Source organism: Gymnoscopelus microlampas, assembly GCF_963454915.1.
Source record: "Gymnoscopelus microlampas genome assembly, chromosome: 10".
Lineage (NCBI taxonomy): Eukaryota > Metazoa > Chordata > Actinopteri > Myctophiformes > Myctophidae > Gymnoscopelus > Gymnoscopelus microlampas.
This window is the reverse complement of record NC_139947.1, coordinates 4,548,608-4,620,696: the sequence shown is the minus strand read 5'-3', so window position 1 is coordinate 4,620,696 and position 72,089 is coordinate 4,548,608. Positions and strand designations below refer to the sequence as shown.

The 72,089-nt window shown below is 41.7% G+C and overlaps 1 protein-coding gene and 1 long non-coding RNA gene across 3 annotated transcripts; one reads left to right on the top strand and one right to left on the bottom strand.

The window, feature by feature from the left end:
- Positions 1–2,694: 2,694 nt before the first annotated feature.
- Positions 2,695–9,880, bottom strand: LOC311052797. The gene is made up of 3 exons (XR_014601553.1): positions 9,733–9,880; positions 6,636–6,732; positions 2,695–3,063 (listed from the first exon to the last, which is right to left on the bottom strand). It is a non-coding gene; the product is annotated as an uncharacterized lncRNA (long non-coding RNA).
- A 2,971-nt stretch (positions 9,881–12,851) lies between these two features.
- Positions 12,852–70,186, top strand: pfkfb2a (6-phosphofructo-2-kinase/fructose-2,6-biphosphatase 2a). Of its 2 annotated transcripts, none has more exons than XM_084067991.1 (16): positions 12,852–12,971; positions 16,932–17,077; positions 24,053–24,178; positions 28,744–28,840; positions 29,935–30,001; positions 30,316–30,390; positions 32,469–32,525; positions 33,198–33,322; positions 37,551–37,758; positions 40,261–40,407; positions 41,409–41,513; positions 44,140–44,269; positions 47,407–47,469; positions 47,635–47,699; positions 51,744–51,941; positions 69,445–70,186. In XM_084067991.1, the coding sequence occupies exons 2-16, from the start codon at positions 16,969–16,971 to the stop codon at positions 69,496–69,498; spliced, it is 1,626 nt and encodes a 541-aa protein (XP_083924117.1). In that variant the 5' UTR covers positions 12,852–12,971; positions 16,932–16,968; the 3' UTR covers positions 69,499–70,186. The 2 variants fall into 2 exon arrangements, with proteins under 2 accessions (XP_083924117.1, XP_083924118.1); XM_084067992.1 differs by having other exon boundaries at positions 12,858–12,971; positions 16,945–17,077.
- The last annotated feature ends 1,903 nt before the right edge of the window (positions 70,187–72,089 follow it).

Genomic DNA, 72,089 nt, shown 5'->3' with positions numbered 1-72,089 from the left:
AACTTAAATTGCGCAAATACAATTTACAAAGCATGAACAACCTCTGAGACAAAACAGAAAACCTACAGGTCAAATTACAGTGAAACAAAGAATAAGATTGAGATTAAAATGAATATTGAGATTTGTTTATTTCTATCTGCAGCAAAGTGTTATTGGTGGGATATGTTCCACAAAGACAGTACAGAATAACAAAAGGATACTAACAATACGAAATAGTAAGGTCGGATGTAATGAAACATACAACAAAGAATTTAGATAGATATTCTATCTATATTTTAATATTTTCTTTGAAAACACTTGACTCAATGACAAAGAAATATAACTAAAAAGAACAATTCATTGAAATCGTTTCATTTAAATGATGAATTACCTTTGACACAAAACACATAAATCTAATCTATAGCCTTATTTAAATAAGAGTAAAATGTACAAAGTATGAACAACCTCTGAGACAAAACAGAAATAATCGAATCTACACTAACTAATCTACAGGTCAAATTACTGTGAAACAAAGAATAAGATTGATAATAAAAGTTATATTGAGATGTGTTTATTTCTATCTGCAGCAAAATGTTGGTGGGACATGTTCTATAAAGACAGTACAGCATAACACAAGGATAGTAATAATAAAGCATAGTAAGAAACATTTTAGTCATCCCCATCCTATTGTTCACACATCTAGAATAAACATGCTCATATACATGCAATACGTTTATGACAGTTTAGCCATCTTGATTAACATTTGTTTAAAAAAAGAATATAATGTAACATCATGCAGATGTTTCTCGTTGTGTTAGTGTTTACACTAATCAGATGTATCTTTCATATGTGTGCGCTCATGACGTTTTCGGCTCCTTGAAGTGGAGAAACTCTTTCCACACTGACCACAAGGAAACAGTTTAAATCCAGTGTGTACAACCTTGTGATCTGCTAAACTTTTTGATTGACTAAAAGCTTTTCCACATTGATCACATCCATTCTCTGCAGTGTGAATGCTCTGGTGGCTTTTAAGGCTGGATATGACATAGAAGTGTTGTCCACACTGATCACATCCATAGGTTTTCTCTCCAGTGTGAATTCTCTGGTGGATTTTAAGGCTGGAGATTTCAGAGAAGTGTTTTCCACACTGATCACATCCATGGGGTTTCTCTCCAGTGTGAATTCTCTGGTGGCTTTTAAGTTTGGACATGAAATAGAAGTGTTGTCCACACTGATCACATCCATAGGGTTTCTCTCCAGTGTGAATTCTCTGGTGTGATTTAAGATGGGCCATTTGAGAGTAGTGTTTTCCACACTGATCACATCCATGGGGTTTCTCTCCAGTGTGAATTATTTGGTGTTTTTTAAGGCTGGACATTGTAGGGAAGTGTTTTCCACACTGATCACATCCATGGGGTTTCTCTCCAGTGTGAATTCTCTGGTGTATTTTAAGATGGGCCATTTGAGAGAAGTGTTGTCCACACTGATCACATCGTTAGGGTTTCTCTCCAGTGTGAATTCTCTGGTGTGTTTTAAGATGGGCCATTTGAGAGAAGTGTTGTCCACACTGATCACATCCATAGGGTTTCTCACCAGTGTGAATTCTCTGGTGGATTTTGAGGCTCTTAATTTCAGAAAAGTGTTGTCCACACTGATCACATCCATAGGGTTTCTCACCAGTGTGAATTCTCCGGTGTCTTTTAAGATGGGCCATTTGAGAGAAGTGTTGTCCACACTGATCACATCCATAGGGTTTCTCTCCAGTGTGAATTCTCTGGTGTGTTTTGAGATTGGCCATTTGAGAGAAGTGTTGTCCACACTGATCACATCCATAGGGTTTCTCCCCTGTGTGAATTCTCTGGTGGCTTTTGAGGCTCTTAATTTCAGAAAAAAATTGTCCACACTGATCACATCCATAGGGTTTCTCACCAGTGTGAATTCTCTGGTGGATTTTGAGGCTCTTAATTTCAGAAAAGTGTTGTCCACACTGATCACATCCATAGGGTTTCTCACCAGTGTGAATTCTCTGGTGTCTTTTAAGATGGGCCATTTGAGAGAAGTGTTGTCCACACTGATCACATCCATAGGGTTTCTCCCCTGTGTGAATTCTCTGGTGGATTTTGAGGCTCTTAATTTCAGAAAAGTGTTGTCCACACTGATCACATCCATAGGGTTTCTCACCAGTGTGAATTCTCCGGTGTCTTTTAAGATGGGCCATTTGAGAGAAGTGTTGTCCACACTGATCACATCCATAGGGTTTCTCTCCAGTGTGAATTCTCTGGTGTGTTTTGAGATTGGCCATTTGAGAGAAGTGTTGTCCACACTGATCACATCCATAGGGTTTCTCCCCTGTGTGAATTCTCTGGTGGCTTTTGAGGCTCTTAATTTCAGAAAAGTGTTGTCCACACTGATCACATCCATAGGGTTTCTCTCCAGTGTGAATTCTCTGGTGTCTTTTAAGATGGGCCATTTGAGAGAAGTGTTGTCCACACTGATCACATCCATAGGGTTTCTCCCCTGTGTGAATTCTCTGGTGGCTTTTGAGGCTCTTAATTTCAGAAAAGTGTTGTCCACACTGATCACATCCATAGGGTTTCTCTCCAGTGTGAATTCTCTGGTGTCTTTTAAGATGGGCCATTTGAGAGAAGTGTTGTCCACACTGATCACATCCATAGGGTTTCTCTCCAGTGTGAATTCTCTGGTGGCTTTTAAGGCTGCACATTAAAGAGAAGTGTTGTCCACACTGATCACACCCATGGGGTTTCTCTCCAGTGTGAATTCTCTGGTGTGTTTTAAGATGGGCCATTTGAGAGAAGTGTTGTCCACACTGATCACATCCATAGGGTTTCTCCCCTGTGTGAATTCTCTGGTGGCTTTTGAGGTTCTTAATTTCAGAAAAGTGTTGTCCACACTGATCACATCCATAGGGTTTCTCTCCAGTGTGAATTCTAAGGTGTGTTTTAAGTTTGGACATTTTAGGGAAGTGTTTTCCACACTGATCACAGCAGTGGTGTTTTTGCCTAGCCAAGCTTCTTTGTTCATTCACCTCTGGTAGGACAGGGGAGCCAGCCTGATGATGCAACACTGGATTTGAAACAAAGACAAAGTAAGGATAGTTGAGAGGTAGACAGTACTTCACAGACTTAAAATTACATTGTAAGTAGTTAATGTCCACAATTAACAACTTCCAAATGTGTTGTGCATTTTACTAATAAATCAAATCCCAAAATTAAGACTAAGAAGCAGGAAGGGAGGTTTGGTTTGAGTTAGGTGGGGAAAAGCAAGTCTGAAAAGGTGGGTTTTGAGGGAGGCTTTGAACACTGCAAAAAGAGTGGGGGGGCGGCTTTGATGTGAGGTGGGAGTGGGCTCCAAAGGGTGGGGGCTGCAACTGAAAAAGCCCTGTACACCCCAGGTGCTTTTTCTTTTGTTTTTATGGGGAAGTCCAGGAGTTTGCATCACCTTAATCTCTCAAGAACAGATTCTGCTCTCCGCTTGAATCTGTCGGGGGGGTTCGTCATATCGCGTACGCACTGGCCTACAAGTGGGCGTGCCTTCAGATCAGGAAGCAGGCCGCGCTTTACCCAATCAAATGTAGTGGGCTGGATTTACATGTGTACCGATTCTTCCCCACTAGAAACTAACCGAAAATAATTTAACAATAGCGTCCGCAGAGCAGACAAAACCACGGAAAGATATTCACATTTCTCTTTCATCATAGAAACAAGTGGGCTTATAACCAAAACCATCCATGTTCTCTGGGAGAAGTGGTATTAGTTTTCTGTGTATAAATATTGTTCGTCGGAATGAAAACATAGTCGCACCACCAGAAGTGAAAGGCTGAAGGCAGACCAAAACCCCGGTTTCCTTGTGCCGGGTGCTCTATTTTGCTCCCCCAAGAGCTAAGTAAAATCGTAAAAAACAGCAGAGGGTTGTTGTTTTTCCATTTTTATTTGGCGATGGGTTCCCAAATTGGCATCACTTGACCTGAGGGAGCGAGAGGGGGCGTGGCGTTTGAGGAGGTCAGAGAGGTAGCGGGGAGCCTGGTTATTGAGGGCTTTGTTGGTGGTGATGAGTATTATGAAATCTATTCTGTGTTTTACTGAGAGCCAGTGAAGGTCATGGAAGACCGGGGTGATGTGGTCTCTGGATCTGGTTCTGGTAAGGAGGCGGGCAGCAGAGTTTTGTACATATTGAAGTTTTTTGAGAACTTTGGAGGTGGCACCGTAGAGGAGGCTATTGCACTAGTCGGGTCTGGATGTGAATAAGGCATGGATGAGTGTATATGCTGCAGTTTGGGATAGTGAGTGACGGAGGCGGGCGATGTTTCGGAGGTGGAAGAGGGCTGTTTTGGTAATGCGGTTGACGTGGGATTGGAAGGAGAGGGTGGGATCCAGGATTACACCAAGGTAGAGGTGTTCACGGGTCAAATATAAATACCCGAACTCAAATGGACCCGTGTTTATTTTACCCGGAACCGAATGGACCCGGCCTATGGTCCAATATGAAGGACCGATACCCGAGTGGACCCGCCCAAAAAAAAACGTAACCGAATGGACCCGGGCCATTGTTAGAAATTGAGATCCGGACCCGAACAGCACCGAGAGCTGTCGGGAACCGACCCGTATAGAACCGTGACATACAGGAGCCGAACCCGCACATAACCCGAGCCTGCGAAAAACCCGAACGCAAAATTGTTTGCCAACGTCATTAGTACAAGTTGTCCAGCGTTAAATAAGACTTGTTTCATACTTTCTTACCTATAAATGTATAGCCTCCATGATTATGATGTATAATCCCAGTCAATGCTCATTGGACAGCTATACAAAAATAAATCCACGTTCTATATGTTTGTAGTCCTTCTTCATTGCCAACTATAATCCACTTGAATTTCTAATGTTAAACCACATTTAATGTTGTTTAACATTATAATTGGCTTTGGAGTTTCCATTGTGCTTTGAGTAACAACATGTTGATATTAACTCGATTATTTTACCATTTTTAACCATTAACCAAAGCGTTACGTTAATCGACAATATTTGATATAACTGGTAAATGAGTGGGTAAAATATGTCCAAGGATTCATCGGTGATGTCATCGCCGACGAATCCTTGCTAAAGTTGCTATCTTTAAAACAACTTCGAACATGGCGTAGCGTCCGTCGCTACTTTCTTGTTGCATAGTGACATCACTGTCGAATCCTTGGTATCTTTGTCCTAGCTTTTCAACGTGTGTGTTGATCAGCGCCGTTAATATGCGCTGTAGTCTTTGCTCGTGGTAGTGAAACACTAAACAGGATTATTATCTCATGTCAACATTCAAGTACAACTATCAGAAGATGTAACTCAGGTAAAGTAATGCGCCACTAAAATTCTAAAGTTTTCCACCCCTGTCCAAATTGTTCCTAATACAGACAGAGCCTTCGGTCAAGAAAGACGATCATCAAGGCTAATACAGACAAATATGTTTTAATCATCCTATCCTTGTTAATATATCGCCATTTAGGTCAATGATATAACATCATGTAGTGATATGATAATATAAATAGCAGCCAGTCATTGACTGCGTCACTGCCAGTCTGTCTTCTGAGCGACCGACCTCCCTCCCTCCACTCGGGTATTAATGGAACCGTGCATTTCACAGTCTGAGCCCCGAGAAACCCGCTCGCCGGGTCAACTCGGGTATTAGTGGAACCGTCCATTTCACAGTCGGAGAACCGAGACCCGAGACGGACTGTACCGGCTCCGACCCGGACCCGGAGTCACATCTTGTGAAAGGACCCGTGACCGAACCAGACCCGAGACGGACTGTACCGGCTCCGACCCGGAGTCACATCTTGTGAATGGACCCGTGACCGAGCCGGGTACGGGTCGGAACCCGGGTATTTCGGGTTACATGCCTAACCCGACGAGCTCTACACCAAGGTTGCGGACTTTGGTGGAGGGGGTGACAATGGAGCCGTCAATATCCAGGGTGAAATTACGAGTGGAGCGGGTGAGGGCATCTGGACCAATAATAAGGACATAAGTAAGACTTAAGTAATACTAAAAGTCTTAGCATCAATATAGTGAATATGTGGTTGAAGGAACTGTGAGACATTTGTATCTAAATCTAATATACATCAAAAGCTACAGGTCAAATTAACTCTTTAACTGCCAGAGAATAAGGCCCAGCCTGCCAGCGATTTTGTCATTTTCTTACCTTTTCAAGTAGTCACAGAATATTTATCTCCAGTATGATCGATCCCCTGCTGGTTGGTAATCACGGGGGGTTTCACTGTGCTTATACAAAAACGTTAGCTTAGCATTAGCTTGTTATGTGTCGTTAAAAATAGCATGTTTCGGCGCAAAAAAAACACAGGAGCCGAGATACAGGATTTTTAAGTATTAAATTAACCAGGAAGTGAATGGAGCAGTAAATCTTCTGACCGTATTATCTCTGGTCCTGTGTGAAAAAACGTCAAAACTTGTCATTGGCAGGCTGAGCCATAGCAAAATTCGACAAGTCCAGGGCAGGCAATGAGTTAAAATGAAACAGAATGTAAGTTTGAGAATACAAATTATTGAGACTTAAAGGAAAAGCAACAAAGCAACAAAAATTTGACGAAAATATGTCAGAACAGGAGGAAATGGAAAAAGGAGGCTGAGTAAGTGACATACCAAGATCTTCCTGTTCAGCAGAGTTGAGGTTGAGAGAGTTCATCTTCACCTGAAGTCTGGAGTCCACAGTCACATCTGATCAGAAATGATTGATATCCTGGAGGAGATGTGGAAAAAATGACACATATAACCAGGGGTGCACATAACTGGTGCGCAGGTGCGCATGCGTCGTCAAAATGCATGCTGCACGGCACATCAGACGAGGGGAAGCGCATTTGCGTACCAACAACTTGTTCAAAATGTTCAAAATGTGGCAGACAGAGTTTTAACTAAAACTAAGATGAGAGAACATATTACTCCAGTTCTAGCTTCACTACACTGGCTACCGGTTGTTTTTAGGATTGATTTTAACATTATTTTACTAGTTTATAAAGCTCTAAATGGTCTGGCACCTTCCTACCTCTATGACTGCCTGCCTAGATATGTTCCAAACCTGCCCCTCAGGTCTTCAAGTGCTGACCTGCTCGAGGTGTCTACAATGACATATAAAGAACACGGTGAAGCAGCATTCTGCTTCCACGGACCGACAGCGTGGAATAAACTCCCATTACACCTAATACAGGCAGCCTCTGTCGATAGCTTTAAAGCACAGCTCAAGACCTACTTCTTCACTCTTGCTTTTAGCTGATTTTTTTGAATCTCTGTGTTATCCATGTCCTCACTGCATTGCCTGATTCACTGCCCTTTTCTATTATTTTAATGTTGTTTTATGCTTTTGCTTTTCTTATTTGCTTTATTGTTAAATTAATTGTAACTGTAATGGACCCTTCGCTAAACCCCACCCCAAAAGCGATTGTCCAATGCCAGCTTAGCAACCGTTGTTAGCCTGGCATAGGTCTGGCAAGCTTTCGTCACCTGCCATAGCTGTCAATATTATATCGTCCGCACACACACACAATCATTTCCAACATAATGGCAAGAATAGGAATACGATAACTTAATGGTGACTATGTATGAACCACGTACCCAAACCCGTTGGAGGCTGCTTTTCCCAAGCTGAAATCTGCACTCATGGCTGTGTTGTTGAACACATACACAGCTTAACGTCGGGAAAGTTACACGACTCAATCGCCCATGTGGTGTCAATAATAGGCTACTAATCACCGTAATCATAACAAAATTCAGAATCACAGCGCTGCCTGTTTCGGATTCCGCACGTTAAAGTATATTCATTCATTTGTTCGTCTATTTATTAACTGCTACTGCAGTCCCTGCGGTACATGAAAACTCCTGTTACAGTCAAGGATCACCTTCAACCTGGTGTTTGCACTTTCTCCATTTACTGTCCGTACATCTGTATAAACGTTAAGATTTCAAATATAAAGTGCTTACCCCATGGCCGGATGTTACAATTATGCACGGGACTCTCAAAAGTACCCGTATATTCTGTATTGTTCAATGAAAAGCATTTTAATCCGATCAGTGGCCATTGTATCATAATGTATTCGAGTGCAATACACCTACCAACCGATAGGGTCACTCAGTTGAAAGCATATGGAGAAAATGGCCACCGATCAGATTAAAATGCTTTTCATTGAACAATACGGAGGATACAGGTACTTCTGAGAGCCCGTACATACATGTAACATCCGTGGCCATGGGATAAGCACTTTATCTTTGAAATATGAACGTTTATGTAGATGTACGGGCCATAAATGGAGAAAGTGCAAACACCAGGTTGAAGTTCATCCATGACGGTCGTGACAGTCGACCGTCGTGTATCCATGGCTATTACTCCCTCTACCATGTCCCATGTTTTTAGTTAATTGAAATAATGTCATGCACATTTGTCCAGTGCATAGCCTACTGCAGGCCTTGTTGACTAGATTTAGAAGAGATTTTGAAGCTCTTGCTCCTGAAATGATCGATTATTTTTAAGGGGAAAAGCCACCATTTAACATGCAAGTCAATGGGTGAGAAGCAGAGATTGCCAGGCGCTGCCAGGCCTGGGTGTGACTAACTTCGCACCACCAGTCACAGAGTGGAGTGGGTGGTGGGGCTTAGCGAAGGGTCCATTGTATTCTTGCTATGTAAAGCACTTTGAGCTGCATTTCATGTCATGAAAGGTGCTATACAAATAAAGTTTATCATTATTATTATTATTATTATTAGTCCAGTACTTCACAGTATTATTTAGAGCAGTTATGTAATAACAAATAAAATACATCTATAATTAGGCACCGTCATATAAACAATTAGCATAACAATCCAAAATATACCACTGTAATCACAAATGAGTATCCAACATCTTTACAATGATAACAATCACTTATTAAAGGCTCAATATTAATATTAAGACAAATGCAGACATTAGCAGTGTTTCTTTTCACGCTTGAACATAATAAGCTTATAATTGATATCCAAAGGTGTCATTCACTTTCCAGTCATTGATTGATTGATTGATTGATTGATTGATTGATTGATGTACTTTATTTAGTAAGACATGAGAACATCAGTACATGGAAGTACAAATTCACAATACAAGGTCTACTAAACTGGAAGACTCATTAAGCACTGAGCTTGTTTAAGATGAGATCCCCATGCACACAAATCATGATGACATATAAGAGACAGACAGATATACACGCTACTATACAGAATGTCATACAATCAGTTTACAGGTTACTGGTATGAAGAGTGGAAAAAAAAGTACAATAGAAGAAAAAGAAAAGGGGGGGTAGGGGGTAGGTTAGGACTTGGGGTAGGTTAAGACTTGGACAGGGGCCATTTTCGAATTGCAGCCTCCTGAAGGTGTATCTTTAGGGCAGTTTTGAAAGTGAGTAGGGTTTCAAAAGTCATGAACGAAATGTCCAGTTATAATTGAAAAAGAACGACCCCTGGTGGCCGAAGGAGGGGACAGCAGAGAATGACGTTCACACCAAATAAATACAACATTGAATGAACGCAACAAATTTGGTCACTTAGTTTACAGGCACCATAAACGGCGATACTTCTCTTGTCGTTAGCAAAGCACCACGTTAGCTAGCCACATATGAACATTATACAAATGACGTCAGGTATGTTTTCTTACATCTTCTTAAACAACATGCATTATGAGGCATGAAGACAACAATACAATAACCATGCATGCACTTACTGTTTGTCATGAGCCCATAAAGCTTGTGAATATACTGGAACGTCAGTCGTCAGACATTCATAATAAACTGAGATAATACTCGGATAGTTACTTTCGACTATTAAGCTTGGCTTGTAGAACAAAAGGCTGGAGGACACTTTCCCTTCCTTCCCGGGCTCTCTTCTCTTCGCAGATGAGTGAGGCTGGGGCCGAGGTTAGGCTTAGCTTAGCCTGGGCAGCATTCCTTTTCGGGTATATGATCCGGTCGGAAAAAAAAAGAAAAGCGACCGGATCGCGACAAACCGGAAAGACGTCTCACCTCAAAATAGGTCCGTCCCCAAAATCCTTGATACGGCGTAGTTTAGCTTATTTTTTAAATATAAATGTGAGTGTACTTTCCAGAGACTATTTAGCGTCTGTATTATCCATATTATCCCACGGGGAAATTCTATTCCATTTAAATAGGGATTGGGGAACCAAAACAAAGCGGCACCGCAAACCCGGATCGCGACAAAACCGGAAAGAGGATGCTTTTTTTTTTTTTTTTTTCAGTAGGCGTGGTCTAGACCGGATCATATGGGCCTTCAGTAACGAATACCAGGCTTTCCTCCGAGGTGGAAAGACTGGTGATGCGAGGTTAGGCTTAGCTATCCCGGGCTAAATCACGCAATCGTGACTACGTCACAACCTGTTACTATGGCAACCTGAGCATTTAAAGGTACATACCCATTATGTGCTGGCCTTTTTAACAGGACTGAAGTGGTTAATGTATGTTTTATAATGTAATCATTTATATCTGCAAAGTAACTAGTAACTAAAGTGTTCAAATAATTGTAATGGAGTAAAAGTATAATATTTGCCTCTGAGTAGTGGAGTAGAAGTAAAAAATATAGGCAAATACTCCAGTAAAGTAAAAGTACTTCAAAATGGTACTTAAGTACAGTACAGTAGTAAATGTACTTAGTTATTTTACACCACTGAACCTTAGTATTATTTTTTTGTATGTAAAACCTTTAAAGATGAGTGTTCCTTTGTGCTACTACTATACCGTGTTAAGCGGGGCGGCAGTGGCTCAAGGGTAGAGTGGCCGGGTAGAGTGAACTGGAAACCGCAAGGTTCCCATGTTCGATCCCGGGCTGGGGCGCTCCCCCAGGGTTAGTGTCGAAGTGTCCTTGAGCAAGACGCTGAACCCTTAATTGCTCCTGATGAGCAGGCTTGCATGGTTTCCTCCGCCATCGGTGTGCATGTGTGTGTGAATGGGTGAATGTGAAGCGCTTTGGATAAAAGCGCTATATAAATGCACCATTTACCATTTACTTGTAAAATAGTAGTTCTACAATGTAGTATCGATACTTTTACTTACAATAAGTAAAACTTTTCAGTACTTTAACATTACATTACATTACAGTCATTTAGCAGACGCTTTTATCCAAAGCGACTTACAATAAGTGCATTCGACATAGGTAGGGAACGAAACTACTAATCACCAGAAGTCTTAAGTGCATTTTCTAAAACAGGCAACCAAGAGTATACCTAGCGTTAAGGTAAAAGTGCAATACATCAGCTACCTGCTATCTTAAACAGGTGAGACAAAATAGGAAAATCAAATGAGCAAGAGCTAAACAAGAAGATCCAATAAAACAATACAATAATAAAACGAGTTCGTACAACTAGTTAACAACAAGTAGGCAAGTCAAAGAGGAAGGGTAGTGTTTCCTGAAGAGGTGGGTTTTCAGGCCTGCGGCGAAAGATGGGCAGTGACTCTGCTGCCCAACATAACATAACACCCTATTGTCAATGAATACCATATCAGCTACAGAGTATCTATATCCTAATACATGTTCTTCATGTATTTTTATGGTTGTGTTGTCACTATTTTTAAAACCTTTCTTAATGTGATAATTAATGTGTTCTGATGTACAGTATGTAGGCTGTAAACATGATCCACAAGTACCTTTATCTTGCCACATGATGGCGCTATCTGACCACAGCTGGGATAGAGACTGCAAGTTAGTATATTGACCTACAGCAGTGGTTCTCTAAGTGGGGTCCCCAGACCCCAGAGGTGCAAAATGTGTTAATACAGCATCATAGTCATTTCAACTACTTTATCCATATCATACGTTGGCTATTCAAAAATAGCAGATCTACAAGCTCAAAGCCCGTCACTTTGTGCCACGCTGCGAGCTTGTAGATCTGCTATTCATTTATTTTAATCCCTAGGGCACAACATATTTTTTAGTTGGGGGTCCGCAGCCAAATACATATCATTTTGGGGGTCCTTGACATGAAAAAGTTTGAGAACCACTGACCTACACATAACATGACCATGTGACTGAAAGATATGAATTAAACTCTATTTATAAATTATAAGTGGCCGTAAATAGCTCTATATTTTGACCCCTGATGTTGAACAAACACACAACCATAGACAATTAAGAGACGTTTTTTTTTTGTCCAGAAATGTTATAATAAATACCACAATTAAATAAATAACATCTACAATTAAATACATAAATAAAACCCACAATGTTATAAAATAAATAAAAACACAATGAAATAAATACATTTATATAATTGTGTTGTGTTTTAATCAATTTCATAATAGATTTTATTTCTTTCATTGTGGTATTTATGATTACATTTTTTTGTAACCAAAACAAACTTCCATAAACCTCCTCCTGTCACTGTCAGCGTTTACATGACAACCCACTCACTGGCCAATCACAGCGCGAACAGAACCTCCCAGGCTATGGGATCGTAGATCAGCAGCAGACAAGACGCCGGGAGGAGGAGCTTAAAGAAAACCCAGGATGAATTCACCAATTCACTCTGCAAGGTCGCTACATCCGGCCTGGCTCTAAAGCGGAAACGGAATCAGCAAACCTATGTATAAGTACTTAAAAATATACCGGATACAGTAGGACGGGCTTTAAACCGGATGTGAGTATTGACGGGTGAATAGTAACCTCGGCTTGGTTTGTGGTTTGGGGACGACGCGAGGAGGTTGTTTAAGGAAGGACGTGAAACAGCAGATCTACAAGCTCACAACGGGTCGCGCCGAGACGCGTTGTGAGCTTGTAGATCTGGCAAGCTTGTAGATCGTGGCGATGACGATAGATGGTGATGTTTTTTTTTTTTGTCAATAGGAACTCCAGCAGTGAGGGAGACTATTTTCCTCTGTGCTCATTTATATTCTAATTGTCTATGTACATTTATAGAGAACTCTTTCATTGTACCTCCACCTTCAACACATATTGGTGAGTGAAAATATTTTATTTAAGATGATATTTGTGTCGTTTTGTGGGTCGCATTAACCTTGATCTGTCAAACATTTCCTGACATTCAAACCCATGATAAGTTGATGAATGCTTTTGCATGCCCCTGTACACTAGTATGTGTGTTATGACTATAAATCATCATAACATACTAGCCTTTAGATCAAGACTCTCGTAGATGTATTTGATCGATTCTGACATTTTCTACGAGAGTCTTAGCTACCACCCACCCAGTTTCCCCTGGAATGTCAGCTCCAAAGCCCGTATTTCTCAGAAACACGTACAAATACAAAATATAAGGTGCTTGCCCACTTGGCCCAAATGTTAACTCGGCGTCCGGTGTGTTTGTGCAATGTATTAGTCCATATTTATCAATAAAGAATTGTTTTAATCCCGTCTGTGGCCGAACGTTAGTTTCCCCCTCTCGTTAAATTCCGTTTATAGTGAGTGTAATTCCGGCTTTCACCGGATGCGCCCCGTCACTACCGCCCATTGGGAACTTTCCAACAGAATCGGCCACAGACGGAATTAAAACACTTTAATCCCAAAAAATTGACTAATACATTACACAAACACTCCGAACACCGAGTTAACATTTGGTAAAAGCGGGTATCACCTTATATTTTGCATTTATACATGTTTGGAGAAATACGGGCTTTACAGGTGACATTCCAGGGCAAACTGAGGGGGTGGTCGCTAAGACTCTCGTAGAGATAAAACTGTTAAAATCGATAGTTTGTTATGACTATAAATCATCCTAAATAGGCTATACCATAACGTGGTCTAGTTTAAAATGAGGTAACTAGGGATTAACCCTGGATTCTATGCTAATTTACATTGCTGTTTTAATTCATGTAAAATATGCACATATACTGTAGATTTAGTCTAGATGGTTTATTTGTATGCTTCATTCATGTCGCTCGCATGAAATAGCAGGTATATATAGCTCAATATCTGGCTTCTTGTGAGTGATGCATTTGGATGGATCTGCTTGTAGATCTGCTATTTTGTGGGTGTTTTTTTTACTGCATTGAATGTGAATAGAGGTCACTGTATAGCCCTGTTTTGTCCTCATAATGTCATATGATACTGTTACTTTATTGTCCCTGTGGGGTGGAGGGACACTTGACTTGTCTTCAGTGATGGAAACAGCAGCCTACTCACTTCTTTTTACTTTTTAAGTATAAGTATCAATATTGCAATGTAGAAATACTCTGTTACAAGTAAAGGCTGGAATTCAACATTTACTTGAGTAAAAGTACACAAGTTTTGGCATCACAATATACTTAAAGTACCGAAAGTAGAAAGTACTCATTGTGTAGAATGTTTCACAAGTTATCATGTATACAATTTTATTAAAAACTAATTTGAAAATAGCAGATCTACAAGCTTGCAAGGCATCGCAGAGTTGTGAGCTTGTAGACCTACTATTTTCAAATAGCCAAAGTTTAACCCATTAAGACCTGGAACTGTGTCATTTTTAGATTTGAGCTAAAAAGCATTATTTTACACTTTGGCTATTTTTGAAAAATCGTGAAAATGTGTGCAAATCTTTATCTGCAAAATTTTTAAAGCGAACATTTTTAACTCAAATCTTTGCTTCTAGGGGGTCCCTGGAACAAAATATTTTGATGGGGGTCCGCGGCCAAATACTTAATTTTGGGGGTCCTTGACATGAAAAAGATTGAGCACCACTGATATAGAAACATACGTTTTTCAGAATACTGTTGAGATTTAGGAGACATGTAGAATCGGCTTCAGGTCTCAATGGGTTTAAATGGGGCTGAAGTGGTTAATATATGTACCCCACTTTGAGAACGATGGTGTAGATTATGTGAGATGTTGTGTTAAAACAAAGTGTTAGATAGCTCTATATCCCCCATACAGTAGTAATGGTTCTACAGGATGTTTGTTCAGTAACAAGGGTCTCCCTGGCTGTCTCTCCAAGCTCTTTGGTAAACAGGATACCAGTTTGATCCAAATCAGGAGGAACTCTCACAGGATACAGGATAAATGAGTGAAATTGGAAGTGATCGCATAAAGAAATGAGCAGACACAATTGAGAACTGGAACACTATAAAAATGAAGCTGATAAATTGGATGACATTGGTATCCCGACCTGAAAATGTATATTCCGTTTACTAATGAGTTGAAGGGATGGAGAGACCCTTCTGAATAAAAACTCTATAGCAGTGGTTCTCAACCAGTGGTCCTGGGGGGGGGGGGGGGGGGGGAGGCCGTTGACCTCCATCTGAAAATGTTTTGTTCCAGGGACCCCCAGGAGAGAAGATTTACGTACAAAAAAGCATAAATTATCAAATGTCCAAGCATTGTTGAGATTTCTCCAAATTTGTTCAAAAATAGAGACGCGCTGTGAGCTTGTATATCTGCTATTTTTGAATAGCCAACAAATATTTAATGAAAATGTCAAGTTTTTCAGAAAACTGTTTTTAAAATGGGCCTCAGGGCTAAATGGGTTAAAGGGATAGTTCAGCCAAAATATTTTCTATTGATTAGTCACCTCATGGAGACTTCAATTCATGGATATTGTTTAGTTTTCCTAAGCCAATAATTTGATGACCAGCGGACCGGTAGGCAGCGGTTCCGGTAGGAGACACAAAGGAGACTCTCGGTGTCTCCCACCGTAACCGCTGCCGGTCATCAAATTATTGGCTTAGGAATGCGACAAAAACAAAAAAAATATCCATGAATTCAAGTCTCCATAACACACGTTATGTCATTGCATTACACATATTATGTAATATGATGTTAGACATTACAAATCACTTTTTACTCAACCGCTGATGGAGATAACACCAGGAAGCTATCACACAATGTCCCGCGGCCCTCAAGCAACATTACGTTGCTTTCGTATGGGAGCTTGTTTGTAGTTGTGCTGTTTTCTCTATTTTTTCTACACCACCAAAAGTATAACACAGGCTTAAGTGGTTAATCCAGATGAACAGGCTTAGATTGTAACTGCACAGTGAGATCACTGTACCGTACCAGGTCATAGTTCATATTAGGGATGTTAACAATTCATCTATAATCGATTAATTGCCGTTAAGAATTTACCTGATGAAATTAATCGATTTTCAATTATTGAAAAAAAGAATTGAAAAACGTTTTCTTCTGATCAAATGTTTTCTTTTCTTGGGCTAGCAAGTGAAAGTTACAGGTACTGTATGGTGTGTGTGTGTGTGTGATATGAAATGTGACCTTACCATAATCACGGTAATCATTAACCCTTTAAGACCCGGAACGCATCTGTGTCTTCTTTGGCAGATCTACAAGCAGATCTACAAGCTCCCAGCGTGGCACTCGGTGCCGCGCTGTGAGCTTGTAGATCTGCTATTTTTGAAAAATCTTGAAAATTTGTGCAAATCTTTGAATATATATAATTTTACAGCGAACATTTGCAACTCATATCTTTTCTTCTGGGGGTTCCTGGAACAACACATTTTGAGATGGGGTCCGCGGCCAAATAGATTTTTTGGGGGTCCTTGACATGAAAAAGTTTGAGAACCACTGATATAGCAACATGTTTTTTTTTCTAAAAAACATTGTTAGGATTTAGAAGCAACTACAAAAACCCATTTGTTTTGGTGTGCTACTTCAAATACATTTGAAAAAACTGCTCCTGTGCCCTTTTTATACAGCAGGCCCGGTTCTGACCAAAATGGAAGCTTTCTCGTACCCCCCCCCCCCCCCACCAAGAGGGTTGGGTGTAACAATTTTACACCCAGCCCTCTCAGGCGGCGCAGTAAAGGGCTGCGGAACGACGGTTGGGAAACACTGCTGTAGATGATATACAACATTAAGGTGCAAGAAGAATCTCAGCACTCTGTACATGAGATTAAGGTGCAGAGAGAGAGAGGGAGACATGCTGACGTCACCATGTTTCTGACCTAAGTAACTGACTCTCTCCTGGTTGCTCTGCAGTGTGTGACAGAAGGAGGTGACGGCAGGAGGTTCCATCATGGCTGCCAGCCAGCAGCAGCAGCAGCCCCCCAGAGGCACCGCCGCCGGCCTGGAGAACGGCTCCGAAGGCAAGAGAACCGAACCCAGGACCAACGAGAAGAAATGCTGTAAGTCTGTTGTTGCTCCCAAAATTCTCGTCATTTGTATTAGGCCGCAGACCCCAAATAGGCTCTATACACAGCAGCCATATTATGAAGACATTCACAGGTGTTACCAATGATACTAATGAAGGCTCTGTTCCACTGGCATGTTCTAGGTTTTTCCGGAGGGTATACGATACGATACGGTGCGCGTGGTCGTGGGTATGCGCTCTTGCGTTTTCAATGGATGAAATGGTTATTAGACTGTATACGCTTCTTCCCAAAATAATCTGGACTGTGTATGCCGTATACAGCGTATAACGGTAGAACACACCACTGCTCTGTTCCATTCTGGTCAAACAGAGTCAGGGTGCTGATGTTGTGCATGTTGGCCCATTGGAAACACTCTGCTACACCAGTGGGTCTACAGTTGGGGTCCAGGGACCCTCATGGGCTTCCAAATGGCCCCTTACAGGTGTGTAACTCTGAGAGTGTACAAATGGAACCAAATGGACCTTACGGGTCCATTTGGTTCCATTTGTACACTCTCAGAGTTATGGGGGTCGTGGAAACCACTGTGCTACACTAAATGGAACAGAGCCTTCATTAGTATCATTGGTAACACCTGTGAAAGAAGTGATAATATGGCTGCTGTGCATAGAGTCTATTTGAGACGTGTTGTGAGTTTGCAGGTCGGCTATTTTTCGAACAGCCAAAGCAATTAATTCCTCGTTTAGCTGAGGGACCACCTGGAACCCCCTTAAGGACCCATTGGGAGCCCCCAGACCCAACTTTGAGAACCAGTGCTCTTAAGTCACTGGTTCTCAAAAAAATGTCATGTCAAGGCCCCCGAAAATGATATGTATTTGACCCCCATCTCAAATAAGTTGTTCCAGGGACCCCCAGAACCAAAGATTTGAGTTACAAATGTTCGCTTAAAAAAATTATATATATATATTCAAAGGTTTGCACACATTTTCACGATTTTTCAAAAATAGCAGATCTACAAGCTCATAGCGCGCCACTCGGTGCCGCACTATGAGCTTGTATATCGGCTATTTTTGCATAGCCAAAGTATAAAAGGTTAAAATGATTGTGATGATTGTGATATTAACACATTTTGCTGGGGACCCCCTGGATTTTTAATTCCAGACTTTTACCTGTAACAGAGTACTTCTACATTGCAGTATTGATACTTTTACATAAGTAAAACGTTTGAGTACTTTTTCCACCACTGCCACTCTGTCGGTGTAATTTCATTGCATAGAAACGCAACACACAGTTAAAACAATAAAATAATATAAAAAGTGATGTCCATTATACAGCTATCATATCACTTTAAAGTCCATAAAAGAAGTGTCATGTCCATATACTGTATGTAATTCATCAAGGTGGAGTCAATTGCACATGATGTTAAAGTGCAAGGTGCAGGCGGCATAAACTAGTCCGTCAGTTTGTGGTTTTGTGTTTGTTTTCTGTTTTTGTTGACCTGTGCATGGATTTGGGAAAGAAGCTATTCGCTGAATCTAGTGGTGTGTGTGTGTGTGTGTGTGTGTGTGTGTGTGTGTGTGTGTGTGTGTGTGTGTGTGTGTGTGTGTGTGTGTGTGTGTGTGTGTGTGTGTGTGTGTGTGTGTGTGTGTGTGTGTGTGTGTGTGTGTGTGTGTGTGTGTGTGTGTGTGTGTGTGTGTGTTCTGACTGAGCTACAGCGGCTGGACAGAGGCCAGCGGCTCAAAGAGGTTGTGGGTGGCCAGGCGGGGTGTGCGGGGTCTTTGATTATATTAGTGTGGCCCTGCTGCTGAGACTCTCTGGAGCGCTTTCTTGTCTGCAGCAGTTTTCATTGAAAAGCTACTTTGAAAGCTCTTTAAAGCGAACATTTGTAAAATATGTTGTTCCAGGGACCCCCAGAAGCAAAGATTTGAGTTACAAATGTTGTCTTTAAAAAATATATATATTAAAAGATTTGCAAAAAAAAAACACAGAGTGCTGCACTATGAGCTTGTAGATCTGCTATTTTTCAATAGCCAAAGAAATCTTAAAATGACAGAGATGCGTCCCTGGATAGAATGGGTTAATTGCAAGTATTCTGTACCCTCCTGTTGGTTTTGAAGGTTGCAAAAAAGATAGTGATCATCCATCAGCATGTCACCTTATGATGCCACATGACACCAAACAGGCATGTCTTCTGTGGTATGTCCCCATAGCAGACATTGTGGGTGTCTTTTAAAGGCTAATCTCTTATAATGTAATCTAGGTTTAACATTAACTCACCAGTTCCACTCTGAAATAATCTTTAATCTATGTGAATTGGATTAGTTACTTAGTTATTGTCCTATACTGCACCAGTGGTTCTTGTCATGTCAAAGACCCCCACATTTTGCCGTGGACCAAAAGAGAAGATGTTGTCATGCATGTGTAAAAACAAAAAAAACTAAATATAGCAGACCTACAAGCTCACAACGTATCACGACGCAGGTCTGCTATTTTTTTAATAGGCTCTATGCACAGCAGCCATATTATCACTTCCTTCACAGGTGTTACCAATGATACTAATGAAGGCTCTGTTCCATTTAGTCTAGCGCAGTGGTTTCCACGACCCCCATAACTCTGAGAGTGTACAAATGGAACAAAATGGACCCTCATTGTACACTCTCAGAGTTACACACCCGTAAGGGGCCATTTGGAAGCCCATGAGGGTCCCTGGACCCCAACTTTAGACCCACTGGTGTAGCAGAGTGTTTCCAGTGAGGCAACATGCACAATATCAGCACCCTGACTCTGTTTGACCAGAATGGAACAGAGCCTTCATTAGTATCATTGGTAACACCTGTGAATGTCTTCATAATATGGCTGCTGTGCATAGAGCCTATTGCTGTCAAATGAAATGGGGGACTTTTGCTGGGGGGATGGAACCCCCTCAAACTACTTTGAGAACCAGTGTTATATCGTCTCTGTCGGGTGGAAACCGACAGAGCTGTCCAAAACTGTAACTTCTCAGGATTAAAATTCCAAAAGCATCAAAAGTAGCAGATCTACAAGCCACTTATGATGCTTTTGTGTGACACTGTGTAGTGTGATCAAGTAGGACGTTAATGTATGAATAAACACAAAAAGTTGGAACATGGCAATAGGACAGGGGTCTTCAACATTTTCAGGCCAAGGACCCCCTAGCTTAGTGAGAGATGAAGCAGGGACCCCCTACTCTATATTGTATAAAATTGTGTTGCAGAGAGGAGGTTTCTGGCCGACGGCGACGATAAACAGACAGCTTGCACCTTGATGCTGCTCTAGAGTCCCATGTTTTGTCTCTGGGTATGTAATGTATGTAGTGTGGAATGTGTGTCAGGCCGTGGCTTGTTCAGTGCAGTATGCGATGGGTCTTTTGGCTCAGGGACCGCCTTCTCTGGGACCTGCAGAATAGGAATGGGGGGGGGGGGGGGGGGGGGGGGCATAGCTGAGTGGTTAGTGAGCCCGCCTAGGGAGGCAGAGGCCCTGGTTGCCCCAGGTACGTTTCAAGGCCAGGCCAGCAAATGTGTCGATGAAATGAAATTTGTCCCTGAGCAAGACTCTTAACCCCTAATTGCTCACAGGCCCTCATTGGGAACAAGACCGCAAGGACTTTCATGAACGGACCTGTTAAAGGAATTATTATCGTTTATCGTGATAAAATGGTCGTGGTATAAAAAAAGTTTGAGAACCCCTGCTGTAGAGCTTAAACGTTTTGAAAGTCGTACCGTGTGTACACTTACAACACCTTTGTAAAGGAGTAGTTCACCCAAAAAATTTATTATTTTCTATCAATCTATAGAGTTTTTGGGTGAACTACTCCTTTAACAATGGACCAGAGCCGTTCTAAAATCACTGTAAACCAGGGGCGCCAATTTATGTCCGCGTTTCTGGGTGCGCAATGGACGCGCGTGCATGCGCGGCCGGTCCGCGTGCGTGCGAAAATGTGCGCACTTTAATGCGGTTAATTCGGTTCATTTGGTACCAAAAATGTACTCCATGAAGTGAAGATGTCAGTGTTTTTTTCTTTTTCGTTTGTGATGGGTGCTCTTCATTTCCCCTGGGTGCTTTAGCCCCGAGGCACCCACAGTATCGGTGCCCTTGTTGTAAACCACAGTATTATTCCATACTATTTTCTATTTCATATTGAGTCATGAACGGAAGGCTCCATTGGATGACCAAACGTTGGTTGCTATGCACCAACTCCTGGAGAAAGATTAACAGGCTGGTGGGGAGTTGAGGATGATGTGATGAAAATGTCAAAATAAACATTAACCAGCTTGCTGGAGTTTACAAGACTTTGACCACATTTTTTTTTTGAGCTTCCTTTTTGTTTTTGTTGTAATTTCTTATATAACTTTTATTTAACCAGGAGATCCTGACTGAGACTAAAAGCTATGTTATAAGAGTGTCCTGGACTGGCCAAGACAAGACAGTAGCACATAAAATCATGACTGCAGACAAACATCTAACTGTGTGTGTGTGTGTGTGTGTGTGTCTGTGTGTGTGTGTGTGCGTGTGTGTGTGTGTGTGTGTGTGTGTGTGTGTGTGTGTGTGTGTGTGTGTGTGTGTGTGTGTGTGTGTGTGTGCGCGCGCGCGCGTGCGCATGCATGTGTTCACGTAAAACAAAAGGACTGACTTAAAGACGTTTTTTTTAGGTTCATTTTATCATGTTTGCTCCAGGAAGCAGCATACGGATGCGTTTTTGTCCGGAGCCTTTCTTCAGCATAATCTCCTCATTTCAAAAGAAGAAGGCTCCGGCCCAGATGCGTCCAAATGCTGCACTGCCGGCAGCCCTGTGGCAAACACAATAAAAACAACCTAAAAAGGGCTTTAAAGTGTGTGCTGGTGATCTTTTCTTTTTTATGCAGTGGTGTAAAGTAACTCTAAGTACATTTACTCAAGCACTTTACTTAAGTACACTTTTAAGGAATTTTTACTTTACTGGAATATTTCCCATTTTAAATACTTTTACTTCTACTCCACTACATCTCAGAGGCAAATATTGTACTTTTTCTCCACTACAATTATTTGACAGTTTTAGTTACTTTAGTTGCAGATTTAGATTATTATTACAAAACATACATTAACCACTTCAGCCCTATATATATTTCGTCCATTTGAAAATAGCCGTTCTAAAAGCTCACAATGCGGCGCGATGCGACGCATTGTGAGCTTTTAGATCGGCTATTCAAAATAGCCGATCTATAAATATGATATACATGTTGAACTTGTGAAATGGGACATTCTGCACAATGAGTACTAATGTTGATTACCAGACTTTTACTTGTAAGTATCTCTACTCTGCAATAATGATACTTTTACTTAAAGGGGAAATCCACCCATTTTCAATATTTAACTATGTCATTAATATAGCATAAAGGAGTTGTGTGGAAATAAGAAAAAAGTTCCCCCCTTTCTGTGTTGCCTTGAACTGGAGGATTGATTGTGGGTTTAACATTGCAAATTACAACATGATGAGTCATCACGTTGTAATTTGCAATGTTAAACTCACAATCAATCCTCCAGTTCAAGGCAAAAAGAAAAGGGGGGAACTTTTTTCTTATTTCCACACAACTCCTTTATGCTATATTAATGACATAGTTAAATATTGAAAATAGGTGGATTTCCCCTTTAAGTAAAAGATGCGAGTACTTTTTCACACCACTGTTTTCATGTGAACTCATTCTGAACTGAGACTTATTTTGTTGAGACGAGTGCTGGCATTCCTTTGAAGTTCTTGTGTGTCGGTGTTCACATCATGCATGGAACGGAATGTCCTCTTTGCACATGTGAGGACACATGTTTTACTACTGTACCTTAGTGTACTGCAGGGTTTCTCAAAGTGGGCGCCGTGGCACCCTAGAGTGCCGTGTAGGGCTGTCACGATTACAAATTTAAATTGACGATTAATTGTCACACACATAATTGCGATTGTGCTTTTGGCCATTGAACACATGGAACATGCAAAAGGTTTTGTGATTATCTCAAATAATTACGATTAGACAATGATGTAATAATTGTGACAGGCCTAAGTGCCATTACACAAGTCCAAGGGGTGCCTCAAAATAATTTGATAATATTTGGAATTTGTCAGTGCACTTTAACCCTAACCCTCTATTCTCAGAATAATCAGAATCAGCTTTATTGTCACATCACATGTTTACAGAAGTAAAAAAGTGGGGGAAAGTTGTTTTGGTGCATAGTTCCCATTGGATCGTTATTTCCATAGAAAAAAAGAGAGGGAAGAAGAAGGGGGGGAGATAAAACTAACATTTAGAGAGAATTAGAATTCCGCTTGATCATGCTTAGTGTCGCTGGTGGTGTTGTGCACCGAAAAATAGCCTATGCGACACGTTGTGAGCTTGTAGATCCGCAATTTTTCGTCTTTGAGCTTACGGTAAAAAAAAACTAGATATGACACAGTCATATTATACCAGGTTGCTTATTTCTCTCACTAAACATGGCAAAGTTTTTATCCCATATTCTGAGAGGACATTGAGCAACAGCGCACGTGTGGCCAATGAGAGGAGAGATGGCATAGGCAATCTCCAAGTCTGTGTGTGTGTGTGTGTGTGTGTGTGTGTGTGTGTGTGTGTGTGTGTGTGTGTGTGTGTGTGTGTGTGTGTGTGTGTGTGTGTGTGTGCGCGTGTGTTTGTATGTGTTGCTTCTTTGCCGTGCTCATCCCGTGCTCATAACATACGGACGCTCATACGGACAGAGTCAAACGTAGAGCGGTTGGCACCGCTAAAAACAGCCAATGAGGCAAAAGTCACGCAAAAGTCACTACTAGCTAGAGTGTATCTATCTTAAAATGTTGATGTCCTCACAACAAGAATAGTAACACAAACCTCTGTGTGTGTGTGTGTGTGTGTGTGTGTGTGTGTGTGTGTGTGTGTGTGTGTGTGTGTGTGTGTGTGTGTGTGTGTGTGTGTGTGTGTGTGTGTGTGTGTGTGTGTGTGTGTGTGTGTGTGTGTGTCTCTCTCTCTCTCTCTCTAGCCTGGGCCTCCTACATGACCAACTCTCCTACGGTCATCGTGATGATCGGCCTGCCGGCCAGAGGCAAGACCTACATGTCCAAGAAACTCACCCGTTACCTCAACTGGATAGGAGTGCCTACCAAAGGTACACACACACACACACACACACACACACACACACACACACACACACACACACACACACACACACACACACACACACACACACACACACATTTAACATCTTTATTTGTGTTCACATTTAACGCATTAGGCTCACAATTGACGAGTGTGTGGTGTTTTCAATGGTTTACACTAGAGGCCGCTGTTTGCCAACCTATGAGTGATACTATGACTTCTGGAGAACAGTAGACCCGGAAATAATCTGATCGCGACGAACCCAGCCCGTCCGATTTAATGTTAAAGGATTTATAAAAATAAAATGTTCTCTGCTTTCTGTTGCTTTTTGGTTAACCCTTTAAGACATTTTAAGATTTCTTTGGCTATTCAAAAATAGCAGATCTACAAGCTCATAGCGCGGCACAGAGTGCCACACTATGAGCTGAATATATATATATATATACTGTTTTAGAGCGATATTTTTTAACTCAAATCTTTGATTCTGGGGATTTTACAGATGTCTTCTAAATCCTAAAGTACTTTTTTCCGAAAGTTTGAATTTTTTGATTTATTTTAAACTTATGTTGCTATATTATCAATGGTTTTCAAACTTGTCAAGGACCCCCAAAATAATATGTATTTGACCGCGGACCCCCTCCCATCTACAAATATTTTGTTCCAGGGACCCCCAGAAGCAAAGATTTGAGTTAAAAATGTATAAAGATTTGCATACATTTTCAGGATTTTTCTAAAAATAGCAGATCTACAAGCTCATAGTGCGGCACTCGGTGCCGCACTATGAGCTTGTAGATCTGCTATTTTTGAATAGCCAAACAAATCTTGAAATGACACACATGCGTTCCCTTCCCGGCCTTAAAGGGTTAAAACAAGCCACATTCAACATGCTCACAACTATGGAATGGATTATCGCGGCGGCACAATATTTTTTTTTCTCCGATTGTACGAGACCCCTCTACGTCTTTTAAAGCGATCGGCGGGTGGATGTTTGTGAGGAAAAGTATTCTATGTCTTTTTCAAAGGTTAGTGAAATCGCTCGGAATCGCTGGCAAGGGCAAGTATAGACTATGTTAAACTCTGGCAGTCAACGAGTTCAGACCGGAAAGCGTCATACAAGCTCACAGCGCGCCACTTCGTGCCGCACTATCAGCTTGTAGGTCTGCTATTTTCGAAAAGTTGTGAACATTTTTAGCAAATCTTTGAATATATATATTTTCAAAGCGAACATTTTAACCCAAACATCTTCTAAATCCTAACAGTTTTTCGGAAAAAAATATTTAAAAAATCATTTTCACGTTTTTTCAAAAATAGCAGATATACAAGCTCATAGCGCGGCACTCGGTGCCGCGCTATGAGCTTGTATATCTGCTATTTTTGAATAGCCAAAGAAACCTAAAGTGACACAGATGCGTTCCAGGTCTAAATGGGTTAACTCAAATCTTTGCCTCTGGGGGTCTCTGGAACAAAATATTTTGAGATGGGGGGGGGGGGGGGTCCACGGCCAAATACATATCATTTTGGGGGTTTGAAAACCACTGATATAGAAACATAAGTTTATCAGAACACTTTAGGATTCAGAAGACATTTGTAGAAAGTTAACACGAAATTCTCGAACACAAACCATAGTAGATGCACAGACTTGGGGGAAACTCAACAATAAGTGTTTTGAGGATACAGATCACGGATATAGGAAGCATCGTCTCCTCCATAATGTGGAGACTGCCAATTATCACAGACAATGAACAGAATTTTGCCAATGCCTTGTTATCTCTTGGCTTGGGCATTCCTGCAATCTGCAGGCCTTCTCACAACTGATTTATGGACCTTACCGAGGCTTCCAAATGTGAACACAAAGCAGTTTACATTTGTAACCAAGCTGTATAATAGCATCCTTAACTCATTAAGACCAGGAACAGTCAGGCATTTTAGATTTTAACCACTTTAACCAAAACTCCAGAGGAAACCTTTTCATTTAATAAACCCTATATAGACTTTCTCCTATAGGCTCTATGCACAGCAGCCATATTATCACTTCCTTCACAGGTGTTACCAATGATACTAATGAAGGCTCTGTTGCATTTCGTGTAGCACAGTGGTTCTCATATTTTTCAATTTCCATGACCCCCATAACTCTGAGAGTGTACAAATGGAACCAAATGGACCCTTACGGGTCCATTTGGTTCCATTTGTACACACTCAGAGTTACATACCCGTAAGGGGCCATTTGGAAACCCCGCAAGGAACCATGAGGGTCCCTGGACCCCACTTTTAGACTCACTGGTGTAGCAGAATGTTTCCAGTGAGCCAACAATGCACAATATCAGCACCCTGACTCTGTTTGACCAGAATGGAACAGAGCCTTCATTAGTATCATTGGTAACACCTGTGAATGCCTTACAATATGGCTGCTGTGCATAGAGCCTATTCTTGGTCCCCTAACGTTTTCCCTCTGCACCAAATCTCGTCACCGAAAATAGCCAATTCACTTTTTTTTTTTGCAGTGTTCCCCTATTATGACATGCCCAGAATATAGGGCAGGGGCTTGGAGCGCAAAGGGGCATAAGTGACATTTTCAGATTATTATTATAATTGTTTTAACCCATTAAGACCTGAGGCGATTCTTAAAAATGTTTTCTAAATCCTAACAGTTTTTTGAAAAAAAACAAAAAAAAACATTTGACAAGATTTTTCTAAAATAGCAGATCTACGAGCTCATAGCGCGGCACTCGGTGCCGCACTATGAGCTTTGTATATCTGCTATTTAAATCTAAATCTAAAGTGACACAGATGCGTTCCAGGTATTAACACATCCACTGCCAGGCCCGTAGTCCTACGGGCCGTTAAATCCAACCGTTAACTGCCGTTCCCGTAGCCCGTAGTCCCGTAGTTTTCCCATGTTAAATCGTGCAGGTGCAGATTCCGGATTTTTTTTGCACTTCCGGTCTCGAAGTGGGCGGACCGGAAACGAAATAATACTGTTTCCGGTTTTTCTCCCGCCTCCGTTTCCTGTCTAGCGGTCAACTTTGGACGCCATTATCTCTGGCTTGTTGTTTTTCTCACCGCATCCACCATTTTAGCGTTTTCCTCTCGTTCTCCAGAATGCAGTGTCGGATCGCCGCACGGTTTTCAGCGTTTTGTTCGGTCGGGTCCCGTGTTTGTGTCGAACCAAATGAACGCGGATTTTAAACGGATTTAGGGGGCCTATGACGGAATCAAAAAAACAAAAAAGGTAAGAAATTGCTTGGCACTACGATGGACGTTCTGAGATTAGCCGATGGCAGTCAATGTGTTAATGGGTTAATTAAAACAATATATTTAAGCAATCTATACTTTTATACAGATTAGGCTGCAAGGAATGTATTTTTTCTGAAAATGTCACTTACAACCTTTGCGCTCCGAGGCCTCGAGGGCCTCTAGGGATCATGTGGTTAAACATTGTCTATTGTTGTCCCTCACCTGTAATGCAGAGAAACCGGTTTAGCTTCCTCTGTCAATGCATTACTGTAGGTCTTTTTGGTCTGCTTTATTCTCACTTAACTGTAAACAAAACCAACATACAATATGGCCTGTAACCGTAGAGGCAGTGGTGGAAAATGTAGTACAACGTTACTTAGGTAAAAGTATCAATACTGCAATATAGAAATACTCTACTACAAGTAAAAGTCCAGAATCCAAAATGTACTTAAAGTACCAAAGTAAAAGTGCTAAAATGTTTGAAAATAGCAGATCTACAAGCTCACAACGTGTCACGATGCGACACGTTGTGAGCTTGTAGATCGGCTATTTTCAAATAAATAGGGCTTAAGAGTTTTCAAATAATTGTAGTGGAGTAAAAGTAAAAGTATTGGAAATTGGAAATGCTCAAGTAAAGTACAAATACCTCAACATTTTTACTTAAAATAATGTACTGAGTTATTTTCCACCACTAGATAGGGTATCTGCACATTTCTAAAGTGACAATTGAAGGACTGTCAGGGGTCCCCAGTTCAAATATCGTCACCTTGCTAAACTAATGGCCTAAGTCATTTTTTGAGGTAAATTATATTTTTGCCTAAATCAGCTCCTCATGTCATAAAATCGCCCATCTCCTAACTGAAAAGGATCATGCTGTTCCCTCCCCTTTTTAGTATAATGGCCTGACTCCCTAGTGTGACTTAGGCCAAAATAGGCCATTTTTTTGCCCTAAGTCACATGGTTTTGTGACTTAGGCCAAATTATTTACTGATTTAGGCCATTTTTTAAAACATTTGTTTTGGCTTAAGTCAGATTTAATCCTATTTAAACCTATTTAAATCTCTTATGTTACATAACTGACAGACAGTGTTATTTTTATTTTAATAGTCATAATTTGTTATAAACATTTTGGGTGAAATGATTAAGAAATATCATATAGTTTTGTTTTGGATCCGTATTTTTTTTCTTCCTGAAAAACGTTTTAAAAAATGACATAGGCCATTAGTTTAGCAAGGTGACGATATGATGATTTGGGGGGGGGGGGGGGTGTTGAGAACCACTACAGTAGAGTTTGTAGGTCTTTTTCACTGACTCGGTGGGCCCTCTGTTCCCTTGCAGTGTTTAACCTGGGCGTGTACAGGAGAGAGATGGTGCAGAGCTACAAGTCCTACGACTTCTTCAGACACGACAACCAGGAGGCCATGCAGATCAGAAAGTGAGTCCTCTGTTGTGTCTGGGTCAAGCAGGCCAAGCAGTGTCTCTGGAGCCAGACCGTTGCCTGCAAGCATAACAAGAGCTATTGGTTGAAACCGATGACACGTATGATGTGCAGTACCTCTGCTTTGTCACAAGATGGGGCATTTTCCTAACATTCCATGTGGTGTCATTACTATGTCTGAAATTCAACTAACTAGTGTATATGCACTCATAAGCAGTGGTGGAAGTACTCACATTTCTTACTTACTTCTTAGTAAGAAATGTTACAAGTGAAAGTCCGGAATTCTAAATGTACTTGAGTAAAAGTACAAAAGTATTGGCATCAACATATACCTAAAGTACCAAAAGTAAAAGTACTCATTGTGCAGAATGTCCCTTTTCACAGGTTCAAAATGTATTAAAGATCTTTTGAAAATAGCAGATCTACAAGCTCACAGTACGTCGCCAGCTTGTAGATCTGCTATTTTCAAATGGGCAAAATATATTTAGGGCTGTAAGTAGGGGTGTGCCGGTACACTAATTTCACGATGCGATACACGATATTGGGCTCACGATATCGATACGATACGATATATGGCACTTTTTTATTATGAAAATATATGGGGGGGGGGGGGCAAAGGCAAACAAATACTTATGTTTTTACATTATTATTATTGCAATTTTATTTTTCAAAAACAGCAAAACGATACATATCGTCACGAAAACGTATCGCAGGACAATATATCGGCACATCCCTAGCTGTAAGTGGTTAGTGTGTTTTGCGATAATAATCAAAGTCTAAAAAGTAACTAGTAGTAACTAGTAGTTCAAATAATTGTAGTGTAGTTAAAGTATTATATTTGCCTCTGAGATGTATTGGAGTAAAAGTACTGAAACTTGGAAATAATCCAGTAAAGTAAAAGTACCTCAAAATTGTACTTAAGTACAGTACTTGAGTAAATGTACTTAGTTACTTTACACCACTGCATTAGAGCTATTAGCTCGACCCTTAATGTGGACAGAGGTGCGAGGGCCCGGTCATCGCTGCTTGCAGTTTAATTATTATTATGAATGTGTTTCATAGATTTCATTTAAGTGTTGCTGTAATTGCAGGCAGTGTGCCCTGGTGGCGCTACAGGACGTCAAATCTTACCTGAATGAAGAGGGAGGGCAGATCGCTGTGAGTTCTCCATCGTCACTGTGCACTATTCACAACCTTATTCCCTAGATACTTTGTCGTAGTGTTGTGAGCGATTCTTAAAAATGTTTTCTAAATCCTAAAAAATCAAAAAAGAAAAAAATCAAGATTTTTCAAAAACAGCAGATCTACAAGCTAAGCTCATAGCGCGGCACTCGGTGCCGCGCTATGAGCTTGTAGATCTGCTATTTTTGTGTTGTGAGCTTGTCGATCTGCTATTTTGGAAAGAAACGGTTGACAATTTTGAAACAATGTCCCCCTCGATTAGTTGTGAATCGTTCATGTTTTCCTCTCAGGTTTTCGATGCAACGAACACGACCAGAGAACGGAGAGAAATGATCCATCATTTTGCACAGGAACATTTATACAAGGTCAGAATGGAGCATTTGGGGGGGGGGGGGGTTACCCCAGATGATTAGCTTAAAGGAGCGGTTCACACAAAAAATGACTTATTTTCTATCAATTGCACACCCCATGAAGCCTTGAATACATGGATTTATTTTTGTTTTTGTGGCATTCCTAAGCTAATAATTTGATTCCCGTCTCCTACAGGCTAATGTATCCGGTAGGAGACACAAAGTAGATTTTTTGTGTTTCCTACCGGAAATACACCCGGTCATCAAATTATTGGCTTAGGAATGCCACAAAAACTATAATAAATCCATGAATTCAAGGCTTCATAGGGTGTGCAATTAATAGAAAATAAGTATTTTTTTTGGGTGAACTCCTCCTTTAATGTGCAACATAGTTTTCTCATTCAACAGTAAACAAACCAACATAGGCCTACAGTATAAGTGTATACAGGGTATCTGTACATTTATAAAGTGACAATTGAATGACTTTTAAGACCTTTTTAATACCAAATTGGCCAAACAATTCAATTCAATTAAAACTTGATTCCAGACACACAGGGGGTCCATAGAGTACATACAACACAACAATTAAATACATACAAAAACATTAAAAAACATTAAATCATACATAGAGGCTGACTCTCCAGTGTTTACGCAGCCTGGACGAGTACTGGAGACAGTTCTTCCCAGGATTGACTATATCCTCAATAATACTGTTCCGGGACTCATCCAGGCGAGAGATGAATCCATACATAGAGTGCCTTAATAAGAGCCTCACAAGTGTGGATTCCACCACATGTTACTGGCACTATGCCATCTAGGGACCTTAAGTAGTATCCTCAGGGCATCATTGTAGGCCACCTTAAGCCTCCGCATGCTACCTTTCTTGCCTGCGCACCACAAGAAAGCTGTATACATGTACATATATTGAGTTCAGTTTATCCAGGTCTTGCTTAGAGAGCCAGGTCTCCTGTAGGCACATTATGTCGCACTCTTCTAGGAGAGAGTCAACAACCAAGCGTCTTGCTTTGTCAGCAGCACTGTGTCCTACACGGAGGCCACAGGCATTATGTGAAACAATCTTCATGATCGGGGCATAGGGTTCTGAGGTATTGACCCCACTACAGAGCACACATTGGATCCGACAACTCCAGACCTGCGCGGCTCATATTAGCGCCGAACAAGTGCTCCCTCTGGCCAGAGAGCGGGACTGTATCATTTCGCTGATCTCATTGCATTCGGCAGTTATTTTAAATGAGCCAAATCTACTGTTTTTTTTGTCTCAATCTTATGACAAGTAACAACACCGCCAAGTTGACTTTTAGCTCATTCAGTGCCAATGAAATAAAAAAATAATTGCGAACTGTGCCAGCCAAAAATACGTAGTAAAAAAAAAGTGCTCAGGAGTCGAGATACAGCCTTTTTCAGTAATAAGTTAAACAAGAAGTGAATGGAGCAGCAAATCTTCAAATGATGATATCTTGGGTTCTGAAAGTTCTTTTTCCAAAAGTGATGCGACGCGTTGTGAGCTTGTAGATCTGCTAATTTCAAACATTTTGCCAGCCAAAAGTACATAGTAAAAAAAAAAAAGCAGCAAATCTTCAAATGATGATATCTTGGGTTCTGAATGTTTTAAAAACAAAACAAACAAAAAAACATGTGAAACACGTCAAAATACTCAATGAGTTAAGATAATCAGATAACGTTAAGGGGTCCAGATCAGGGTGGAGTTTGGTGGCAAACACACTCACTAATTTGGTCACAAGAGGCAAAAGTTGTGAAAATAGCCGATCTACAAGCTCTCAACGCCTCGCGGTGCGAGGCGTTGAGAGCTTGTAGTTCGGCTATTTTCACAATATGTATCCGTTGAACTGAGTCAAACTAAATGTAATGTCTCAACTCCTACAATTCCAAGTGCTTGTCAGGGTGGGGGGGGGGGGTCCCCAGTTCAAATATGATTATTTTGGGGGGGTCACAGCCTGAACAGTTTGAGAACCCTTTTCTTAGACAAGTTACTGTCTACACATCTACAACATCAACTACCTATAACTGCGTAAAATCATGATGTGTCATTTTATTAAACTGTCTTTTTGCAGGTGTTTCATGTTGAGTCAATATGTGATGACCCTGACGTCATTGCTACAAATATATTGGTAAGTCATCTTATCACATCTAGGTCAATCTTTTTTTTTTACGAAGATATTTTATAAAATACTAAGATATTTTACGGTATCTTAGTACTGTATATATATCATATTTTATCCAGTAAGACCGGGAAAGCATCTGTGAAAAATTTAAGATTTCTTTGGCTATTCAAAAATAGCAGATCTACAAGCTTGTAGATCTGCTATTTTTTGAAAAATCTTGAACATTTTGTTCAAATATTTGAATATATACATATTTAAAGGGAACATTTGTAACTCAAATCTTTTTGGGGGGGTCCGCGGCCAAATACATATGATTTTGGGGGTCCTTGACATGAAGAGGTTTGAGCACCACTGATACAGAAACATACGTTTTTCAAAAACTGTTTGGATTTAGAAGACATTTGTAGGATCCCTAGAAGCAAATATTTGAGTTACAAATGTTTGCTTTAAAAGAAATAAATGCGTATATATATATTCAAAGATTTGCACACATTTTCACGATTTTTCAAAAATAGCAGACCTACAAGCTCATAGCGCGGCACTCGGTGCCGCGCTATATGAGCTTGTAGATCTGCTATTTTTTAATAGCCCAAAAAAATCCCCAAAATTACACAGATTCTTTCCCCGATCTAAATGGGTTGTACTCAACGTATTTAGTTTATTTTTCTTCTCCATCAGGATGTGAAGGTGTCCAGTCCAGACTACCCAGAGAGAGACAGAGAGAGTGTCATGGAAGACTTCTTGAAGAGAATAGAATGTTACAAAGTGACCTATCAACCCTTAGATCCTGACGAACATGACAAGTAAGACACTCGATACTTAGAGAGAGACTTAAAGGGATGGTTCACCCCCAAAAGGACTTTTTTTCCTATGGATTAGTCACCCCATGAATGTGAATTCATGGATATTTGTTGTTTTTTGTCTCATTCCTAAGCCAATATCTTGATGAAAAGTTAATATTTTGGACATTTGGTTGGTTTCTGCCCGACAGCAGAGCTATAAGAACAATTTAAATGACCTCCATTCAAACACAGACAAATTGTAATATTTGGGCAAGAATACCTTGTTAACTTAAAAAAAAAAAAAAAGTTGTTCTATTATAAGAAGAGGCTCTTGCACAGGTTCCATTTTAAAAGCCAGAGTTACGTAAGGCTAAAATAAAGTCTGGTTATTGCTCTTGGACAGATGTTAAACAGCTTGTAGATTTGGGCAAGCGTTGGCATGTACTTCCAGGCTTTGTCCAGTAGGGGCAGACACACACGTTTATTTGTACTAGAATGTTTTCATGTTTCTGTGTGTTGGAGTTTCCTTTTAAACTCATATGATTTATTTAATCATTTAAGACCGGGAACGCATCTGTGTCATTTTTAGATTTCTTTGGCAAAAATAGCAGATCTACAAGCTCATAGCGCGGCACCGAGTGCCGCGCTATGAGCTTGCAGATCTGCTATTTTTCAACAGCCAAAGAAATCTTAAAATGACACTGATGCGTTCCCGGATTCAATGGGTTAAAATCTGATCTGTATAACTGATATACCGTAAATGCATTTTGGGGAGGAAATGGAAATAAAACGCTATGAAGCGGACTTCCTGTAAGGAGTCTCTCAGTCATGATCACTGGGAACCTTTTGACCAGTTAGTCAAGACCGGTCATTTTAGATTTGAACCACTTTAACCATTATCTTATACTTTGGCTATTCAAAAGCGCACAGAGTGCTGCGCTACAAGCTTGTAGATCTGCTATTTTTGGGGGGGAAATATTTGAGTGAAAAAAAACATTTTGCTTTGTTGCTATAATATCAGTGATTCTCAAACTTTTTCATGTCAAAATTATATATATTTGTCCGCGGACCCCCCCATCTCAAAATATTTTGTTCCAGGGACCCCCAGAAGCAAAGATTTGAGTTACAAATGTATGTATATCTTCAAAGATTTGCACACATTTTCACGATTTATTTCCATACAAAAAATTGCAGATATACAAGCTCGTAGCGCGGCATCGAGTGCAGCGCTATGAGCTTGTATATCTGCTAATTTTGAATAGCCAAAGACATCTTAAAATGACACCGATGCGTTCCCGGTCTTAATGGGTTAATGTTTTTTATAATTAACTACTTGTAGTCAACTCAATATCTAGAACAGTGGTTCTCAACATGTGGGTTGGGACCGCCAAGGGGGGCGGGAATGCCACATGATTTTTGGGGGTCCCCAGATGATAGTGAAGTGACAATTTAAGGATTTTTAAGGCCTATTTAACTCATTGAGTGCCATTAACGTGTTTCACGTGTTTTTGAAAAAAAATAAAATAAATATATATATTTAAAAAAAAAAAAAATTGAACCCAAGATATCATCATCTGAAGATTTGCAGCTCCATCCACTCCTTGTTTAACTTATAACTTAAAAAGGCTGTATCTCGCTTCCTAAGCACTTTTTTTTTACTTTGAAAAAATAAAAAATTAAAAATTGTAATGGCCAGAAATAGATAATAATAATTTGGGCACTCAATGAGTTAATACCTTAAAAAAAAAAGAAAGAAAGAAAGAAAAGAAAAGAGAACTTTTCTGTATCAAAAGTCATCCACAAACTAGACTATAAAAACTGGTCAAACACTGGCCAAATTGTCAAATGATAAAAGAAAGAGGCAAACATTTTGATGTACCAGCCTCTATCTAATGCCTCACAACCCGACCCGTTTTGAGCTTGTAGATTTGCTATTTTCACAATATGTATCTGATATGAATTATTATAGTAAACATTAAACTACTCTTTTCTCTTTGGGGGGGGGGGGGGCCATTTAGCTGGGGACCCTCTGAAGCACCATCATTGACCCCTGGGGTTTCCCGTACCCTACTTTGAAAAAACAGTAGCCAATTATAGCATTATAGAATGACGCATAATGATGCACGGATACTCCAAAAAGCATTGGTGGAAAAAGTACTCAAATGTTTTACTTAAGTAAAAGTATCAATACTGCAATGTAGAAGTACCGTACTGCGTTAACTGAAAGTCCGGAATTCAAAATGTACTTGAGTAAAAGTATTGGTATCAAAATGTACTTAAAGTACCAAAAGTAAAAGTACTAAAATGTTTGAAAATAGCAGATCTACAAGCTCACAACGCATCGCATCGCGACGCGTTGTGAGCTTGTAGATCGGCTATTTTCAAATAGCCTAGGTATAAAATAGAACTAAAGTGGTTAATGTATGTTTTATAGGGTTAGTAATAATATATATCTGCAAAGTAACTAGTAACTAAAGTGTTCAAATGATAATTGTAGTTGCGTGAAAGTACAATATTTGGATTCAAGATGTAATGGAGTAAAAGTATTGGTATTTGAAATACTCAAGTAAAGTACAAATAGCTCAGAATTGTACTTAAGCACAATTCTGAGGTACTTAGTTACTTTACACACCACTGCCAAACAGAAACAGAAAACAGAGAGTGTGAAGACGGTAAGCATGTGGTTGAAGAGAAGAGCAGTTATTTTTGGCTGACTGTAATTTAGTGTAACACCCTCCACCCGCCAACCATTACATCTGAAACAGGAATGTGTGTCATTCTGAAACACTCCACATTCATCCTACAATCATTTTCACAAACATGTAAATATACATTTATATAATCATGCCCCTATAGTGAAATGGCTTCTTTTCATTTCTTTCTTTTTTCGCCAAATGAAATGTGTGAAACAGTGGGAAAAGCTGATCTAAGAGTGGATTAGGTATTTATTTTGCTATTTTTGCTATATATATATATATACAGAAATAATACAAGATATATGACAGGCCGAAAATAGGGATGCTAAGCTGAAAGTAGGTAAACTGGCACGACAATCGTATGAACTGAATTTGAATTTAAACTAGAACAAGTGCTCCTCGGAGCACAGGTCTCTGACAGGTCAGGTAGGTTATTGTGGCCTCCTGGTGGCGCTATATGAGGACAATGTGAAAAGGGTGGCATTTCTTCCTTGGCCTAGTCGGAATGTGCGTGCAAAATGTCACGGAAATCGCACTCTGCGTTCATGATTTGAGGCATTTTGTTCAAAACGGACCTATAATGCAAAGTTTGGAGGCCAATGTTAGCCAATTAGGATGGAATATGAAATATCGGACACATCCGTCTTGATCACATGACTAAAGAGATACTGTGTACCGATTTACGTGATTTTTGGACATAATCTGAAGGAGTAAAAGGAAAAAATGTGTTTTTAAAAATTCAGCCTCCTGGTGGTGCTAAAAGGCATACAGTATGTGAAAAATGCAGGGCAAAGGTTTTTTTCTTGGCCTCTAGCGATTGTGCGTGCAAAGTTTCATGCAGATCGGTGCAGTTATAGGTGAAAACACGAATCGGCCTGTTATAGCACCACCATGAGGCTGATTTGAAAATGTTCAAGTGGTATTTCTTCCTCAGCCTTGTGGAAATGTACGTGCAAAATGTCACGGAAATTGCACACTGCGTTCATGATGTGAGGCATTTTGTTCAAAACGGCCCAATCCGAAGCCAACCTTAGCCAATCAGGATGGAATATGGACAATCGGACAGATCCGTGTTGATCACATGACTATAGAGATACTGTGTACCGATTTGCGTGTTTTTTGGACAAAATCTGTAGGAGTAACATAAAAAAAAAAGTTTTGTAAAAATCGGCCTCGTGGTGGCGCTATGACAGGCTGATCTGGAAAATGTGGGGCAGAGGTTCTGCTGTGGCATCCAGGGAGTGTGTGTGCGCAGTTTCACAGCGACCGGGCCAACGGAGGCGGATATTAGCTGCTCGCAGACGGACGGACGGACGGACGGACGGACGGACGGACAAAACATAGACATTAAAAACAAATAATATATCATTTTTTCTAAACATTTATTTTCCTCTCCTTTCCAATTGCACCCTCTGGTGACCATCATTGTAGAACCTGTGATGTATATACCTCCTCATGACATGTGTGTTGTTCTCTCTCTCTCTCTCTCTCTCTCTCTCTCTCTCCCTCCCTCTCTCTCCCTCACTCTGTCTCTCCCCCCTCCCCCCCTGCAGACAGCTGTCCTTCATCCAGGTGATCAACGTGGGCCGCAGGTTCCTGGTGAACCGGGTCCAGGACTACATCCAGAGTAAGATCGTCTACTACCTGATGAACATCCACGTTCACTCCCACTCCATCTACCTGTGTCGCCACGGAGAGTCCCACCACAACGTGGAGGGCCGCATCGGAGGAGACGCACAGCTGTCCGACCGAGGCAAGGAGGTTAGAGCATTGATTGGTGGGGTCTGGGGACCCCCAGGGGTCCTTGGGGAGAGGGGGATATCAGGGCGTCCCTAGCTAAATGAGTTACAATTAGTCACTAAATTAGCGTCACGATCATTTTAACCACTTTGGGCTATTTAAAAATAGCAGATCTACAAGCTCATAGCACGGCACCGAGTGCCGCGCTATGAGCTTGTAGATCTGCTATTTTAGAAAATGTGTTAAAAATGTGTGCGAATCTTTGAATAGGTATATTTTTAAAAGCGAACGTGTTTTGACTAAAATCTTTGCTTCTGGGGGGGTCCCTGTCACAAAATATGAGATAGGGGTCCGCAGCCAAATATGTGTAATTTTGGGGGTCCTTCACATGAAAACGTTTGAGAGTCAGTCTTTTTGAATACATTTTCATTTAGTTTTAGTCTAGTTTTAGTCGACTAAATATCATAACATTTTAGTTGACTAAATATACGGTTGATTCTGTCGACACAAAATATTTTTTGCAGTGCCTTGGTGAGCAGAGGGGTATAGCTATTTGGGGGTCCCTGTACTGATATACCAATTCCACATTCAGCAAAAAAAATAATGTTTGAGATATGGTTCAAATGCCTGAAAACTCTTCTTTAATTGGCGCTACGTTACTGAAAGATTTCCGCTGGAAGCTCCTTAGCATGATGTACAGTAGCCATGTCAGTAAATAAGTCAAGGTGCCGTACAAAACACAATATAAAAACCATACAGTTAACAGAGCAACATAAGAGCAATGAAACATTATAAAACAAAGTGTTTGCGGAACAAGCGTGTTTTGTAGAAGACAGTCGGCTGACTTGTTTTTAACTAAGGGAAGGGCATTCCCTAGCGTTGGAGAGACTCCTGCAAATGCTCCGTCACCCTTAGTTTTGAGTCTGGTCTTGGGGACAACCAGAAGGCCCTTGCCAGAAGACCTGAGATCTTGAGTTTTGAAGTGGCTTCAATAATTCTGAACTGCAAAAAGAGGGGCCAGTCCGTGAAGTGCTTTGTATATGTGTATATATCAATAACACAATAACAGTTGCAGTAAGCAACTCCTGGTCATCCTTTTCTTTTACATACTGTATAGTTCTACCAAATATCCAGCAGCCACACACCCACATAGCCATTGTTGTGTTACTTTCCCTCTGGTTCTTGTTCCCGTTGTGAATCCACCACAGTTACCAGCAGAAATGGAAGTTCATCCCACATCCTTAGCCTGACCCTAACCACACTAAACCGTGACTAAACATAACTATGTTTAACCCATTGAGACCTGAAGCCGATTCTACATGTCTCCTAAATCTCAACAGTTTTCTGAAAAACGTATGTTTCTATATCAGTGGTGCTCAATCTTTTTCATGTCAAGGACCCCCAAAATGTATTTGGCCGCGGACCCCATCACAATATTTTGTTCCAGGGACCCCCAGAAGCAAAGATTTGAGTTAAAATATTAGCTTTAAGATATTGATTGATATTGAATAGCCAAAAGTGTAAAATAATGCTTTTTAGCTCAAATCTAAAAATGACACAGTTCCAGGTCTTAATGGGTTAAACTAATGTCATAACATAACCATCTCTAACCTTAATGTCAAAACATAACCATCTCTAATCTAATGTCAAAAGTCAAAACATAACCATCTCTAACCTAATGTCAAAACATAACCTAATAATAGTTTGGGGTGGGGACATAGCCCAGCTAAGAAACTCACTCAAACAGAGACAGAGAGAACAAATATCTCAGGATGAGTTGTAATGGAGTCAACCAGAATCAACCAGTGTTTATTTTGACAGCAAATATTGATTTAGTTTTAGTCATAGTCTTTTGAATACAATTCCATTTAGTTTTAATCATATTTTAGTCGTCCGAAATGTTTTATTTTTTGTCTAGTTTTAGTCGACTAAATGTCATACGATTATAGTCGACTAAATCTATAGTTTAGATAGTTAGTCGACTAAAATGTATTGTGGCGGTGCCTTGATGGCATCGTAATGGTTGCATGCTGAAAATAGCCGATCTACAAGCCCACAACGCGTCACAGAGTGACATGTTGTGAGCTTGTATATCTGCTATTTACAGAGCGCAACACCCGAGCGCAACAAAGCATAAAATGACTTGTCTTTTAGTTCTACTGGATCTCTTCTCCACTAGTCCCTCACTAACATTGTAGTCTAGTTTTTATTTGTTGACGGAATTGTCAATATATTTAGTCTTTATATTGAGTTTTCGTCAGTGAAAAAAAGGTAGTCGACGAACATTTCTCGTCATATTTTACGTCAAAAAAATCAACACTAGAGTTGATGTCAGTTTCAGAATGTATATCAGACCATGAATATTGGAACTGTTATGTTTCCAGTCTCAACCTTTTGCGAATCTTTGTTGCAACCTGCTAGTGTGACCTGTATAAGTGCATATGTTCTCAAATAAGTGATTATCATATACATTCTCATGATACAAGTGCCTATCACATTGACCATGTGTTGTTTTCTCGTCAGTTTGCGACGGCACTGAAGGAGTTTGTGGAGCAGCACCGTCTGTCGGACCTGAAGGTGTGGACCAGCCAGCTGAGAAGAACCATCCAAACTGCAGAGGAGCTGGGAGTTCCTTATGAACAGTGGAAGATTCTCAACGAAATCGATGCGGTAAACGCCGCCTCTTTTTTAACTTATTGTGTCCGAGGCACACCGAAGGACGAGTCGAAAAAATATATGTTCATATCCGTGCAAAATAGCCTCTATAACACATTAGCCCAGGGGCCTTCAACAGGGGGTCCGGGACCCCTAGGGGGTCCTCAGAGCTACTATAGGGGGTCCGCCAAATCTTTGTGTGATAGGATTTAGTTTTTTTTACATTAACCACTTGAACCCTAGAATTGCTTTTCTGTGGGGAACATTAGCCAAAAAGAGCCGATCTACAAGCTCTCAACGCCTCGCGCTGCGAGGCGTTGAGAGCTTGTAGATTGGCTATTTTTTTGGCAAAGAGGCTATAGGTGTAGAGGGAGAAAAGAGCAGACTAAGTAAAAAAAAACGTTTTTTTTTACTTAGTCTGCTACACAATTTTATACAATATAGAGGGGGTCCCTGCTTCATCTCTCTCTCAGCTAGGGGGTCCTTGACCTGAAAACGTTGAAGACCCCTGCATTAGTCCATTAAGACTGGGAATACATCTGTGTCATTTTAGATTTTAGCTGTAACCGTTATATTATGCTTTGGGCTATTCAAAAATAGCAGATCTGCAAGCTCATCCAGTGTGCAGATCAGCGCTATGAGCTTGTAGATCTGCTATTTTTTAATTTATTTTTATCGTGAACATTTGTGCAAATCGTTGAATATACTCTATGTGTCTGAAATGCGGACCCCCATCTCAAAATGTATTGTTCCAGGGACCCCCCAGAAGCAAAGATTTGAGTTACAGATGTTGGCTTAAAAAAATAAATATATATATATTGAAAGATTTGCACACATTTTCACGATAAAAAAAAAAGCAGATCTACAAGCTCATAGCGCGGCACTCGGTGCCGCGCTATGAGCTTGTAGATCTGCTATTTTTGAATAGCCAAATAAATCAGAAAATGACAGAGATTCTTTCCAGCACAGAGAGTTGCAGCGTTTCACAGAGTCCTGTTGATGATGTGTGTTTTCAGGGCGTGTGTGAGGAGATGACCTACCAGATGATTGAGGAGAAACACCCAGAGGAGTTTGCTCTGAGGGACCAGGACAAATACCACTATCGCTACCCAGGAGGAGAGGTAAGGACGACATCTGTTTTACTCTGGGGTAGGGCTTTCACGACTAGAGATTTTTACAGGTCGACTGATTTGACCCAGTGGTAGTCGACTAGTCGAAATTTACTTTACAAAAAAAAATATTATTATTATTTTTTTTTGTGGCATTGTTTTAATGCCATCCTACTACTATATTACTATTATTATTATCCTCCTGCCCTTATTTTTTATGGCGTTTTAAGGGAAGCGCTTCTGGCACAGCAGCACAGTACCACAGCAGTGTCTCCAAGGATCCCCATTGCCCAATAATAGGCTTTTATTGGGCATGCTTTTGACCCCCTTTTGATAAAAAATAAAGTCAGGAGGATAATAATAATAGTAAGATGGGCCATTACTATGGCATAAAAAAATATATATATATATATATATATTTTTTCAACTATTCGACTAGTACCAACAAGGTCGACTAGTGGTTATACTAGTCGACTAGTCGACTAGTTGGTTAAAGCCCTACTCTGGGGTACAAGTGTTTTTTTAACTGAGAGAAACGACTGCAAAGCAGAAGGCCAGCAGCACTTCCAGGTTAAATACAAGTCTGAGGGTGCACGGCTGTCAATGTCATGAAAGTAAGGAAATAGCCAGCACACAATGAATGTCCCTTTTTTAAATGTACCTCTCACTAGAGTTCTCAACGGCCCTGAAAATGAACGCCCGGTCCTAACTGGGCCCTACTGGGCCGACCCGAGGCTCGGCGCGGCCCGAACAGTTACCATACTTTTAGGCCCGAAAACCTGAAAATGCGTCATGATGTGCTTAATGCCATCAAAGTCACACATCCAACAAGCTTTGAACTGAGCAGATTGGACCTTCCGTTCCAGAGATAATGACCAAAACATCTTGAAAAAAAGACACGTTCGCCGATTTCGATCGCCATTTTCGCCATTTTCGCCCGTTTTTCTTTAATTAAACGGGCTAGGAAGGTCAGACGGCGACATACTAGATGCCTGAGTTGAGCTGCGTCCAACACAGTTGAAATTTCTGTATTTGGGGGTAATACTGGCCCGACTAATTAGCATAGATTTTGGGTCCGGCCCAGCCTGAAGACGTCGGGTCGGGTAGGGTCGGGTTCGGGCAGAATTTGAGAACTCGACCTCTCACGGACAGAGACAACGGACGCGTTTTTCAACCTAATTAAATGGGTCTTCCTCAGCGTTGTCGGAGTGGTTTTCAAAACCACTGCAGGGCGTTCATTGAAGGTCCGGCACTGGCTCTTGGATAAACTCATCCCCTGACTGGACTGGCCCTTGTCTACAGATGGCTCATTATCTATTATAGTAATAATAATAATCTTTATTTTTGTGTAGCACCTATCGTGACATCAAATGCAGCCCAAAGTGCTTTACTAAACAAATTAAAAGGAGGCAAGATTACAATTAAAACAAATACTATAAAATAGCAAGAACAAAACATCGCCAGAACCACTCAGAGTAGGCCTGTCACCTATGTAGGTACACACTTCAATGAGGAACCACACAGACTCTCATACCAATTGAAAGATATACTAAATCTACATTTACAGGGAACCACTTAAAGCAAGAGTAAAACATTGGGTCTTGAGCTTGCTTTTAACTCATTGAGTGCCATTAACGTGTTTCACGTGTTTTACCACAATGGTGCAACGTGCCATTAACGTGTTTCATGTGCTTTTGAAAAAGATAGATAAAACCCCAAGATATCATTATCTGAAGATTTGCAGCTCCATCCACTCCTTGTTTAACTTATAACTTAAAAAGGCTGTATCTCGCTTCCTAAGCACTTTTTTTTTACTTTGAAAAAATAAAATAATAAAAATCATAATGGCCAGAAATAGATAATAATAATTTGGGCACTCAATTAGTTAACCCATTCAATCCGGGAACGCATCGGTGTCATTTTAAGATTTATCTGGCTATTAAAAAATAGCAGATATACAAGCTCATAGCACAGCACCAAGTGCCGCGCTATGAGTTTGTAGATCTGCTGTTTTTTTTTTATCGTGAAAATGTGTGCAAATCCTTGAATATATATTTTTAACTCAAATCTTTGCTTTGGGGGGGGGGGGGGGGGTCCCTGGAACAAAATATTTTGAGATGGGGGTCCGTGGACAAATACATATCATTTTAGAGGTCTTTGACATGAAAAAAAGAAGTGAGAACCACTGATAGTATAGCAAAGATTTGAGTAAAAAAAAATTGCTTTAAGAAACAATTTGCACAGATTTTCACGATTAAAAAAAAAAAAAAGTGCAGATCTACAAGCTCGTTGCGCGGCACAGAGCGTTTGTATCTGTTATCTAGCCCAAGTATAAAATAGCAAAAAATCTAAAATGACACACCATGTGTTCCTGGATTGAATTGGTTAAAGCTATCTATGGTCGTTGCCTGTCTTATATGTAATGGGAGCTTGTGCCAGGCCGTTGGCCCATAAAAGCAGAACGCTGCATCGCCATGTTTTTTATAGGTCTACATGTGCCTCTGTTAAGTCGCTTTGTGTATTCGTCTTAACTGTCGATAGGCTATTAGTATTTATTTTTGTGTTCTATGGACCACAATGGAAACAAGCTTGGCTTTTTTGTTGTGTCTAATCCACATTTGGCGGTGTTGTTGTGTAGTCGTACCAGGACCTGGTGCAGAGGCTGGAGCCGGTCATCATGGAGCTAGAGAGACAGGGGAACGTTCTGGTCGTCTGTCACCAGGCCGTCATGCGCTGCCTGCTGGCCTACTTCCTGGACAAGAGTGCAGGTCAGATCTACAAACCCACACGTCGACGCATAGCATGTATACATGTGCAGTTAGATCTACAACCCACACACGGACACACAGCATGTATACATGTACTGTACAGTTAGATCTACAAACCCACACGCGGGCACATGCATGTACAATTAGATCTACAAACCCACACGTGGGCACATGCGTGTATACATGTACAATTAGATCTACAAACCCACACACGGGCGCATACATGTATAGTTAGATCTACAAACCCACACGTGGACACATGCATGTATACATGTACAGTTAGATCTACAAACCCACACGTGGACACATGCATGTATACATGTACAGTTAGATCTACAAACCCACACGTGGACACATGCATGTATACATGTACAATTAGATCTACAAACCCACGCACATTTCAGGGGTCCTTGAGGGAGTTCCAGGGGGTCCCCAGCTAAATGATAGATAGTTAGGAACCAAATTGACCCTTATGGGTCTGTAACTCTGAGAGACCCCGTTAGGGTCCATTTGGTTCCCAGTTGTACACTCTCACAGTTTAATTAACATTGATTTTACAATACAAATTGGGGTCCAGAGATAAATGTCATTAAATGGGTTCGTAGCCTAATGCATGTCAAACTGGGGGTCCTTGAAATTAAAATGGTTGAGAATCATTGCTAGAGCCGTAAAAATCTTCTCTTATGGGGGTCCCTGACATATCTTTTCAAATGGGGGTCCGCGGACTAAAAAGTGGATAAGAGCGTCTGCTAAATGATTTTTTTTAATTGAATAACAAATCACCCGTGTGGTCTGGTTGAATGTTTGATATGGAGAACATGGGTCTTATCTTCCGCGGTGCCTTATGCCTAATCTTATTAGGCATTTCTTATTATTCTGAAAAATCACTATACACAAAACAGTGAAAATAGCCGATCTACAAGCTCACAGGGCGTCAATGTACTGTAGCTATTTTAACTATATTAAAATGTTGTTTTTTTTTCAAAATAATAACAAAGCCCTTATAAGATTAGGCATAAGGGATAAGGCAAGATATGCCCCAATGTCTAACACCACAGAAGTATCTCAGTGTCTTGTACAGTGATTATGTTTATTAGATGCGTATCTTGTCTTAACCCAAGACCTGAAGCCGATTCTACAAATGTCTTCTAAATCCTAACATAAGTTTTTTGAAAAAACGTATGTTTCTATGTCAGTGGTTCTCAAACTTTTTCATGTCAAGGACCCCAAAATGTACCGGTATATGTATTTGGCCGCGGACCTCCATCTCAAAATATTGTGTTCCAGGGACCCCCAGAAGCAAAGATTTGAGTTAAAAATGTTCACTTTAAAATAATATAAATCTAGTAATTTGCACACATGTTCTCGATTTTTCAAAAAATAGCAGTGCGGCAATAGCTTGTATATCTGCTATTTTTGAATAGCCAACGTATAAAATAATGCTTTTTAACTCAAAATCAAAAAATTACACAGATGCGTCCCAGGTCTTAAGGGTTAACAAACAATTCCACAATCCTAATACCATATCACGCTTTTATTGTTATAAAGTTGACCTTGCCCGCACTATAGCCTCAGTAGAACATAATGCTATCCCCCACATATGCGCAAGATAAAAAACACACACGACACTGCACAAAGGTTTCTGTTATGTTTAGAACATATTTAGCACAGCAACAAAAAAAGAAGAGTATTCGTCATTTTCCATCACAACATACTATTTATTATGTCGGATGTAAACGGACACAAACAGAATGAATTTGCTGTACAAACGGTGGAAAAAAAGGGTTTCTCAAAATAGACCCACAGTTGGCCAGAGTGCTGTCCTGAGCAGTGGTGGAAAGTAACTAAGTACATGTACTTAAGTACAATTTTGAGAGTCTTTTACATGACTGGAGTATTTCCAATTCTCTATACTTTTACTTCTACTACATCTCAGAGGCAAATTATTTGAACTCCACCACAATTATTTGAACACTTTAGTTACTAGTTACTTTGCAGATATACATCATTATATTATAAAACATACATTAACAGCTTTAGCCCTATTTTAAATCTAGGCTATTTGAAAATAGCCGATCTACAAGCTCACAACGCGTTGTATCGCGACGCATTGTGAGCTTGTCGATCTGCTATTTTCAAACATTTAGTACTTTTATTTTGGTAGTACATTTTGATACCAATACTTTTGTACTTTTACTCAAGTAAATTTTGAATTCCGGACTTTTACTTGTAACAGAGTACGGTACTTCTACATTGCAGTGTTGCTACTTTTACTTAAGTAAAACATTTGAGTACTTTTCCCACCACTGCTCAAAATAGACCATACGTTGGCCAGAGGTTGGCTGTCCTGAGGTTGATTTTTTTTTTTGGCCGAGTCAGGGCACAGGAAGTGGGTTGTGTGTTTTGGGTGTAGTTTAAAAGCTAAACCACAGTCTAGCAGTGTGTTGGCCTGCTCAGACCAGCGGACGGCACACACCTCTGATGGCACACTGGGTGCCCTTAATGCTTGGGGGGAAAAGGAGAAGTGTAATACGCATTTAAAAGGTCACACACCAAATATATACGTCAATGATTAAATCTGGTTATCGTCACTGTCGGGGTAGAAACCTTGTATGTGGTTCAATTTTATAAACACACACACACACCATTTAGCCACTTTCACTTCGACTCACACAAAATCACACCCAGTGTGAAGAGAGTGGTGCCTTTGAATTAGTGTAACTGGTTGCATCGTTGTGTTGCAATCAGCTGCAGCTGTTGAGGCCGTGCTCAAACGGACGGACAGACAGACCCACACACACGGTCAAGCGTAGGAGTGGCTGGCACCACTCAAAAAGAAAATCTCAAAAATAGCCGATATGCAAGCTCACAACGCATCACGACGTGGCGCGTCGTGAGCTTGTGTATCGGCTATTTTCACTGCCTTTGTGTGACGCTCTTGTACGCCGAAGTAGGACATTAATTTGCGAAGAAAACCATGTATATATAAAAACTAAATATAGAGATACGAGGTTTCTGCCTGACGGTGACGTCGTGTTCATCACTGCTGCCGTTGTGTTAACTAACAGTCAGAGACACCAAGTGGAACTTCTGACCACATGTTGACATAACCAGAGTCACATTTTGTGTCGCCACAGATGACCTGCCCTACTTGAAGTGTCCCTTGCACACGGTTCTGAAGCTCACCCCTGTGGCTTATGGTAAGAACATCATCAAACCTGGGAGGGGGGGGGGGGGAAGCACCTCATTTGTGTTGTTTTTATAGTTGTTTTTACTGCCTGGTCGGTCTGTCTGTCTGTCTGTCCGCCTACCTCCCTCCTGGACCGTGACTGTTTCCCCCTGCCTGTCCCCCTTCCCTCTGCCAGGTTGTAAAGTGGACATGTTTGATCTGAAGGTGGAGGCAGTCAACACCCACAGAGACCGACCACTAGTGAGTGTGTGCCTCTCTCTGTACTCTTTACGCCTGAGTTATACAGTACTTGGTAAATGGTGCATTTAAATAGCGCTTTTATCCAAAGCGCTTGACATAGATTGTGCATTACATTCACCCATTCACACACACATTCATACACCGATGGCGGAGGAAACCATGCAAGGCACCAACCTGCTCATCGGGAGCAATTAGGGGGTTCAGCGTCTTGCTCAAGGACACTTCGACACTAACTCTGGGGGAGCCCGGGATCGAACTGGGAACCTTGCGGGGTCCCATCTGGCCGCTGTACCGGCCACTCTACCCCTGAGCCACTGCCGCTGCCATTGCCGCCGCCCCTTGGCTGTGCTTGGTGTCGTCCACCGGAAAAAAACAGATCTACAAGCTCATAGATCAGTATAAAGTATAAATCGGGCACATTCTGCTAAATCTGCTTTGACCCGTAAAGTTGACCTTGCGTTGCCCGCTCACACGTGAATTGTGAGTCATCAGGTCTTTAACCTTAGGAAATCAGAAATGTGCGTTGTTCCTCGTGGAAGCTGGATCATCCATCTCTCGTGATCTATGATCGTTGGTGGTAGTATTTGCCAAGCTCCATTCCTCAAGCACACATTCTTGCACAACACAGCTTCCTCTGTGAGAGTGGAGCCCATGCAGTCAACTCTTCACCCTGCCTTCTGTGTGCACTTTAATATCATTATATCTACTGTATGAGGACTCTCTTTATATTATTACATTCAGCCTAGTATTGCATGATTACATGATATTTCAGTTACCGGACTACCTGTTTATATAAAACGAGTAAATGATAAAAAATAAATGAATATTAAAAATAATTAAAATAGCACATTAGAAACTAAAATGAATTAGTCGTAAAAAAAATACATTAAAAAATACATAGTATACACAGTACACACAGACACCCTGGTGAAAATACAACTACCAACAAAATAAATCTACATGATCAAAACACTAAAATGAAAATAAAATAAAATGTTGTTTATCTCCAATCCCAATGACGGAACATGGGTTCCCCATCAGTTTGTGTAGATCAATGGTTCTCAATGTGGGGTCCGAGGACCAGCAGGGGTCCAAATTGAGCCTTACAGATTCTGTAACTCTGAGAGTGTACTAATGGAACCAAATGGACCTTTATGGGTTCCATCTGAACACACTCCGAATGAAATAACATAAACACTGAGGATATACAGTCTAGATTGGGGGTCCCAGATATTTCTGGGGGAAAAAAGTGGGGGTCCATGCAAATCTACAAGCTCATACGCTATGAGCTTGTAGATCTGCTGTTTTTGAACAGCCAAAGTATAAAAAATAATGGTTAAAGTGGTGGCTTTCCCTGGCTTAAGGGGTTAATGGGTTAAACGGAAGTCCCAGGCAGTGAGTGTATAAACACACATTAAAGTGGGCTGTGGGTGAGAGTGTCATGTCTGCGGACATCGACCGTAACAATGCCCTCCGATGCATCATTGTTTTTCCAGTAGCATTGCCACCCACCCACACACACACACACACACACACACACACACACACACACACACACACACACACACACACACACACACACACACACACACACACACACACACACACACACACACACACACACACACACACTGACTAGTCACAGCATCTCTCCTACGTTCTCAGCATAATCATGATCATATACTTCCCTTTTCTGTCCTTCCTGCACGTGACACTATATTTGGCTCAAAGACCATTACTGTATGTCTCATATCCGTTCACTTTACTTTGCACTTATTGCAAGTTTTACCTTAGCCTGGCATGGTCAGACTAATGTCACTGCGTAGATATTAGTTTGGAATCTCTGTGTGGTACCTGCATTTCCGAGGGGCATGTTAAAAAAAAATCACACCCTGTGTGAAGGTAGCGGCGCCTTTGAATACATTATGTCATCGATATGTGTTTATAATGTGTTTATAGCCATGTGTCATGTGAAGCTTGACCAATCACTTTGTTGACGGGTCTGACCAATCAGAGCGTCGACGACAGATAAAGTTAAATTGAGGATCTAACTTTAAATAACTTACCTAGAAGGAGACTTTAGCCAAATAAAAATATATACAAAAAAAAACATGAGGAAATAAAAAATAAACCTTGACATCATAGTGATGTCATGAATAGTCCCCTTGCCTGACAAATCACAACCTTGACGGGCCTGACCAATCAGAACCTTGACGGGCCTGACCAATCAGAACCTTGAGGGGCCTGACCAATCAGAACCTTAACGGACTCTTGGATTCTCGATCGTCTCTATCAAACCATTCTGTCATAACGGATGACTGGGTCCCGAACTCAGACTTTCTATACATTCACCCTTCATCTGTTCTTGTATCTTTCTCTTTCTATTCGTCATATTAACTTTAAATAACTTACCTAGACGGAGACTTTAGCCAAATGAATAATAAGATGAAGTCATTGTCATCGTTTATATAGACATCGAATTCTATATTCATGACATCATAGTGATGTCATGAATAGTGACCAATCACAACTTTGGCGCACCTGACCAATCAGAACGTTGACGCACCTGACCAATCAGAACGTTGACGCACCTGACCAATCAGAACGTTGGCGCACCTGACCAATCAGAACGTTGACGCAAAAGCCAGGCATAGAGGGCTAATATCCGCTCTATACCTAAAGGTATAGAGCGGCTAGCGCCGCTAAAAAATGGTGATAAACCCGCCCCATATTTGCATACTGGGCCCTGATTGGTCCCTCACAACTTCAGAGGGAGAGAAATCCAATTTCTCTTGAGAGGGGCCAGACCTAATCTGCAGAGGGCAGTTTTTGTTGTGTGATTAAAATATGGACTCCTTATGTCCTCTGACGGACTGAACTTAAAGGAGAATTCCAGTCATTTTAGATGTTTGCTTTGATGTGTCGCTAATCACTCACCAACATACAAAGGGCCGTTGAATTTTTCCAGAGAAGCCCCTGTTGTCCATTGTGGAGACCCCCTCCCCTGGCATAATGGAGTAATGTGTATAAATGAAAATTGCATATTTTAGCACCTCCAAAGTTTTTTTTTTTCCACTAATCCTCATTTTGCATTGTACTGACACTCAAACATGCACTGAATGTCCCTTATGAGCTGCCGTTCATGCAGAACGACGTGAAGCTTGTCCTCGGTGTTGCCAGATTCTGTGAGAGAAACAAGCAACCAGCTCCATGTCGTGCTGCATGAACGGCAGCTCATAAGGGACATTTAGTGCATGTTTGAGTGTCAGTACACTGCATAATGAGGATTAGTGAAAAAATAAAAAAATAAAAAAAACGAACTTTGGAGGTGCTAAAATAGGCGATTTTCATTTATACACATTACTCCATTATGCCAGGGGAAGGGGTCTCCACAATGGACAACAGGGGCTTCTCTGGAAAAATTCAACGGCCCTTTGTATGTTGGTGAGTGATTAGCGACACATCAAAGCAAACATCTAAAATGACTGGAATTCTCCTTTAAGGCAAGACCCTAGAATGTGTTGTAGAGGCTGTAAACCGTATCTGTAAACCCATAGCTTTTTGTTTATTTGTTCTCGGTATTGTCCTGTTCTGTACTGCATTGTCCTTTGTCTTGTCACAAACTACTTTTTTTTTTTTTGTATCAATTAGTCTGGTTAACTGTTGCACCCCTAAACCTAAATATCACCAGTGTTTTGTCCCCACCACCCCTCCACTGGACCAGGTATTAAATGTCTCCTCTGTTCTGTCCCTCCACTGCAGCCAGGTATTAAACCTCACCTCTGTTATGTCCCTCCACCGCAGCAGGGTAAAAATGTCACCTCTGTTTTGTCCCTCCCCTGCAGCCAGGTATTAAATGTCACCTCTGTTCTGTCCCTCCACTGCAGCCAGGTATTAAATGTCACCTCTGTTCTGTCCCTCCACTGCAGCCAGGTATTAAATGTCACCTCTGTTTTGTCCCTCCCCTGCAGCCAGGTATTAAATGTCACCTCTGTTCTGTCCCTCCACTGCAGCCAGGTATTAAATGTCACCTCTGTTTTGCAGCAGGGTAGAGTGCCAGCAGAAGGCTCCCAGACGGTGTTCCTCCGTCGGAACAGCTTCACTCCTCTGTCCAGTCAGGACCAGCTGGTGAAGAGGCCCCGCCTCTACAGCGTGGGGAACCCGCCCAAGTCCCGCTGGCCGCCGCAGGCGCTGTCTTTTCACAGCATGGACCTGCCTGAAGGGCCCGAGTCCAACAGCCAGGTCAGTACTGTCTGTCTACTGCGGTGGCTCTCAGTCTTTCTCATGTCAAGGACCCCCAAGTTGACACATATTAGCCCGCGGACCCCCATTTGAAAATATATATGCCAGGGACCCCCATAAGAGAAGCATTTTATACAGCCATAGCAGTGATTCTCAACCATTTTAATACCAAGGATATAACATCTTGAGATTGAAATCTCACGATCAAAATCTCATCTAGCAAGACTTCCGGTGGGGCGCATTCAAGACAATCACGTTGCATGGTGTTCTGTCACTATGAACGTCAAAAAAAAAATATATATTATTGTCAATTTTGTCAACGGCTCACTGGCCCAGCGGTATGCCAAATGGCCAGTCCGCCCCTGCGTACATACGCACAGGGAAGGGTAATCACTGGAGATAGAGATGAAATTAAATCTGACTCTGACTGGGGAGGGAGTCCGGGAGATATAGGTGGGTTATTGAGTCTAGTGATGATTACAATGACCTGATGTGAAAAACAAATATTTTTTTTAAAAAGGGGAAAAGAATGTTATATTTATGGACCGTCACAATCTGCTGGGAATACTTTATTTTGATGTGGTGTCATAATTAAACTTGACTATCTAGAAAATAAAAACATGGCACAAAAAGGTAGCTGAACCCTTGCTGTACATGATATTAGACATCAAGGTGCAAAAATGTAATCAACGCATTGTACACGAGATTAAAGTGCAAAGAGTGTCAGTCATGTTCAGGTGTAGGATGAAGACTCTCAGTAGGATACAACAGCAGTAGCAGTGACAACACACACATATGTGGAGGGGGGGGATCGATTGGCATAATGACTCACAAAAACGGGGTAAAAACAAGTTCAAGGCTGGTGACTGGCGCGGTGGTCATGCCTTGTTTCATGCCAGTCTAATGGAAGCTGGGTGGAAGCTGTTCATTAACTAATTTAGTGCCCTTGGGTCTGGCAAATAATTGCCCATTGTGCCAGCAATTTTTCATTTATCTTACCTTTTTAAGTACACAGAATATGTATCTTTAGTATGATTGATCCTCTGATGGTTGGTAATCATGGGGCCTTTCACTGTGCTTCCGCAAGAAAAAAAAAATGTCACCGCAACTTACCTTTCACTTTGACATTGAAAACAACATGTCTGGCCAAAAATGCAGGGAGAAAAAAGTCACTCAACTTGCAACTCAAGTTACGGCTGATTCCCTGCGCACGCTAACCAGGAAGCAGATAATGTTGTGATCACGTGATCTCTAAGTTTCTCTGCCTCAGAGCCTGAAATGGTGGCTCATTCAATGCGCAAGAGCACTATCTAGTGGTAAACACTGAAAACACAGTTTGGACGTATTATCTGTCAATGGCACCCTGGGCTTTTGAAAAAGTGGACGGATTATATGTTAATGGCACTGAATGAGTTAAGAGCAGGACTACACTACAATAGAACATTTTGTGAATTAGGCTTCGTCAATGAGGCCCGTTCCTGACTGTAAACACTCAGAACTCAAATTGTACAAAAGTTCTTTTCTTTTTTTCTTTTTCTTTTTTCTTATAATTTTTATCCCTCAATTTTGTAACCCTTTTTTTTTTCACCCGGTGCCAATTTGCTAAGTGATCCTGGGCACTACACTCCCCCCTCCAGCCTAGGGAGGCCAGGGCCGAGCTCATGCCTCCTTCAATTTGTGAGAGCCAACTGACTTTCTTGTCACCTGACAGGGGGGAGTTTCCCTGGTTAGACGTAGCGCGTGGAAGGAACACGTTATTCCAACCAGTTCCCTTCCCCTCCATCAGGCGCCCCGGCTGACCAGGGGGAGGCAGTATAGTGACCAGGATTACTACATGTTTTTGTGAGGGTATTAACTACCCTAGGAGACACGGGGAGAACATGCAAACTCCACACAGAGTAGGCCCTTTCGCCAACCCCACCTAGGGTATGGGCACTGAGGACGCGGAGGAGAAGACACGCCCTCAGCGCCTACAGCGTCCCCGGTGGGAATCGAACCCAGGACCTTCTAGCTGTGAGGCGACAGCGCTACCGACTGCGCCACCGTGCCCCCACAAAAGTTATTTTGTGCGGGCTGGTGTTCCTTCAGATTGTCTAACCGACTGAAACTCTTGTCACACAGTTTCCAGTGTGGATACACTGGTGTGCTTTCAGGTGTCCTAACTCATTAAAATGCTTGTCACAACTGTTGGAAAGGTTGTTCTCCAATGTGGATTCGCTGGTGTTTCTTCAGACTACCTAACTCATTGAAACTCTTGTAACACTGTTTACAGTGGAAAGGTTCTCCTCCAGAGTGGAGATGCTGGTGTGTCTTCAGGCTGTGTAAACTACTTAAACTATTGTGACACTGTATACAGTAGTAAGGCTTTTCCCCAGTGTGGACACGCTTGTGTGTCTTCAAATGGTCTAATCTAGAGAAGTTCTTGTCACAGTCTTTGCAGTGGTAAGGTTTTTCTCCAGTGTGGACACGCATGTGCGTCTTCAAATCGCCTAAGTTAATGAAGCTCTTGACACACTGTTTACAGTAGAAAGGTTTTTCTCCAGTGTGTATAAGCAGGTGTGTCTTCAGGTGCGATAACTGATTGAAACTCTTGTCACACTGTTTACAATGGAAAGGTTTCTCTCCAGTGTGTATGATGAGCAGGTGTGTCTTCAGGTGCGCTATCTGATTGAAACTCTTGTCACACTGTTTACAATGGAAAGGTTTCTCTCCAGTGTGTATAAGCAGGTGTGTCCTCAGGTGCGCTAACTGATTGAAACTCTTGTCACACTGTTTACAATGGAAAGGTTTCTCTCCAGTGTGTATAAGCAGGTGTGTCTTCAGGCCGCTTAACCATCTGAAACTCTTGTCACACAGTTTACAGAAGTGGGTTTTCGTTCCTGTGTACGTCAGATGAGTCTTCTTTTCTTCACCTGGTTGAGTGAAAGTCTTGGTAAGACTGTAAGACCTTGGTTGGTTTGTGTCTCCTTGTTTCTGTCTGGTTCCGGACCGCCTCACTCCTTCCAGGAGTTGTGGTTCATGGTCACACATAGGCTGTGATGGGGACGGAGTTGTAGGTTCTGTTGGGGCTGGAAGAGCCATCCTTATGCTCTCTGTATTATTACCTCCCTTTGCTCTCTGCAGCTTTCTCTTAGCACATTCCCTACCGCTTAGCCTCGATAGGAAGAAGTGATACTGTAAAGTACCTTCACACCATATATATGCTGAGCAGAGCTGTGGTCTTGACCTCATCACGCCACACATGCCTAACAACACCGATTTGTAGAGCCCGACCGATGTATAGAGTCCGATGCCAATCCACATTCTCCTAGACTCCTAGTCCTAGAACACCGATTACCGATTCTGACTGATATTTCATCAAAAAGTGCAAAAGAAATCTAATAAAATAGCCGAATAGCTGAAGTTAAAAAATAAATCACACCTTGTGTGAAGTGAGTGGTGCCTTTGATGAGCCCCGTATTGACCCCCGTATTGATGTTGTCATCAATGTTTGTGGACAGACATACATACATACATACATATATACATACATACATACATACATACATACATACATACATACATACATACATACATACATACATACATACGGACACACGGACAAAGCCAGATATAGGAGTGGTTGCCTTCGGCACCACTCAAAATCTGTACACATTGGCTTAAATAACTGCCGATGCTGATAGCGTCAAAAAAGGCAAATAATGGCCGATCAAACCACATAGTTCCCTAAAAGGTACCTTTCACTTGTACAATCCACATGGTAAAAACAAAATCACGTGGGCGGTGTGTGGTCATCACAACATGACTCACTTAAAAAAAAGGATAAATGACTTTTTTTCCAAGTCCATACTGCTATTCATAGGGCTGCACATGTGTCATGTGTTTCGCTAGCCAATCACAGTCCTGAATTTGCAAAGTCAGCCAATCACATTACAGTTAGTGGTGATGACACTAGCTGTAATGTGATTGGCTGATTTTGCAAAAGTATCGATTTGCATTAACAATGGAAGGGTTAGGGGTGTAGACTGCGTTGTAGACTATTGGCCAATCACGGTGCAGGATTGGTCAGTGTCCAAAACTCACTTATAGGGGGTGGTTACACCGCCCCAAAAACACACAGTGAAAAGGAAAAGGTCCATGGCCAGTCTGGTGACAGGCGGTGGTCATACCTTGTTCAACAGTGTAATGGTAGCCGTTTCATGCCAGTGTATTGAAGGCTATTTCATACCAGCGTATTAAAGGCTATGTCATACCAGCGTATTGAAGGCTATGTCATACCAGTGTAATGACGGTTATGTCATACCAGTGTAATGAAGGCTATTTCATACCAGTTTATTGAAGGATATTATTTCCCTTCCACAGGGAACGACGGCAACATAGCGTGGGGTATTTCGGGGCACCACAAATGGTTAATCCGGCCCTGTTGCCTGGTCGTTGTCGTTGTAGGGGTATGAAGAGTTTGTGGCTGGGGTGGTGGGCTGGTGCCTGTCCTTGATGATGCTTTGCCCTGAGCTTTGACTACACACCTCTTCTTGATCACTTCCAGGAGCGAGGGAAGCCCGCCTCCCATCTGCCAACCGCACCACCCGCTTTAGGTTTTAATTTTCTCGTGCAGTACAGGTACCGTTCCAAGCAGTAATACATTGTAGTGGAAAATAAGCATATATTGTCCATGCAGAAGATGAATCCATGAGCCCAAGTTTATTCAGAAGAGTGTCACGCATGTCAACAGCATATTTCCCTCACAAGGCTTCAGCCTTGCTCATCCTCTCACTCAGCCCATCTCATCCCAAAGCTCCCCAAATGTCTCATTACTACTGATGGGTCGTTCATGATCGATTCGTTCAAATTAACTAGTTCATTGCCGTGAACGTGAACGAGTTTGTTCACTCCCTGAAACTGTCACGTTCACGCTATCGTTCAGCCCCCCATCCCCTCCCCCCGTACACAGGATGGGAGGGCGGGCTGTATGCACGACGTAATAATAACACTCCTGGGTTAGTGTTTTTCATTAGAAAATGTCACTACTGAACGAGAACGTGAACGAATCATTTAAACAAAATCATTGCTGTGAACGAAATAGTTCGTTCACTGAAATGAACGTTTTCCCCCACCACTACTCATTACAGTCACTTTATATACTCATACAAGCAGGACAACAGGCCAAAAGGACCTTGACAAACAAGACAATAGAAGGTTTGTTACAGTCAAACCGCCTGGCTGGGGCCTCCCAGCTTTGTCACCAACCAACCAGCCGACACCTTGCTCAGAACAAAAGAATCACTTGAGGCCATTGATCAAAAGGGTTGATTGAATCGAGACAGGCCTTCAGGCCAAGGTGTTATCTCACACCCTTACTAGACGTGACCAGTCAGAACAGTAATTAACTGGACATGAAATATAAAAAAATATGTTTCCCATTACACATATCCTGACAGAGCGCTTTCGACGGAGCTGTTGTAGTACAGCCTGAGGATACGGGGGCCTACTCCGAACTTCTTCAGGCGGCGAAACCAGTGTAGTTGCTGCTTAGCCTTTTTCTTCACATGCGTGGTGTGTGTATCCCTCTAGAGCTCCTCCTCGATGTGTGCTCAGAGATACTTGAACGTGTTGATACACCTGTGCATGAACACAAATCACGGCTGTAAACACTTTCATGAATCTGACGTTGGTCGTAGGAGCAGGACAACACAAAAAATAGAAATTTAAGACGTTTCATGAATCTGGCTTTGTCAATGAGGCCGTTCTTGACTGTAAACACTCAGATTGTCTAACCGACTGAAATGCTTGTCACATTGTTTCCAGTGTGGATTCGCTGGTGTCTCTTCAGACTACCTACTCATTGAAACTCTTGTTACACTGTTTACAGTTGTAATTTTTCCCCAGTGTGGACACGCTCGTGTCTCTTCAAAACACTTGAGGCAGTGAAGCTCTTGTCACACTCTTTGCAGTGGTAAGGTCTTTCTCCAGTGTGGACACCCAGGTGCGTCTTCAAATCACTTGAGTAAGTGAAGCTCTTGTCACATTGTTTACAGTAGAAAGGTTTTTCTCCAGTGTGAACAAACTGGTGTTTCTGAAGGCTACCGATTTGACTGAAACTCTTGCCACACCGTTTGCAGTGGAAAGGTGTTCCTATCGCGTGGAGACGTAGGTGATAATTCAGATCCTTTGTCAGCTTGAAACTCTTGTCACTGGTTACAATGGAAAGGTTTTTCTCCAGTGTGGAGAAGCTGGTGTCGCTTAAGGCTCCTTGAGCTACTGAAACCCTTGTCACATGGTTTACAATGGAAAGGTTTCTCTCCAGTGTGTATAAGCAGGTGTGTCTTCAGTTGCGCTAACTGATTGAAACTCTTGTCACACTGTTTACAGAGGAAAGGTTTTTCTCCGGTGTGGACAAGTTGATGTCTGTTCAAGTGACCTCTGAAACTCTTGTCACACAGCTTACAGAAGTGGGTTTTCGTTCCTGTGTACGTGATGAGTCTTCTTTTCTTCTCGTGGTTGAGTGAAAGTCTTGCTAAGACTGTAAGATCTTGGTTGGTTGTGTTTCCTTGTTTCTGGCTGGTTCCAGAGCTGGTGACTTCCTGACAGGCTGCAGAGGTAATCTGTCTGTTCCTCAGCATTTGGCAGTAGAGGTCGTTGTGGCTCATCTGAATGTGTTTATGGAGGACGGCTTGAGATGGGAAGGTGTATGGACACCCAGGACATGACACCTTAGTCGGGGAAGACTGGGACCTCCTCACTCCTTCCAGGAGTTGTGGTTCGTGGTCAAAGTTTCCACTACACATAGGCTGTGATGGGGACGGAGTTGTAGCTTCTGCTGTGGCTGGAAAAGCCATCCTTATGCTCTCTGTATTATTATCTCCTTTTGTTCTCTGTACCGTTCTTTGTAGCCTCCTCTCAACACTTTCTCTATCTCCTGGTCTCAATGGGAAGAAGTGATACTGTAAAGTACCTTCACACCTTATGTATACTGAGCAGAGCTGAGGTCTTGACCTCATCACGACACAAACCGTTGCCACACATGCCTAACAACACCGATTTGTAGGGCCCGATCGATGTAGAGTGGGATGCCAGTCACCATTAAGGAGAGTCCTAGAACACTGACTACAGATCTGGACTGATATTGTGTCAAAAAGTGCAACAGTTTTCTAATAAAATAGCCGAATAGCTGAAATTCTTTGAAAGATCTGTACACATTGGCTTAAAGGTTTCATGACGTTCAGTTTTACCACACATTAACACTTGAGGTGCCAGAGGTTTATTAAAAAAATGTACGTTGAGTGCCTGGATTTTTAACCATTTTTGAACCTTTTTCAAGTAGTCACAAAATATTTTCAGTGATCACCGTCCTCACGGTGATCCCCTCATTACACACATAGAGGTCTCATACAATCGGGGGGGGGGGGCGGGGGGGGGGAATTAAAAACATTCGGTAATCCGTTCCATAGTTGCAGCCAGTTGAAAATAGTCAAATTAACATTGTAAAAAAAAAAGTACACAGGAGCAGAGATTTTTTTTTTTTTTTTTCAAAAAACGTATATATACGCTTTTGGCACTACATGGTTGTATTTCCAAAACCGTATATATACGGTTTTGGCACCCAATGTGTTAACTCATTGAGTGCCATTAACGTGTTTCACGTGTTTTTACCGCTATGGCTCAACGTGCCAATGACGTGTTTCACGTGTTTTTGAAAAAATAGTTTTAAAAAAAAGAAACTTTTTTTTTTTTTTTTTTTTTTTTGGAAAAACATGTCCAGAACCCAAGATATCATCATCTGAAGATTTGCAGCTCCATCCACTCCTTGTTTACTACAAGGAGTGTTACACTACCTAGTGTTACACTACTTAGAAATGAAAAAGGCTGTATCTCGCTTCCTAAGCACTTTTTGTTTTCTGTGGAAAAAACTCTGGCACTGGGACAACATAATATAGAAATATTTTTTGTTTATTCGTTTCTGTTCTTTTACATACTCATAGGTAGTACAATTGAGTGCCAGAATTGCCAAACGTTTAACCAAAAAAAAACATTCTGGCACTCAATGAGTCAAAAGTCTTTGTCATGGAAAGGATAGGGGAGGGGAGGGGCGAGGGGGAGAGTGGGCGGGATTAATCGGCTGTGACCTCACTGCCGAAGGGCCAAGCTCAGATTACTTTTCAGCCTAATTATTCAGAAAACCCCAGACCACAGAAAATCCACTGAATGTTCAGATTTTTTGGGTGTAATTGAGGTCATAAAACCCCCCAAAAAACATGAAAAATAAAAAAAGTGAAAATGAATGTCATAGAACCTTTAAATGACTACCGATGCTGAGGGCATCAAAAAAGGCAAATAATGGCCAATATAACCGTATATATCATCCAGACCGATATATCGGTCGGGCTCTACTGATTGGTGCAAGGCGCCATCCCTCCATATTTGAGGAGGGCTGACATCATCAGTATGACATCATCAATATCACCACCACGACGGCAGAGATACAAATGGATCAACGCCGTTTTTAGACCCTGTCTGTTTTTCCTTTTCATGTATCTATCAGTTACTAATTGTATCGTTCTATTGTTCATAATACGAATTACAGCTCATTCTCATTGAAAAACATGGTGCTGCAAACAGTACAGACACAAAGCGAAGAGAGGATTACTGCTGCAGTGGTGTTCAACCTTTTTCATGCCAAGAATCCCTAAATTGATATACATTTGGCCACGGACCCCCATCTGAAAATGTGCCAGGGACCCCCAGAAGCAAAGATTTTAGTTTAAAATGTTCGCCTTAAAAAATGTATATATTCAAAGATATGCACACATTTTCAAGATTTTTCTAAAATAGCAGATCTACAAGCTCATAGCGTGGCACCGAGTGCCGTGCTATGAGCTTGTATATCTGTGCTCAGTGTAACTGCACAACTAGATGCAACACTTTCTCTTACCGGAAGAGAGAAAATGTCAACGGTCACGCATGATTTATGTGAATTAAGAACACTGCATGGCATTCACACCCATTGTATAACGAGAATCAGCTTTTCTGTCACGCCACAGGTTTACGGGTGTACAAAAGCGAGTGAAATTCTTTTTTTTGCAAATTTACACAGTTTTGAGATATCTGTATATCTAGACATGGGCACATCCATTTCGGTACAGTATGTACACGAGGTTAGACATAAGGTGCATCTACATAGCAGTATATATTGTACATGATGTTAGACATTAAGGTGCAAAAATAATATCAATGCATTGTACACAAGAATAAGGTGTGAAGAGTGTCAGCCCATGTTAACTTCAAACCACATAGTCCACTAAAAGGTACCTTTCACTGGTACAATCCATTTGGTAAAAAAAAAAACACAGGAAAAGGATAAAGGTCCATATCTGGTGACAGGCTGTGGTCATGCCTCATGCCAACTCTTTGCCTGCAACTGACAAGATTTTTCGTCAGATTCTGCCATTGGCGACTTTAACGAGATTTTGTGTTTTCAGTGGTTTTCCACTAGATGGTGCTGTTCACTTGCCTATGGGTCACCGCTTGGGTCCCAGAGAAGGAGAAGTGGGTCATGTGAAACTGTCCATTCCCTTCCTTGTAATTTGAGTTGGAGGAGTGGCTTTTTCTCTGTTTATGTTGCCTTTTGGCTGTTTGAAGCCTAAAATGGTGTGAAAAACACGTCGGCAGCACCCGTCACCCCACTGGCGAAGCAAACGTTTTCTGCAGCACCCCCTCCTGACAAAACGTGTCGTATTTTGGGGCACCACAAATGGTGAATCCGGCCCTGTTGCCTGGCCGTTGTCGTTGTAGGGGTACGAACAGTTTGTGGCTGGTGTGGTGTGCTGGTGCCGGTCCTTGATGATGCGCTGAGCTTTGACTACACACCTCTCCTTCTTCACTTCCAGGAGCGAGGGAAGCTCGTCTCCCATCTGCCGACCGCACCACCCGCTGTAGGTTTTTATTTTCTCGTGCAGCCAACCCATACTGCTCCCATGCACACCCTTACTAGACCAGTCGGAACAATAATTTCCTGCAAATGAAATATAAAAATTAACAACTTAATATTTCCCATTACACATATATTGACAGAACGCTTTCAATTGAGCTGTTGTGGTGCAGCCTGAGGATACGGGGGCCTACTCCCAACTTCTTCAGGGGGCGAAACCAGTATAGTCGTGGCTGAGCCTTTTTCCTCACATGTGTGGTGTGTGTATCCCACCTGAGCTCCTCGATGTGTGCTCAGAGAAACTTAAACTTGTTGATACACCTGTGTATGAACACAAATCATGAAGGCTGTAAACACTTTCATGAATCTGACAGTAGTCTTAGGAGCAGGACAGCACTGAAATAGAAATTTCATGAATCTGGCTTCGTCAATGAGGCCTGTTCTTGACTGTAACCGCTTAGATTGTCTAACCGACTGAAACGCTTGTCACATTGTTTCCAGTGTGGATTCGCTGGTGTCTCTTAAGATTACCTAACTCATTGAAACTCTTGTTACACTGTTTACAGTAGTAAGGTTTTTCCCCAGTGTGGACACGCTCGTGTCTCTTCAAAACACTTAAGGCAGTGAAGCTCTTGTCACACTCTTTGCAGTGGTAAGGTCTTTCTCCAGTGTGGACACGCAGGTGCGTCTTCAACTCACTTGAGAAAGTGAAGCTCTTGCCACACTGTTTACAGTAGAAAGGTTTTTCTCCAGTGTGGACAAACTGGTGTTGCTGAAGGTTACCCATAATACTGAAGCTTTTGCCACACCGTTTACAGTGGAAGGGTTTTTCCCCAGTGTGGACACGCTGGTGTACCTTTAGGTCTTGTAACCGGCTGAAGCTTTTGTCACACTGTTCACAGTGGAAAGGTTTTCCTAACATGTGGAGACGCAGGTGACTATTCAGATCACCTGAATACTTGAAACTCTTGTCACACTGGTTACAATGGAAAGGTGTTTCTCCAGTGTGGATTCGAAGTTGGTGTCGCTTAAGGCTCTTTAAGTCACTGAAACTCTTGGCACATGTTTCACAATGGAAAGTTTTCTCTCCAGTGTGTATAAGCAGGTGTGTCTTCAGGTTCCCTAATAGACTGAAACTCTTGTCACACTGTTTACAATGGAAAGGTTGCTCCCCAGTGTGTATAAGCAGGTGTCTCTTCAGGTTGCTTAACCATCTGAAACTCTTGTCACACAGCTTACAGTAGTGGGTTTTCGTTCCTGTGTACGTCAGATGATGAGTCTGCTTTTCTTCACCTGGTTGAGTGAAAGTCTTGGTAAGACCGTAAGATCTTGGTTGGTTTGTGTCTCCTTGTTTTTGGCTGGTTCCGGAGCTGGTTACATTCTGACAGGCTCCAGTGGTCTTCTGTCTGTTCCTCAGCATTTGGCAGTAGAGGTGGTTGTGGCTCCTCTGCAGGTGTTTATGGAGGACGACCTGAGACGGGAAGGTGTATGGACACCCAGGACATGACACCTTAGTCAGGGAAGACTGGGACTTCTTCACTCCTTCCAGGATTTGTGGTCCATGGTCAAAGTTTCCGCTACACATAGGCTGTGATGTGGACGGAGTTGTAGGTTGTTCCGTTGTGTCTGGAAAAGCCATCCTTATGCTCTACGATTTATTATCTCCTTTTGTTCTCTGTACCGTTCTCTGTAGCCTTCTCTTAACACTTTCTCTATCTCTTGGTCTCAATGGGAAGACGTGATGCTGTAACGTACCTTCACACCTTATGTATACTGAGCAGAGCTGAGGTCTTGACCTCATCACGACACAAACCGTTGCCACACATGCCTAACAACACCGATTTGTAGAGCCGACCGATGTAGAGTCCGATGCCAGTCACCATTTAGTAGTCCTAGAACACTGATTACAGATTCGGAGTGATATTTTGTCAAAAAGTTTAAGTATCAAAATAAATAAATATGCATGGTCCTAGACAAAGGACAGATAGGTCAATGAACATGTTTTAGTTTGAGTAGAAGATGCAAATAGTATGCTACATCTACTATTCATGAAGTTAATAGTAGTTAAAGACATGGTTGGAAATCGATAGTCATGTGAGTGTACTGACTTGGGCTGCTTTGTATAAAATTATTATTATTAAAAATAATTATCGACAAATAAAAATAACTTTACATGATATATTGCAGTAATGTATTACTTCTACACATTATATTACAAAGAAGATGGTGCAATTAGATCGTGAATGACAGTGCTGTGTTTCTGTGCAGACTGTGCAGTCACGTCAGTGGGATCAGATGCACACAGTTGCATGCAGTTAGCGTAGCGCATACGCTCCGCCGGGATTAAGTAACACATTGTAGTGGAAAATAATCATATATTGTGCATGAAGATGAATGCATGAGCCCAAGTTTATTCAGAAGAGTGTCACGCAAGCCAACAGTATATTCCCCTCACAAGGCTTCAGCCTTGCATGTCCTGTCACTCAGCCCAGGGACCTTGACGAACAAGACACTAGAAATGTTGTTACAGTCAGACCCCCTGGCTGGGGCCTCCCAGCTTTGTCACCAAGCAACCAACCAGCCAACACCTTGGTCAGAACAAAAGAATCACCTGAGGCCATTGATCAAAAGGTTTGATTGAATCGAGACAGGCCTTCAGGCCAAGGTGTTAACTCACACCCTTACTAGACGCGACCGGTCAGAACAGTCATTTACTGTAAATGAAATATAAAAATGAACAACTTATTATTTCCCATTACACATATCCTGACAGGGCGCTTTCAATGGAGCTGTTGAGGTGCAGCCTGAGGATACGGGGGCCTACTCCAAACTTCTTCAGGCGACGAAACCAGTATAGTCGCTGCTGAGCCTTTTTCCTCACATGTGTGGTGTGTGTATCCCACCTGAGCTCCTCCTCGATGTGTGCTCAGATAAACTTCAACTTTCAAGATGTTAATACATCTGTGTAGAGTGCTGCATTGGCCATGGGACGCTATGACACGCCGTCCCACCAGTCTTTGGAGCAGGAGCATGTGCACGCCCATGCATAGATTAAAAACAACTCTGAAGTTCACACCTCAACAACGTTTACAAAGGCTGCTGACTGCCAGGTGTCGCGCCAGGTGAATTAACAGAGACATGAGCCTAGATGCATATGAAATGTCCATTGTGTGACCTGTAGTGTAGGTGTTAAGCGACATGTGCGTGACGTCTTTAAAATAGCGTCCCAGCAGAGATTCACCAAATCAACACTGCCTCTGCATGAACACAAATCAAGGCTTTAAAGGTTTCATGACATTCAGCTTTAAGACACATTAAAAGTCTTTGTCATGGTACTTCAAACGTGTATAACTGAAAATTCCACTCCAGTCGGCCATTGCAGGTGTTTTTCTCTCACATTTCTAAAGCCTTTTCAACTGCAATGTCAAGAGTAATCTTTGCCTGCGGGTGTCGCTGTTGAGGGATTCTGCCTGTCAATCATCGCCTCTGCTCCGCCCCCCAAAAGGAAAGGATAGGGGAGGGGAGGAGAGGGGGTGGGATTAATGGACTGTGACATCAAAGTCAAGGGGCCAATCCCAGATTACTTTTCAGTCTAATTATTCAAAAAACCCAGACCACAGAAAATCCACTGAATGTTCAAAGTTCAGTTTTTTGGGGTGTAATTGAGGTCATAAAACCCCCCTAAAAACATAAAAAATAAAAAAAGTGAAAATGAATGTCACAGAACCTTTAAACACTTTCATGAAGGAGTAGAACCACACTAAAATAATGGAAGATGTTTCATGAATGTGGCTTAGTCAAAGAGGCCCGTTCTTGACTGTAAACACTTACATTGTCTAACCGACTGAAACTCTTGTCACGCTGTTTCCAGTGTGGATACACTGGTGTGCTTTCAGGTTTAACTAACTCATTCAAATGCTTGTCACAACTGTAAACAGTGGAAAGGTTGTTCTGCAAGGTGGATTCGCTGGTGTTTCTTCAGACTACCTAACTCATTGAAACTCTTGTAACACTGTTTACAGTGGAAAGGTCCTCCAGAGTGGAGATGCTGGTGTGTCTTCAGGCTGTGTAAACTACTTAAATTCTTGTCACACTGCATACAGTAGTAAGGATTTTCCGCAGTGTGGACACGCTCGTGTCCCTTCAAATTGTCTAATTTAGAGAAGTCATTGTCTCCAGTGTGGACAAACTGGTGTTGTTGAAGAATACCCATAGTACTGAATCTATTACCAAACTGTTTACAGTGGAAGGGTTTTTCTCCGGTGTGGACACGCTGGTGTACCTGTAGGTCTTGTAAATTGTCTAAGAAGTTCTTGTCTCCGGTGTGGACAAACTGGTGTTGTTGAAGAATACCCATTGTACTGAACCTTTCGTCACACTGTTCACAGTGGAAAGGTTTTCCTATCGCGTGGAGACGCAGGTGACTATTCCGAGCAGCTGAATACTTGAAACTCTTGTCACACTGGTTACAATGGAAAGGTGTTTCTCCATTGTGGATTCGAAGCTGGTGTCGCGTAAGGCTCCTTAAGTCACTGAAATTATTGCCACATGTTTCGCAATGGAAAGGTTTCTCTCCAGTGTGTATAAGTAGGTGTGTCGTCAGGTTCCCTAACAGACTGAAACTCTTGTCACACTGTTTACAGTGGAAAGGGTTTTCTCCGGTGTGGACAGGTTGGTGTGTCTTCAGGTTGCTTGACCATCTGAAACTGTGTGACACCATCTTGTCACACAGCTTGCAGAAGTGGGTTTTCGTTCCTCTGTACTCCAGATGATGAGTCTGCTTTTCTTCACCTGGTTGAGTGAAAGTCTTGATAAGACTGTAAGATATTGGTTGCTTTGTGTCTCGTTGCTTTGTGTCTCCTTGTTTCCGGCTGGTCCCAGAGCTGGTGACTTCCTGACAGGCTGCAGTGGTGATCTGTCTGTTCCTCAGCATTTGGCAGTAGAGGTCGTTGTGGCAGCTCTGCAGGTGCTTATGGAGGACGACCTGAGACGGGAAGGTGTATGGACACCCAGGACATAACACCTTAGTCTGGGAAGACGGGGACCACCCCACTCCTTCCAGGAGTTGTGGTTCATGGTCAAAGTTTCCACTACACATAGGCTGTGATGGGGACGGAGTCATAGGTTCTGATGTGGCTGGAAAAGCCATCCTTATGCTCTCTGTATTATTATCTCCCTTTGTTCTCTCTTGGTCTCAGTGGGAAGAAGTGATGCTGTAAAGTACCTTCACACCTTATGTATGCTGAGCAGAGCTGTGGTCTTGACCTCATCACGACACAAACCGTTGCCACACATGCCTAGCGACACCGATTTGTAGAGCCCGACCGATGCCATCATTTTGTGTTCGACGCCAATCAGCATTTTGGAGAGTCCTAATAATGAAAACCTTGGGGTTAAAACCTGAATAGCTAACCCAATGCTGTATTAAGTTAAGGGGGGGGGGGCATTACCGTGGATGCATTGGAGGGTTAAACAGGGAGATCTTGCATTCTGTCCGGGAGGAGATGGGAAGCCAGTGCAGTGAGTGGAAGATGGGTGTTGATCTGCTCATATTTATGCACTCTCATCAGGATCATAGCAGAGCTGTTCTGGATGTATTGGAGCTTTTGAAGGCTCTTGCTTGGGATCCCGATGAGAAGTGCGTTGCAATAGTCCAGCCTGGAGGAGACAAAGGCATTGACTAGCTTTTCAGCATCCGCCAGACTGAGTGTCAACGCCAAACACACAATTAAATCGCTAATCGCAATTATTTGAGTGACAATTCATCGTCAACTTCAATTTGTAATCGTGACAGCCCTGAGAAAGTGGTCCTGTCTAGACATGGGGGGAGATCAAAAAGGACCACATGGGTGAATTAATCGTGTGATACTGACGACTATTGCAAGTTCAACTATACAGTCATTTGCATTGTCTTCGTGTCATCATCACTATTTCTTACAAAAAATACATATTTTCATGACCACAACATCCGATTATACCCAACTTCCAATCGCATGTTGAGGGCCCTCTATTGCAATGGTTCCTAAACTTTTCCGGCCGCGACCCCCCAAAATAATCATATTTGAACTGGGGACCCCCTACCCTGACAAGCTCTTGGAAATGTAGGCATTACATTTAGTTTGACTCGGTTCCACAGATAAACGTTGTGAAAATAGCAGAACTACAAGCTCACAACGCCTCGCACTGCGAGGCGTTGTAAGCTTGTAGATCTGCTATTTTCACAATGTTTGCCTCTTTCTGACATAATATTAAAAAGATTGGCCAATTTCGTATTAAAAAGTCATTAAATTGTCTCTTTAGAATTGTGCAGATACCCTGTATACACATATACTGTTTGTTGGTTTGTTTACTGTTGAGTGAGAAAACAATGTCGCACATTAAGCTAATCATCTGGGGACCCCGCTGGGGGTCCCGACCCCCAGTTTGGGAACCACCGCTCTATAGCACGCACCTCCAAAAGCATTTTCACTTCAGCCCACAGGAGGAGTCACAAACGCACACGATCAAACTGATTGTCATACACACTCTATATTTCATATTTCTATATTATTCTATATATCTATATTATTTCATATTACTCTATATCTCAGGGCTGTGTGAGTCGTGGGGGGTGCGGCCATCAGGACGCTCTCGCGTCCTGATGGCCGCACCCCCCACGACTCACACAGCCCTGAGATAGGGCCACCCATCCTGGCGCAGACCTGTGCTCAGTGAAGTGTGCTTTTCTAGTTCTCTGTGTTTTGGTTAAAGTGTCGTGACCCGTTTTCCAAAACATAGAGTTCCACTCTGCTCGCCAAGTGCTAATGCAGAAATGGAATGTTGTGTTGACCTCGCACATTTAAATGTTGGCTCAGATGTAACAGTCAAAACATACTGTTTTGACTGTTACATCTGAGCCAACATTTAAATGTACGACATTTAAACCACTCACTTCATTCTGTGAGTGGGTGAGTTAACCCTGTCCTTCACCAGACCGGCGCCGGACCGGGCTCCTGGCGGAGGGAGATCCTACCCCTTTTCAAACGAAAAGGGGTAGAGGTCGAGGAGGACAAAAAGTTGCCAAAGAGAAACACACAAACAGCCTCTCAGAAAGCCTGACCATGTCTATGTCTATATTTATTTATGTTGTTTCATTTTATTCATGTAAAACGTAGTTAGGGGTTGTTTGTTTTTTTAGTTTTTTGTTTTTTGTTTATTCTGAAATGTCTGTCAGTATGTTTTCATTTAATTTGTCAATGTCACTAACATAAGGGTACTGTGGATATTATTGCCAAACATATCTGTACTATTACTTTTCTGTGCCTACGGGTCTACAGACCTTGGGAAGGGTCGGAAGGGGAAGGGGGAGAAAAAAGAAAGGAAAAAAAGGCACCAAACAAATGTATTTAAAAAAAAAGTAATTTGCAATGTACATGGCATTTTTTCAATTTGTTCTTGTTTACTTTTTTTTTCTCTCTCTGCTCGTTTGCAATGCAAATATGGTGCTCAATAAACACAAGTTATTTAACAAAAAACACTGTCCTTCAACTCTGTCCCCTTTTCACACAAAACCTTTGTTTATTTGATCTTTTACTGCAGGAGTCCCTGAACCAGTCCAGTCCGGAGGAGCCGGGCAATGGTGTCGACAGTTAAGAGGCGTAGAGAAGAGAAGAGAAGAGATGGGTGAACCTCCTTGAGCTCTCCTTTGTATCTGTTGTCCTGGAATACCTCTGTCTGTTGTTCTCTGTTGCTCTATCCACACATATCCAGCTACTATATCCACACACATACTGTAGTACAGTAGGTAGGTACTTTATTCATCTCCGGGGGGATATAGGCTCTATGCACAGCAGCCCAAAAAAAAGAGACGTCAATAAAATACCATTTATATAAAAACATCTCAAATAGGCATCTAAGAATATGTTAACCTACTAGGGATGAGCGGGCCGACCCGTAAACCGCTGGTCCCGCAGGTCAACCCGCGGCGCGGGTGGTCGAGTCAGGATTTCAAAGGCAATTAGTATTTTTGAGCGGGTCAGCCGCTCACCTATTTTGAACAACATGCTTGTTTATTTAGCCCATGACAATGTTGTGCTACTGTAGACATTTAAAGCGACTTTGGGTACTTAAAAGAGCGCTATATAAATCTGAGCTATTATGATGATGATTATCTTTTTTTTCCCCACCGCGGGTCGCGGGGCGGGTTGAGCCATAGATTTATATATGGGGTTGGGTTCCGTGGCGGGCGGGGCGGGTCATGAAAAAACCCGACCCGCACATCACTACAACCTACAGTATTGAAAGACAGACTAAATACTATTAATATAAGCTTTGAATTCAAAAATCCTCCATCCAAGATATTTTTTTGTAGGGGGGGGGGGGAGGAGGGGACCGACCAAGTCCAGACCCCTGGGTGTAAGATGTTAAGACCTGGAACATATCTGTGTCACTTTTTGATTTGAGCTAAAAAGCATTATTTTACACTTCGGCTATTAAAAAATAGCAGACATACAAGCTCGGTGCCGCGCTATGAGCTTGTAGATCTGCTATTTTTGAGAAATCGTGAAAATGTGTGCAAATCTTTGAATACATATATTGTTTTAAAGCGAACATTTTTAACTCAAATCTTTGCTTCCGGGGGGGTCCTTGGAACAAAATATTTTGAGATGGGGGTCGGCGGCCAAATAATAATTTTGGGGGTCCTTGACATAAAAAGGTTTGAGCACCACTGATATAGAAACGTTTTTTCTGAAAACTGTTTTAGAAGACATTTGTAGAATCGTCTTCAGGTCTTAACACATCCACTGCCAGGCCCGTAGTCCTACGGGCCGTTAAATCCAACCGTTAACTGCCGTTCCCGTAGCCCGTAGTCCCGTAGTTTTCCCATGTTAAATCGTGCAGGTGCAGATTCCGGATTTTTTTTGCACTTCCGGTCTCGAAGTGGGCGGACCGGAAACGAAATAATACTGTTTCCGGTTTTTCTCCCGCCTCCGTTTCCTGTCTAGCGGTCAACTTTGGACGCCATTATCTCTGGCTTGTTGTTTTTCTCACCGCATCCACCATTTTAGCGTTTTCCTCTCGTTCTCCAGAATGCAGTGTCGGATCGCCGCACGGTTTTCAGCGTTTTGTTCGGTCGGGTCCCGTGTTTGTGTCGAACCAAATGAACGCGGATTTTAAACGGATTTAGCGGGGCCTATGACGGAATCAAAAAAACAAAAAAGGTAAGAAATTGCTTGGCACTACGATGGACGTTCTGAGATTAGCCGATGGCAGTCAATGTGTTAATGGGTTAAATATGGGGGGGGCATGCATATCGCGGATGTTTAGGAATTGTAATGTAAGAAAACCGGACCACACTGTGAAATATCAGAACAGAAGCCAGAACCAGACCAAGTGGTCTGTATGCAGTTAACTGACAGTTCATTGAGTTGACTTGATTTAAAGAAGTACGTTTAGGCCTGTCAGAATTATTACATAATCGTCTAATCGTTTTTCACACATTTTTCACACATTTTCAAATATATAAAAAAAGCAGAAATAACAGATTTAAGGCCTTTGCAGACAGGGGTGCGATTGGTCAATCAGTTTTTACCGCATGCGAAAAGACACACGAATCGAACTGGGTTCGATTGAAAAAAAAAACGCACCTCCGCAGCCCCTTGACGCACGGCAAATTTGGAGCCGTTGTGCATGAGGTCATACAGAACCATGTGTTCTTTAAAAAAATGATATTGTCAGTTTTTTCTGTGTGAAAAATTGCACCCTGTCTGCAAAGGCCTTTACAGCGCGTCACTTTGTGACGCGCTGTAAGCTTGCAGCTATTTCTGCAATTTGCACATGTATAAAATGATTGAATATCATTCATTTCTGTTTATATATTTAAGTTATTTGTCATCTGCCCTATGCAACTTTTGATTACGTAGCATAAAAGGCAAACAGAAATGATTCATGTGTTCAATGCCAAACACACAATTAAATTGTTAATCGCAATTATTTGAGTGACAATTCATCGTCAACTTAAATTTGTAATCGTGACAGTAAGTTGAGATCATTTGCTTTGTATTTTGAGTTATTCCCCCGTGAACGGCACCAGTAACCTGCCCCCTATAGACAGGGGGCGGGACTGCATCTATTTATTTGACTTCATCTCAATAGGCTCTATTCACAGCAGCCATATTTTGAAGACATTCACAGGTGTTACCAATGATACTAATGAAGGCTCTGTTCCATTTAGTGTAGCACAG

Bases quoted from the DNA above. Each gene is read 5' to 3' on its own strand.
- pfkfb2a (XM_084067991.1), top strand. From the start codon at position 16,969: ATGGCTGCCAGCCAGCAGCAGCAGCAGCCCCCCAGAGGCACCGCCGCC. The intron at 28,841-29,934 runs GTGAGTCCTCTG...CTGTAATTGCAG, and splicing joins GAGGCCATGCAGATCAGAAA to GCAGTGTGCCCTGGTGGCGC. The intron at 30,391-32,468 runs GTCAGAATGGAG...GTCTTTTTGCAG, and splicing joins CACAGGAACATTTATACAAG to GTGTTTCATGTTGAGTCAAT.